The sequence below is a fragment of the Salvia splendens genome, chromosome 9, assembly GCF_004379255.2.
Source record: "Salvia splendens isolate huo1 chromosome 9, SspV2, whole genome shotgun sequence".
In the NCBI taxonomy this organism is placed as follows: Eukaryota; Viridiplantae; Streptophyta; class Magnoliopsida; order Lamiales; family Lamiaceae; genus Salvia; species Salvia splendens.
In genome coordinates this window covers 14,120,513-14,178,474 of record NC_056040.1, presented here as the reverse complement: position 1 = coordinate 14,178,474, position 57,962 = coordinate 14,120,513, and the positions used below count along the sequence as shown (strand labels likewise).

The window sequence follows — 57,962 nt, the reverse complement described above, 5'->3', positions numbered from 1 at the left end:
CGTCTGCTCGGCACCTAGTTTACACCCCTTTTCCTCTGACCCCCGATTCTCAAACCCTATACGACAAACACACCACGCATTCTACATCCCAAAACACACCCAAACACCTGGGATCATCCCTTCCAGACTCTCCACAAATCTGCCCTAGGCTGAACCCTACAACTCTCGGCCAACACACACGAAAACTCTCGAACCAAACACTGATTTTCCCGAGCCATCTCTTGGCCAAACACACCCACATACTTCACAGAACACAACACTCAGAAACACACCCAAAGCACATGAAAACATCTCCCAAAAACATACAATTCGTGAATCTGCGCAGTCTACTTGCAAAAATCATAATAAAATCATACGACATCCAATGAAGCTGAAATTTACACACCACACCGAAGACGCATCCAAGTTTATACGGTTAAAATTTCGTACCAAAAGGAGATCGTTTGCTCAGTCAAAACGGGGTCGGAACCCACTGTCAGTTACTATCAAAACATGCTTGACAACAACACATAATCACAAAACCTATTCAGCATCTAAACCTTCCCAAAAACGTCCTACATGCATGTTTTTTCGAATTTAACAAGGGTTAGGGTTTGGGTTACCTTTCCCGGATAGTTCAAACGTAATTCGAGCGGTTTACTTCTTCCTCCGACTCCGATTCACAACGAGCGAGCGTAACACCTTGAAGAATTCAAGATGATGATGAGGGGGAATGAAAGGGGAAAGGTAAACCGAGAGGGAGGAGGGCGAGAGAACTTACCGGTGAGAGAGCAACTTCGCGAAAGAGAGAGAGAGAGATTGAGAGAGACCGAAGAGAGAAAAAGATTGGAAAAAGGGGAATGAATCGGTTAAGAGGGAGTGGGGGAGGTTGAGAAATTAGTGGGGAGAGAGGGAGGGTTTTCGAAAAAGAGAGAGGGAGAGGGAGAGAAAAACCGAGAGAGAGGGGGGTTTAATTTATTAATTAAGATATTAATTTGCTTTTCAAATAACCATAAAACTAAATATTCACACCCATAAATAATATAAAACAAATAAAACATACCACACCATATCTTAAACAAGATATTCACAAAAAGCAAACACCCCTTAAATAAAAAAAAAAACGGACATTACATTCCTCCCACCTTAAAAAAAATTTCGTCCCGAAATTTCGTCCAAGATCATTCAAACAGCTCCAGAAACTTCTCTCTCATCTTATCTTCTAATTCCCATGTTGCTTCTTCGACTCCATGATTCCTCCACCGTACTTTCACCGAAGCAATTGACTTATTCCTCAATTCTTGCACTCTTCGGTCCAAAATGGCCTCGGGCTTCTCCTCATAGCTTAGATCGGGATTTAGGACCATCATCTCTTCTTGGTGAACGATGTGTGTGGGGTCAAACACGTACTTCCTCAATTGTGACACATGGAAGACGTTGTGCACATTTCCGAAGCTTGGTGGTAGGGCCAATCTGTATGCTACCATGCCGACTCTATCCAAAATCTCGTATGGTCCGATAAATCGAGGTCTCAGCTTTCCTTTCACACCAAAACGAGTTATTCCCTTAGAAGGGGAAACTTTCAGAAAGACCTTTTCTCCGACCTCGAATTGTAAATCGGTCCTTCGAACATCCGCGTATGACTTTTGTCGATCCTGTGCCTCCTTGATCCTCCCACGGATTTGTCGGACAATCTCTATCATCTCTTCTACAGAGTCTGGTCCGAGAATTCTTCTCTCACCCACTTCATCCCAATAAAGTGGCGATCTACACTTCTTTCCATACAATGCCTCATATGGAGCCATCTTGATAGTCGCCTGGTAACTATTATTGTACGCGAACTCTACCAATGGCAGCACTTCTTCCCAACCCCAGCCTCGATCAAGCACCACGGCTCGTAGCATGTCCTCCAAGGCTTGTATCGTTCTCTCCGACTGCCCGTCGGTTTGCGGGTGGAACGCTGTACTGAAACTCAACTTAGTCCCCAACTCGCGCTGCAGGCTTGTCCAAAATCTAGAAGTGAATTTAGCATCACGATCAGATGTGATTGTCGCTGGAACTCCATGCAAGCGTATAATTTCCCGTACATATACCTTAGCCAACTGATCGGATCCATAAGTGGCACGAACCGGCACAAACTGGGCAGATTTGGTGAGGCGATCTATAATCACCCAAATCACCGTGTTCCCTCGCTGGGATTTTGGCAGTCCTACCACAAAGTCCATTGCAATATGTTCCCACTTCCATTCCGGAATCTCAAGGGGTTGCAATTTCCCATAGGGCCGTTGGTGTAGCGCCTTTACTTGTTGACATGCCAGGCATCTCTCCACAAATGCCGCAACATGCTTTTTCATACCGTTCCACCAAAACTGTCTTTTCAAGTCTTGATACATTTTGGTGCTCCCTGGATGAGCAGCGTATGGGGTTTCATGTGCTTCTCTCATGATTTCCATCCTCAGGCCTTCATCCTTAGGCACACACAACCTTCCCTTGTATGTGAGACCATTATCCACTGCCTCACGAAAATTTCCGAGTTCACCCGTCCTCACTTCTGAGCGAATCTTTTCTAGTAACGTATCTCGCCGTTGAGCTTCTACAATTCTGGCTCTTAAGTCGGGTTCCATTACCAACGTGGCTACTATTCCTTCCACAGTCTCGGGTATTCTCACTACTTCCAACCGCATCTTACTGAACTCTTGGATTAAACTCTCCTCGATAGTAAGAAAGGTGGCCAGCTGAGATTGAGACTTCCTACTAAGAGCATCGGCCACTACGTTTGCTTTTCCCGGATGGTAATTTATACCACAATCGTAGTCCTTTACCAACTCGAGCCACCTATGTTGGCGCATGTTCAACTCCTTTTGCTCAAAGAAGTACTTTAGGCTCTTATGGTCCGTGTATATCTCACAACGGACTCCATAGAGATGGTGTCTCCAGATCTTCAAAGCATGTACCACGGCTGCCAGTTCCAAGTCATGCGTCGGATAATTCAGCTCATGGGGCTTCAATTGTCTCGATGCATATGCAATCACTTTCCCCTTCTGCATAAGCACACATCCAAGTCCCACCTTCGACGCATCCGTATACACCGCATAGTCAGTCTCTGGCTCTGGCACGGCTAGGATTGGTGCGGTGGTCAATTTCTCCTTCAACAACTGAAAGCTCGCCTCACATTCTGGTGTCCAAATCATCTTGACTCCCTTTTTCAGTTGTTGCGTCATTGGCCTTGCTATCTTCGAGAATCCCTCGATGAATCTTCGATAATAGCCCGCCAGTCCTAAAAAGCTTCGGATTTCGTTTTGTGTAGAAGGTGACTTCCACTCCTGCACCGCTTCCACCTTGGCCGGGTCCACACGAATTCCATCTGAGGTTACTACATGTCCAAGAAAATTTACTTCCTTGAGCCAAAACTCGCATTTACTGAACTTGGCATATAGTTTCTCGTCCCTTAGAGTTGCTAGGACGGTTCTCAAGTGCTCTTTGTGCTCCTCCTCGTTCTTTGAGTAAACAAGCACATCATCGATGAAAACTAGGACAAACCGATCCAGAAATGGATGGAACACGCGGTTCATAAGGTCCATGAACACTGCCGGGGCGTTCGTCAGTCCAAAAGGCATCACGACGAACTCATAATGACCATATCTTGTTCGAAAAGCCGTCTTGGGTACATCTTCTCGCCGAACCCTCAGCTGATGGTACCCAGACCTCAAGTCCATCTTAGAGAAGACTCCTGCCCCTCGAAGTTGGTCAAACAAGTCGTCTATCCTTGGTAGTGGATACTTGTTCTTCAGGGGCAGTTTGTTTAGCTCTCGATAGTCGATGCACATCCTCATCGTTCCATCCTTCTTCTTTACAAACAAAACTGGTGCTCCCCATGGTGACACGCTAGGTCTAATGAATCCCAATTCCAGTAGCTCTTGTAGTTGCACCTTAAGCTCCTCCAACTCTTTTGGCGCCATCCTATAAGGTGCTTTGGATATTGGTGCCGATCCGGGCTCCAGATCGATCGTGAATTCTACCTGCCTGTCGGGTGGGGGTCCCGGCAATGCATCGGGGAAAACATCGGGGTATTCACTCACTATCTCCACATCTTCTATCTTCCTGTCTTTCTTCTCCTCCCCATTCAAATAAACAAGGTACGCTGGACATCCCTTCCTCATCATTGTAGTGGCTTGCAGCGCAGAGACAATGGACTTGCGTCGGCTCAATGGGATTCCGTGAAACTTCGTCGGCTCCTTTCCGGGGGTTTCAAACGAGATTTCCCTTTCTCTACAATGAAGGGTAACGTGGTTCTCCGCTAACCAATCCATACCCAAGATTATGTCTACGCTACCCATCGTCATTATTTGCAAATTATGAGCCACTAAACTGAGTTCACCTATTCCAAAGTTCACACATGCACAAGATCGGGATATATCTATAGTCCCGCCTACCGGTGAGGTCACACTCATAGTGGGTTCGGTCTTAACAGTAGATAATCCCAAAGTATCCACACAAGACGTTGATATAAAGGAATGCGACGCACCCGTATCAAACAAGACAACTATAGGCATATTGAGAAGTGTGCCCATACCTGCCAAGTTTCCTTGCCCAAAGGTTTCTTTCCCGTTTGCCGGCTGCTTCCCCTTCAAGGCGTAGGCCCTTGCTTGCGATGGTAATCCTTGGCGGCGTTGTTGCGGTGGAGGTGCAGGTAGTGCCTGGGATTGTGGACGGAAACCTAGCTGGTTTTGTCTCGTTCCCGTTCCCATGTTCTTATTTGGGCAGCTTCGGAAGTAATGGCCACTTCCACCACAGTTGAGGCACCTAGGGTCTCGACACTCCCCGGCGTGGTACTTGAAGCACCTTCCACATTGAGGGTTCCTCGGCGGAAAGTTTGCCCTCGGTTGGAAAGTATTCTGTCTCCCGCCATTGTAGGGTGGGTTCCTCATGTGTTGTGGCCTCTTACCACCATACTGAGCCTGGTCACCATCCCACCTCCTCTTCTCTTGGTGGCCTGACTGAGCTTGTAGGGGTGTCGCGTTTGTTGTTGCCACAACTCTTGGCTTAGGGAGTGCATCTTCCACGTCCAGTGCACAAGTCAAGATCTCCGAGTAGGAGAGTTCTCCTCGACAGGCCAATGCGGCCTTTATCTCATCTCTGAGCCCGGCCCGGAACTTCACCGCCCATTTCTCATCGGTGTCCATCAACTCGGGCGCATATCGTGCCATCTGCGCGAGGGCTCGGTCATACTCGGTTACAGTCATTCGGCCTTGGCTTAGTGTGTGGAACTCTACCACCTTGGCCCGTCTGTACGTCTTTGGAACATACTTGTTATCGATCTCTACTTTAAACTCCTCCCATGTTAGCGCTTCCAGGCGTGCAGGGTCCATAGTTCTCTGCCGAGTCTCCCACCAGTAATCGGCAGCACCTGATAATTGAAAGGTAGCGCCAGCAATGCGCTCCCTATCTGTGCACTCCATGACCCTGAAGATACGCTCGAGGCCGCGTATCCACTCTTCCGCTTTTGATGGATCTCCTTGTCCATCGAATTTAGGAGGATTCTGCCTGGAGAACGTAACTATGAATCTTTCTTGTTGAGGCGGGGGTGGAGGTGGTGGTGGCGGTGGTGGTGGAGGTGGTGCCTCCACGTTGGGTCCTTGTCGTGGTTGGCGTGCACGTCTTGGCGGCATTCTGATTCAATATCCAAAAAGTGTTACTACAATTCTCATCCAAAATTACCACTTTCTCAAAATTTTCTTATAAAATCTTCATGTAGTATAAGATGCAACACATAGGATATATATATCAAAATCCAAATTCTCATTAAAAGAAAGAAAGGTCAACATTGTCCCCAAGCGTAGATCGTACTTAAAGCAAAAACTGAAAAGACAACGAACTATTCTAATTCTCGACTACGACTCTATCATCCTCATCCATAGGCCCTTCCTCTGGGTCTTCGTCATCGTCCTCCTCGGGGTTCTCTTGCAGAGCCACCTCGGGATTCCCTTGCGGAGCCTCCCCGGGTTCTTCCCCGTAGTCGCCTTCAAACCCTTGCTCATCCTCGTACATGCTCACATACTTGTCCTGATACACGATCCTCTCTTGCACATCCTGTGGGGGCTGTTCCTCTCGAGAGTCTACCAGTGCACAATACACGGCCTTCCGAAAGCCAGCCATGTCACCCACCATGTCATCGGTAGCGGGCTCATGCCACGTGTACCTCCTCGCCGTTCTTTCGGCCCACTCTTTCCAGCTGTCGGGGAGCAATTCTATTAGCTTCTCAATGCCGTCATGCTCTGTCACTCCGAACTCCTGAGCTGCCCTCCAGAGGGTATCGAAGTGTGCCACGAACTCGATCAACGGTACGTGATCCTTCTTCCGGTACACTCTATAATCTCTGAGCACCCTCTGTGCCCTAAGTCTATCGCGATCACTCCGTCGCGGGGTTCGGAACATACGCGCCATCTATAGAAAAACAGAAACAACCGCCTCGCGTATAAAAACAGAGTGCATAACCGAAGAAGAGAGAGATATGTGTATGCAGACGCATCGATGTTCTAACTCCCAACCCGCTGGTGTTCAAAGGCCAAACGTTCTTATCTACTATAGGTCCAAGAAGCACTAGTGAAATCCTATCACGTCTAAGTTCAAACATTCAAAAGGCCAACACATTCTCCCATAAAAGCTCACATCAACAATCACGTCATCAAATCATCACACATCAGCCACATGCTTTCATATAAATTCGTCACACAATAACAGTTCATAACCCACAATAACAATTCATAACTCAAATAATTTCCAACTTTCCACATCACTTTGTACCCTTCCACATGTCTCAACATTTACTTAAACTTTACACAAAAACATTTTCGAACCCAAAATCACAATTTCCTCCACCTCCATATACTTTCCAAAAATTCAAAATTTTCATTACCTCATTTCAGGTTGAGTGCGATGCGTCGGATGTTGAGCCAATGACACTTTTGAAAACTTAGTCAAAACAGAAAAAGACTTTTGGGTCCAGAGCAGAAAGAAAACCTAGGCTTTGATACCACTCTGTCACGCCCGCATTTCCTAAGGATAGGAAGTACGGTGGACCGCGACTAGGGGAGGAATAAAGAAGCGGGGAAGAAAGGGGAGAACAGGAATATTTGACCCAAAAACATTTAATAAGAGGGAGTTCACTTCAAACATTGTACTAAGAAGACATTACTAAAGTTAATGTAAACAGAGTTAAATAAAAACAATGTATCGGATTACAAAGCAGCGGAAAAGACCAAAAGACAGATGATGCCGGGTATGACGACACGACACCATCCAAAAGACCAAGTAAAACACTCATTTGGCTTTCACTGCTCAACATCCGTCATCCCCATCGCCGCTCAACCTGCACATTAAGAAAACAACATGCAGGGCTGAGTACTTATTGCACTCAGTGGACACACGCCAAAATCATAGTTTGTCATGCCACATCAGTGTAACCTTGGGGTTTTAAGTGTAAGAAAAATAACCCAAGTACACAAAATATATTTCATAAATTCGACTGCGCAGTCATTTTCAGATATTGCCACCCTTATTCCCACCATCATACACTATCTGATCCAACAGTGACAAGGGGCGTGGCCACACCCCAGGTCAACTAGACCGGCCAACTTGCTCTCAGATGGCTCCCGGTCTCGTGTACACTAGCCTGAGGGTTCGCAGCCCAACAGACCCGAATTCGATTAAACATATGTGGTAAACCACTTCAGATAGGTTTCAAATCAAAACAATTGGCAAGACAAACAGTTCACCTCCATAAACATTTCCGGAACAAAGTCCGTATTAAAAAAAAATGCCCACATAAAAGTAGGGTAGAAAAGCCCACCTCGATTGCTTAGCCTTTAAAATAGTTCCCTTCAACCACACTTTCCTCGTAAAAGATCACTCTTTTGAAAGATAAATAAATATCATAATTAGAGTCAGGGTAGACGATGTTTAACGACAATGCATGATTCCTACTTGGACGACTTCAACATCTAGCACGTTACACGTATACACACTTAACAACATGTTATAACAAACACACAAAAAAAACACGTCCGAAACACACCACGCACGCACCCGACACGCATACCACGTACCCAAGACGCGCACACGACACAACCACAACACTCAAACTCCCGGAACACCCACACTGCACAAACGGCTCACCTGGCTCGGAACAGGTTCGGGAAAAAGGCTCGGCGTCTCGGCCTGGCTCGGTACCTCGGCCGGCTGTCTCGGCCGCCTGTGTCTCGGCACCTCGGCCGACCATCTCGGCCGCCTGCTCGGCACCTCGGCCGACCGTCTCGGCCGTCCGGCTCGGCACCTCGGCCGACCGTCTCGGCCGTCCGGCTCGGCACCTCGGCCGACCGTCTCGGCCGCCTGTTCGGCACCTCGGCCGACCATCTCGGCCGTCCGGCTCGGCACCTCGGCCGACCACCTCGGCCGCCTGCTCGGCACCTCGGCCGACCATCTCGGCCGTCCTGCTCGGCACCTCGGCCGACCATCTCGGCCGCCTGCTCGGCACCTCGGCCGACCATCTCGGCCGTCCGGCTCGGCACCTCGGCCGACCATCTCGGCCGTCTGCTCGGCACCTAGTTTACACCCCTTTTCCTCTGACCCCCGATTCTCAAACCCTATACGACAAACACACCACGCATTCTACATCCCAAAACACACCCAAACACCTCGGATCATCCCTTCCAGACTCTCCACAAATCTGCCCTAGGCTGAACCCTACAACTCTCGGCCAACACACACGAAAACTCTCGAACCAAACACTGATTTTCCCGAGCCATCTCTTGGCCAAACACACTCACATACTTCACAGAACACAACACTCAGAAACACACCCAAAGCACATGAAAACATCTCCCAAAAACATACAATTCGTGAATCTGCGCAGTCTACTTGCAAAAATCATAATAAAATCATACGACATCCAATGAAGCTGAAATTTACACACCACACCGAAGACGCATCCAAGTTTATACGGTTAAAATTTCGTACCAAAAGGAGATCGTTTGCTCAGTCAAAACGGGGTCGGAACCCACTGTCAGTTACTATCAAAACATGCTTGACAACAACACATAATCACAAAACCTATTCAGCATCTAAACCTTCCCAAAAACGTCCTACATGCATGTTTTTTCGAATTTAACAAGGGTTAGGGTTTGGGTTACCTTTCCCGGATAGTTCAAACGTAATTCGAGCGGTTTACTTCTTCCTCCGACTCCGATTCACAACGAGCGAGCGTAACACCTTGAAGAATTCAAGATGATGATGAGGGGGAATGAAAGGGGAAAGGTAAACCGAGAGGGAGGAGGGCGAGAGAACTTACCGGTGAGAGAGCAACTTCGCGAAAGAGAGAGAGGGAGATTGAGAGAGACCGAAGAGAGAAAAAGATTGGAAAAAAGGGGAATGAATCGGTTAAGAGGGAGTGGGGGAGGTTGAGAAATTAGTGGGGAGAGAGGGAGGGTTTTCGAAAAAGAGAGAGGGAGAGGGAGAGAAAAACCGAGAGAGAGGGGGGGGTTTAATTTATTAATTAAGATATTAATTTGCTTTTCAAATAACCATAAAACTAAATATTCACACCCATAAATAATATAAAACAAATAAAACATACCACACCATATCTTAAACAAGATATTCACAAAAAGCAAACACCCCTTAAATAAAAAAAAAAAAACGGACATTACAATTATACTAAATAAATTACGCCTTACATAAATATCTATAAATAAAGGAGAAACTCGACACATCTGGATGATGACTTCAACGAGTGTAATTTCATCAATTACATAAATTTGGAGAGTGATTCTAATTCAACATTTCAACATCTACTTGAATGATGGTTGCTTGAATTCTCACTTTCTTTAAACATCAGCTGCAATGTGTTGTACTTACAATAACCGGTAATAAAACATCAGTAATAATACAAATACTTGACACAGCCTATAATTAGAAACTGAATAATCTTCTCTTTTACTTCATTCTTTTACATCCGCTTCCTGTATAATCTATTTTCAGGTCGACTCGACTCTCTGACTAAACAAATTTCCTTGAGCAGTTCATTCTTGATGAGTAAACTCATCTTTGTTCATCCGATGTATCCTCGATCTTGATTGTGTCAGAACCATCCCTGATATAAACAAAAACAGATACAATTCATAAGTCAAAAGCCGATGTATTAGTTCTTTGGCATTCTTTTGATACCAAAAAAGGCGACATAAACAAATGAGAATCAGACAAGGAAATGCAATAAAGTGTCCTTGGAGCCTTTTGCTTTTGGTGAGTGTGTGTGTGTGTGACAACATGAATACAGACATTATCCATTAGCATTCTCTAGACAAACCACACTCCTGAACAATGGCGAACCTCATAGACAAAACCCGTGTCAAGCCAACCTAGAAAGTCTTGATGTAATTCAATCTCAACAGTTCTGGTACAAACTCACTCACTCCACCACCTAAAAATAATGGGCCCCATAAGGTGAACAAAAGAATATCCAATATCACAAAGTCATTCACTCCACTTCTGCACTTGCGAGTTTAGAGAAGCAGTTGAATTATTCAGATTATGAGCATATGCAGATTCCAGTAAAAGACCCTCACACATAACCACAGAGAGAGAATACAGAAGATCAAAACAAAAAACAAATCTGATGTGAGTATCCTAACTCCCAAACCAAATTATAGAACTTCAGAAACTCCCGCAGATCCAAAAGAGAGACAACCATAGATAGATGGAGGATGAAAGAAACTCCCACAATGGAGAGAAGAAAGTTTCACTCAGAGAGATGGGAGAGTCCTACTTCCATGGATGAAAGGGAGCTTCAGTTGGTCTCTGCTGAGGGTTCTGGATTGTCACAAAGAAAAGAGAGAAACGCAGAGGTTTACGAAAGATGAATCCACTTCACTTCATATTTTAATAATAACATGAATTATTTTGTCTTTATTTTTTGTCACATTGGTGGGAAGGGGCTTGGCTGATTTAAGGTTAGGTGTAATGGGATCGATATTATCAAATAGCGGATATGGCGGCGCTATGGCATGGCGTTCAGTGGTGGAAACGCCATAGCACCGTGGAACTGCCATAGCACCATATCCGTCATTTGACAACATTGCGTATGTACCGCATTTAGGAATGGGGCATTATGCAAGAAACATGGATGTTTGAGTTGTATTTTATGCTTTATTAATTGTTTTAAGAATTTTAGATGTTATATTTTTATTATTTTCTAATTTTTGAATTATATATAAACATATAATTATTATTTTATTTATTTAATTATTGACCGCCATATCCGCCATACTAATGCGCCATATCCCTGTGGCGGTTTTTTGGCGAACTGCCATAAGCTGCCATACGAGATTGATAACATTGAATGGGATTTATTTAAACACAGCATAACTTATCTGGAAAGAAGATAATGGGAATCACTGAACACAGATCCTACCTTATATCTATATTTTCTCCAAATGTATCTTCGCTATTCAAGCTTCGCATTGAAGGCTTGTCAATCTCATCCTCATCAGACTCGTAATCATGCTCCCCATTCCATATGCGGGGTTTAGGTCTCACTTCCATGTCTTCGTCTCTCTGAAATTGGAGATAGGTCGGTTACATTGCAAGGAAATTAATACATTCAAAGATAGAGTTGTGCATGTTATCCAGTAATTTCACCTCTTCTGGAACTTCTGTGGTTGGAGGCATTGTTTGAAACTGGGTGCTGGGTGCATGCTGCAGTTTAGAAATTTGATCCAGTAGCATGTTCCTGCAAGTAGACATTTATACTGATCTTGAGAAATTTACTTATGATAGCTTACAGTTATGTGAAAATAACCAAGAGCGATTACATTCTACATATGAAAGACATATCCTTTTCTTTGAAAACTTCAAACGCAGCAAAACAGTCATCATAGTATACTTTTGGTAACTCAACTGTTTTTGCTTTGGACAAACCACCTACTAATCTATTCAAATGGCATACTTTAGCATTCCACAAGATTCAAGGTTCAATACTAATACTGATAAATATAAATAAAATTGAGTATACGATCGGTCATCCTTATGTGTAACAAAAGTAATTACATGATTTTCTCCATCATTTTGATACCATTATCTTCAAGACAGTAAATAAAACTAGGGAACTAATCCACACAAAATGAAGAATGATTGCTTAAATGGTGGTTTACATCAATTACGTGAAAGTATCTATCACCATAATGCACCTGAATTCTCTTTTTCTTATTGATTTTCTCTAGTGACTGCCTATTATCACACTTCTAGATGCAGAGATGGATACACAGTTTTTCAATGACATCTCAATTTGTGCAGACAATGTTGCCTTCGAATATAAAAAAGCATGCTATGCAGATATTTCAATGGACAATATGTGCAAAAAAATTACATTTCGATGACCAAAAGTATAATGACTATAGTCCGTACAGAGTCATGGTTTAATGACCCAAGAGTTATTTACCATTTTCCAAATCTTTTACTGCATAATGAAAACAAAAACTCGAAAATACCAATTGCACCATAGCGTAGACACACAGAGTAAAGTTTCCAAATTTTAACTGTATAAAAGGGGTATGAAAGGGAATATTTTCAAAATAACCAGATGGAGTACAGCTTTAACTTGAAGGTAAATGAGTAAATAACTAGAAAACAGGACTGATAAACAAGAGAGTACTATCTAACAGAAAAAAAAAATTAACGTGTTGCAGAAAAATTGGTCGAAGAGACGAAGACAACTATAAATGCTGACAATTGAACAAGTTCTACAAATACAATTAACAGCTTAAGGTTGACAAACAATATATAGTAGAAGAGATAAACCAAGTAGTTTTTAGGAACTTAAATGTAATGGGTTTGTTGTGTGTGAGGATCCAGCAATCCCCTTGACATACCATGCACAAATACACAAGTGGTTTCCATGTATGCAAAATATATAAAAAGAAAGTGAAAGTAGACAAAACCAAAAACAATTATAATGTTGATCAGGATTGTGAGAAAGTAGAACATTGGTCTTGGAAAAAGGTAGCATCAGTTGGTGGGTATTTATCAAGTGAGATATAACAGTGACGATGGTGACTTAGTCCTTATCTATGGCATTGTACCAATAAACACTGTTTTATGATGTTAGTTAAATTATCCTCGTAGATGTCAAGCTGCATTCTGCAGTGTTGCAAAACAACATATAGCAATATTATGGTAACTATAGGACCTTGAGACCAGGTTTGGTGAAGTTGGGACAGAGGAACATCAGTTATAATAATGCAGTGGACGGAGGTTTCAAACAGCAAGGGGCATAAGTTTGTAGCACTATATTAGAAATACAGGAGATCTTCAAGCATGTACATTCGTATGGCGTGAACTTAACTTTACCTGATTTTCTCCAAATCCCTCAGCGTATTCAAGTTTTCCATATTACTTGGTTCCACATGAAGAGTATAATCTGGGCCAAAGTACTCGTAATATTCATTGTACGGCAACTTGTTATCTGGCTCCACATCTACAGCCACGGCAGTCTACAACAAAGTGCAAAATTTCATATCAGCTGATACCCCACATAAATTATCAAAAGTAAATGATAATATGAAACGAGATACATGTACAATGGTATAAATTTGGCATGCAAAAGCATATGAAAGATAGAAAGAGAGCACACACATGCAAACAAATTTGTGCGTGTAAGAGAGGGAGAGAGATAGACCTCGTAGCACCAGCACCGGGCAACATTTCTGATTGTATACCCTCCCCCGCCCAAAACCATAAGAGGAACATTGAATGACCTCAAAAACCGAAGGCAGTCTGCATGGCCTTTCACAGACAAATTAAAGCAACCTAACCGATCACCAGACAACGAATCAGCCCCACACTGAAGAACAACAGCATCTGGCTGATAGACCTCCATTACTTTCTGCATTATTGGACGGAATAAGCTTCGGAAGTTGTCATCATTTAATCCATCATTCAGTGGGACATTAAGAGCATAGTACTTTCCAGAGGCCACTCCAACGTCTTTAATATGCCCAGTTCCAGGAAAAAAGTCTCCAAATTTATGGAAAGACACTGTCATAACACGATCAGTAACATAAAAGGCTTCCTCAACCCCATCACCATGGTGAATATCAATGTCCACGTAAAGTACCCGCTGCCATCGAAAATACAGTGATCAGAGAATGCCACATTATAAAGAGTATATCAAAAGGCATTACACTGAATGCCAAGATTATTTCTTACATAGAGTAATGTATAACTCTTAAGCCTTCCTACGTTCTAACACATGGATCAACTTATGAATTGCAAGCAGACATTAGAACCCATACTGAGTGGTATCGACATATATAGTTCTACTAACAATAATTTTATCAAGGAAAACAAGGGAAGTAACAAATTCAAACAATGAGACACCACATTATAAAGAGTATATCAACAGGCATTACATTGAATGCCAAGATTATTTCTTACATAGAGTAATGTATAACTCTTAAGCCTTCCTACGTTCTAACACATGGATCAACTTATGAATTGCAAGCAGACATTAGAACCCATACTGAGTGGTATCGACATATATAGTTCTACTAACAATAATTTTATCAAGGAAAACAAGGGAAGTTCAAACAATGAGACAGGTACAATTACAAGTTTTTAGAATATCTAATGATATAACTCAAGTTCATAAATCAATTAACTCTTTTACCCTTGAAAGTTACCATCTGAGAGTGACCAAACATCAAACATGATTCTACACATCATATTAAAAAAAAATTAAAACTTTGAAGCAAAAAAGGTGTCTGCTTGTATATGGAGTACTAACATAGGCACCAGTCACTAGGAAACACAAACAAACTGATACACAAAACTATAAACCGGTACAGGCTACAGACGGAATCAATTAACACAATTTTCCATAACTTAGAGACACGCGCAGAGTGAAACAAATTGCCACGTAATTTCAAAGCGAAAAGGTTAAACTAATTATCGATTCCATACCCTGTGAACTTTCAGCAGCTCGAGAATCCCCAAAACAATATCATTAACGTAGCAAAACCCCGAAGCCTCGCTCTTCTTCGCATGGTGCAAACCCCCGGCCCAATTAATTGCGATATCCGCATCCTGCCTGTTGAGCTTGACGGCCGCGCCAATGGAGCCGCCAGCGGAGGCCTGACAGAAGTCAAACAAGCCGTCGAATACGGGGCAGTCCTCGCCCACGTTGAAGCGCCTGAGCTGACGCGCGTGCGTGTGGTCGAGGAGAGTCTCGGGCGCGACGGAGGAGAGGAACTCGACGTACTCCGGCGAGTGGAAGCGGCGGATGTCTTCGAAGGCGGCGGGGAATGGGCGGCTGATCTCCATGCGGCGGTGAAGGCCGTAGTGGACGATCAGATTGTGTGCCATGCGGATGCGGTGGGGTTTCATCGGATGGCCCTGGCCGTAGTAGTAGTCGCCGATTGTTGGCTCGTAAAAGTAGGACACGCGCCGCTTCCGCGCGTCGGGGCAGACAGATGGCAGCGACGCGCCACCGTCGGAATCCATCGCTCAATTTGCAACTGCAATGAGAGAGAGGGAGAGAGAGGAGGAAGAAAGAAGAAGAAAGCTGAGTTTTTTTTTGGGGAGAGAATTTAAACAAGGGTTTAAACTTGCAAAGAATTGGGCGTTTAGAAATAGAGGTGTTGCCCATGACCGGCTTGCGGACTACGGCCGGACCGAGCCCAAGGTGGTTCGAAGCCCGTGCAGATCCATCACTAAACCCATGACTGCCCAGGCCCAGCCCATAAGTAAATCTGTTTTTTCTATAAATGGGCCGATTTTATCTCATCATTTAGACAATTGCTACTCCCTCCATCTACTTAGTATTCATCCATCCACAAAATAATGTCCATATTTATTTTTTTCATTTATTAACCTCACATTCCACTAACATTTTCAATCAATTTTTCTTCATATTTCTTAAAACCTACTCACATTGCGGATTATACGTGATAAGTGAAATCTCCTCATTGATATGACTGTGAGTTTTATATCTCTAAATTATCTCTTAAATTTTTAAATTTTTTGAGAAATTTATCTTATTTCTTAAATGAATAACGTAATTCGTTTTCATTCTCACCGTTCATACTATCGTTGTCCTTTAGAAATAAAAACTATTTATATTTTAGCCGAACCCTTTAAAAATAAAAGTAAATAGATTTCTACTATTCGCTTTCATTAAAAATAAAAATTATTTTCATTTTAATTAAATTTTTAGAAGGTAGATGAATTTGTGTGTGAGAGTATTTGATCAACAAACATATTCGACAACTAATTATACCCCCATTTTTTCATTGTGATTTTAACTCTAAAATTCAAGGGCTTAAAATGCTGTGTGTGTAGAGGCGGGGGAACAAAAATAAAATCAAGAAATAATAAAATTGGAGTACAGAGTAATTCAGAATTAATTGAAGATTTGGGAATTTCTTCTCGTCTTTCATCGTCTTCGCCGATGTCTGCTCCATACAGATCAAGGTATTCCACTCATTATATTCAATAAATAACAGCTATGCAATAGTAATTTGAAGCTGAAATCGCACAATTTTCGCTCTGCGTCTGATCGATTAATCGCGGACTGCAACAGAGATGGATTGAGCGCGCGGGCCGTGGGGTATGGCGGCAATTCCGATGAGATTCAGTTGCGAATTGATCCGATGCATTCAGATTTCGACGATGAGGTGACCGGTCTTCGGAAACAAGTTCGGAGACTTCGAGATGTGAGTGAATTTGCTTGCTTTTTTCTATATCTCTAATTCGTTTTGTAGAAACGGTGGGAATGTGGTCTGTTTTTTTTGTTCTTAATTTGTACGATGATTTTCAGTCATGATGTTATTCGGCACGGTTGAATTTTTATGCGGTATATATTTGTTATTCATCAGATTTGTACATATGAGAGATGCTTCTGATGGTAAGCGGTTTGGTTTATTTTGGTGGAGCTCGAAAATGCTGATAATTTGAGTAAAGTCAGAGAAGTTATCAGCATTATAGTTGCAATCACGACGTGCTTGAAAAATGAGAATATTGTGTTACTTAATCATTCCGAGTTTACAGCAAACTAATTCCATGGAAAAATTTCTAGGACTACCTATAGTTGTTGATTTCTCAATTGATTTGTTTGTAATGTAGTATTATATGACCCATCATATTTTGTAACTATCCACGAGAAATGAAAGACTAAATTGCATAAGAGTAAATCAGCTGAAGGCCTGAGTTATGGTTTTTGCTGTATGCTCATAGAACGTTACGATTTGAATTCTTTTTATAATGGAATTTGGAAACTCGATGAATGTATTATATGGTCTTTAATATGGATAACGAGGCTGTTTAGTCATTTTTACCTCAATAAGCAGCTATTTTGAAATATACTTATTACATACCATGCAGCATTTATCATGTAATCTTAATTATACTACATATTCTGTTTCCTTATAGTGTTTTGTTGTGCGATTCTCGTGACTTCTTTTGGAGCACGCTCTTATATGTATGTATATATGTAAGGGTGTAGAGTATCTTGAGGATGGTTGAATATGTTCTAGCTGCTGGCCTGTACATGGTTCTCATCATGAGTATATATATTTGTAGCCAGGAAAGAACGTATTAAACAAAAAACTTGTCTGCGTTTGCTTTGTACGCATGTGATTCCAGATTAAACTTTAAAATCCATCTGCTTTTCCAGGACGAACTAAACAAATTTAAAACCTACATTACCTGCTGATTTGTTATGATGGAGTTCTTTTTACCTTTGGATCGTCCTGAACATGCAAGTTCCTAACTATAGGTTTAAGGTTTTATCAGAATTGTATTTGAGGTCACATCCATGACATGATAAGAGTTCTATTTAAATTAAAATTCTGATGAACACTGTATCTTTTCTTCTAATATACACTTATTGCAAGCCACATAATTGGCTTTCTGTTTATGCAATAGTCTGTGTGAGTCATGACATTTATATTTAGTTTAGGTTTGTCTGGCCTCAACTCTTGTTGCTTGTGAAATATTGCAGGTGGCTCAAGAAATTGAGACTGAAGCAACGTTTCAAAATGATTTCCTGAATCAGCTGGTATGTCATAAACTATCCTCAGCATTTTAACCTCGAGAAAGGATTGGCTTCTCTGACTCTATGATCACCTTGAGTCATCATTTTGGTCTGCTTTTATAGTATAGTAACATATTTTGATTAGAAAACTATGACAGTAAGTTAATCTCTACAACTTCTTACGTCCTTTTTTTATGTACCACAAGCCATCAGTAATTTCAGTCCCACTACTCGATGTGATATGTAGCTGTTGTAAGTTGGTTGCTGGAACCTCTTTTATTCAAATTTCAAAGTCCATGATGATAGTTGAAATTTCTTCTAGGTTTGCTGTAATTTATTGCAGGGGAGTTACTGAAAATAATTTTGTAAATGATTATATTGTTCGTTTCCATGGTTCATTGACTAGTTGACTATGCCATTGTCATCTTTATCTGTATGACCTTTACTGATGCTTTGGTTCTATTGAATCAACTGCTAGACATTGAAACTCTTGGAAAGTTGTGCTGTTAACTTGTGAAAGATTTCTTCAAATGCCTCTGAAAACATATCATGGATTTGTGCTTACGGCTTTTCATGAGAAACCTTGTAAGGCTCTCATACGCTATTATACTCACTGGGTGGATAGAACTGATATTGCTTTATTTCTTTAACTTTTGTAGCAAATGACATTGATTAAAGCTCAGGCAGGGGTGAAAAACAACATGAAGAGACTCAATAAGAGCATCATTTGGGAAGGATCAAGCCATGTAATGCACGTTGTCCTTTTTGCACTGCTTCTGTTTTTTCTGGTCTATTTCTGGTCCAAATTGTCACGAAAATGAGTATGTTTGAGAGTTCTGTCCTGCTCCTGTGAGATGTTGAGACACGGCAACACCTGAATGCTGAGAGTTCTGTCCTGCTCCATTGAGATGTTGAGACAAGGTAACACCTGAATGCTGGTTCTTGTAAATGTTTGCATTTGGTCCCCGTCATCAGTTGACTATCATATTTGATTTACCAGTGTACATGAAATTTCTTGTAGAAGAATGAATTGTGGTTAATATATTAGCATCAACAAACTATCAAGATCTAAACTTCTGTGGGTCCTAAACCTATTTCTCGGTTTATTTCTCAGACGATTGTGAACCCCATCAGGAAATCAAATGAAAAGAAAGTAAATGATAATTGGGAAAAACCATTAATAATATATGTCATTTGTTTGTATGTCTTCATTTTTGTAGAACATCTCTCCACTACCACTAGTATATGGTTAGACTTTACTGGATGGACGATCGTAGTCTCTTTTATTTAGAACTAGGTAGACTATGGAGCCATGTTAACTGCACTTTTTTGGTTTAACTTTAAGATGATCAAAGTTATTGTCCCAGGATGGTAAACATTACTATCATACATGTTAATTTACATTTGCAGTATAGTAGGCTTAGTAGCAAGTAGGATTAGCAGCATCTTCATGGGTATTTATATATACTATGGTCTAGAGCTACAAAATGATTGTAACTTTATCCTTTTAGATCAAAACCTAGCTAACCATTTCCATTATCCACCTATTTACTTTTAGATCAAAACCTAGCACACATTCTCATTATAACCCTATAAATTTTCTTTTACTTGCTTTTTCTGTTCTTTTTCTCTCCCTTTACCCTCTATTAGTTATGTGCATTAGGGCCAATCTTGAACTAAACTCTATGAGGTGTTGAAAGAGCAACTGTTGTTTTTTTTGTCCTAGCTTCTTCTGTTTTTGTCATGAACATATTTAAAAAACCTATTTTTTATAATATTCTGTTTGAATAGCCCTTTTACTAAGATTGTGAGAATGAGGGGGATTACACACCATATAACCTCCGTTATAGCTGAACAATATACATATTGTAACAGTGATATGTTTTGAATATGAAATTAGTTGTTGTAATCTCAATTACTATGATATGATATCATAATTTATTAGTAGATTGAGGAACAATATGAATATGAATATGAATGCAGTGAAATTGAGCTTCGAGAGAAGGGGATAATTGTCTCCTAGTTCTCTTTCATCCCCTCTCTATTGTGTGTGTCTATTTGTTTCATAAAAAAGGAATGAGGGCCATTTAGTGGATCATCAACAAAGAATTTACATGTCCTACTTTTGTAATCTTGTTGGCCCCTAAGTAGTAATCTTCTTCATATCATTAGGATTTTTGGCACTAGAAACACTTTATTTTGAGAATAAAAATGCGTGCATCTTTAGTCATGTTATATGATTGTTTGTATAGATGTAATTTTGTAGTACAATTTTTGTTTCAACAAAACCGTAGTGCTTTGGCTTGTACTCTTCATACTGAAGAAGATTGTGATTTTCAATTATTGTCGTAATTTCTTGGACGGTTTCTTTGGATAAATCTCCCAACAATGTTAGTAATTTCTTAGACACTTGTTAATTTTTCTAGTCACTATATGCATGATTACTTTTGATAAATTCCCCAACAATATTAGTACGGACTACGGAGTTTAATTATCTGTAAACAACTCAAAACTAATAAATTAAATTATATAGACGAATCTTAAATACAACAAATTCACAATGATTATGTGAATTCGAACTAGATATAAACCCGAATCTCCGTTTTGAACGTAATTTAATTAACATAACAAATTTGATTATATATCAGGAAAAGTTGATTACATATTCGATTTTACATGCTTTGATAATAGTGTCGTCACCAGAGCATCTATAAATAAAACAAAAAATTCAACCTCTGCTCTTGAATTTAATATTGGACGGTGCACAAGGGGCTTATAAAATTAGGTACCAGGATCCCTCTAGAAATGATAACTTTGTTATAATTTTCACAACTTTTATTTAAATATGACTTAGAATATTTGTTGTGCGAGGCATCAAATTAAGTCGGGCAAAATATATTGGTATCCTTTACATCTTGAAAAAGTATCATGGAATTAAGTGTAAATCTTTGTTGAAAATGATTGAAGATAGCTAATTATACTCGGAGGAAAAGTTATCTACCATATCTTCAAAAAGAGTTTAGCCAAATAGTCAATATTTATTTGTTCTCCTATATAAGTTCGTTTTATTCAAAGAGGAAATCGATTAATGGGCATTTACTTTTAGTATAGGGTTAGTTAATTAAAAATAGTAGTATAAGTTTATTAATTAATTGTCTATTTTGATGGAAATTAATTTTGAGTTTGTCTTGACTGTCTTATTCTTCAAATAATTATTTTCATATTTATCAATTTATCTTATAAGTAAATGTTTCTAGATGTATAATCCTATATATTAATAATTACTTTCACGCGGCACTCAATGATAAGGAATACTCTATAGGAGTATATAGAAGATTCTTTGTTACGATTGACAATGGGTGGGGAATGGAATAATTTAATTCCTTAAAAAATAATTAAATAGACCTGAGTGTTAAGTGAGTATTACTATTAATATAGACATGTATTGGATGAGTTCATTGCATTTTTGTAACCCTCATAGCCCATAGGTTTCGATTTTTGAGACTTTGTTGCTATAACCGTTTTTCCCTTTTCTTTTCTTTCATCTCTTTTTTTTTGCCTCTTCTCGTTGGGTGTAAATTGTGGAAGGAAAGTAAAGCTTTGCTTCCTAGCCTTAGGGGTGCCAAATCGTGCATGTTGGGTCGTTATCGGGTCAACGTGTTAATGACCTGACTCAATAAGGATAAATACGAACACGACCTATTAAGAAAATCTCAAACTCAAACACGAATCCGACCTGCTACCCTAAACCTAAACACAATGCGAACCCACCTTGGGTCAACACGACACGATAAGTAATTTAAGTATTAACAAATTCAGACTTCAGAAATTAAAATTCACATTTCACTCACGCTGCCTACCCTAACTCAAAATTTAAAATAATAAAAATTAATACTCCTTCAGTCCCGCACTACTTGCACTTATTTCCTTTCTGGGCGTCCCAAGTTATTTGCACTCTTTCCATTTTTAGTAACAATTTATACCTACAGCCGTAATTGTTGACTTTGTCTATCACTCATTCCTTAATCTCCGTGCCCAAAAGGAAAGGTGCGAGTAGTGCGGGACGGAGGGAGTAATATTATAATATATAATTTCATACTGGGTAACCCGAATCCAACACGATCACAACACAAAATTTTTGTGTTCTTAACGTGTCGAACCAATAACGACACGAGCCCAATAAGCTTTGACTCAAACTCATTAATTTCGTGCTAATTCATGTAGGGTTATCGTATCGTGCCAAAAATTGTCAACCCTACCTTTACCTAAGAGCATCCCCATCACTGCTCGATGGGGCGGACGACGTCCGTGCCGACGGCGCGACACACTCGTGTCCGCCGCCGTGCTCGTGCCGATGGCACTGCGCTGCTCGATAATAAGAGCACATCCGTGCCGCTGAGCATGTCGACGTGACAGCATTCTATTGGCCAATGGCAATGCCGTTGGCTTTTTCTATTTTTTTTAAATTCGAATTTAATTAAAAATCATTTTTAAATTAAAAAAAATTGTAATTTTAATTATGTAATTATGTAATTTTTAATTTGTAGGATTTTAATTATGTAATTTTTAATTTGTAGGATTTTAATTATGTAATTTTTATTTTTTAGGATTTTAATTATGTAATTTTTATTTTTTAGGATTTTAATTATGTAATTTTTATTTTTTAGGATTTTGATCATGTAATTTTTAATTTTTAGGACTTTAATTATGTAATTTTTAATTTTTAGGATTTAATTATGTACTTTTTAAATTTTTTTTGTAATTTGTAATAGTATTCCAGGTATTTTTAATGCATTTTAATATTGTGGAAATATTTTTATTTAAATTGAATAATAGAATGGTGAGACCCTTGAGCATGTCTTTGCTGAAGAGCATGGATGTGGGTGTTGTGCTCTTGGGGAATAGCATAGAGTAAAAAATGAATAAAAGTGGGTCCGGGCCCTCTTCCATGCTCTTGCCTAAAAGCATGGATGGGGATGCTCTAATAATCTTTTTTCTCGACGAAATGGGTAATTAAGTTCCAATATTTCTCAAATGTGTATCACTTTGACTCATCGTGAATTTTAAAAAATTAAAATAAAAGTATTAAAATATGTGTTCTATTTTTATATATGATTTTTTTAAATAGTATGACTAGTTAGTGGAATATATGGTTCATTTATCGAAATAATAAAAGTAGATTACTGGATGTTCAAAAATAAAAATATGAGATTTATTATAAAAAAAGAGGTGTCTCTTCGATCGAGTAAATTGCAATTGGAAGGAAATATTTCTGCTAAGAAACAATAATCATAAATATCTGAATGAAAATAGTATAGTACTCCACTTTGTAATCAAAATTTGTCATTTCATTTGTTTGTAAAAATAGGTCATACTTTTGATATTGAAACAATTGTACTCCACCTAGTGTTGGGTACCCAAAATCTACAAGAAATTAATATTCGAATAAAAAATAATAAATTTTTTTTCCAATCTTGACATTAATCAAATTGATTATGAATATAATCAAATTACTAATGAAAAATATTAAGGAAGTAAAATTTACCTCTTTTGTATATCTAATTACGAATAATCAAGGGAATAATATTAATTTGTTCCTTTTGTTTAAAATTTCTAATAGCAATTAATTAATTGATCATATGGTTGATTTATAATAAGAGCTTAGTGTAATTCAAGATTTGTATTTATTGTACTGAATAAATCCATCTGGCCAGGTTTACATACAATAAAATTTTTCTTGATTAACTTCTTGCAGAGGTTTTTTTTAAATGTTTTTTTTGTTTAAAATTAACTCATATATAAAGGAGAAAATTACAAATAAACTCCTATAGTATAGGAGAAAATTACAAATAAACTCAGGAGGAAATTATAGTATAGGAGGAAATTACAAATAAACTCATGTACTATAGATAGGAGGAAATTACAACTAATTACAAGAGGGCTCGAACTCGGCACCTCATGCAATAATGTCTAAGTTCTTTGCCGCTAGGACAAAGACTCTGGACTAACTTCTTGCGGAGGTTATCAACGTAACATTTGTCAGAAATCAATTCAATGCAATAACACTACCACATCTAGTATTAATTATCACTATCTAAGATGTCGAGAATTTACGTTGCCAAAATCCCTCTTTTATTGACCAGTAAAAATGTGCATTATAAACAACAAATTATTAGTGTTATATATATACCATGATTAAGAAATAATCTACCACATCGGTGTTATCAGTGTTATATATATACCATGATTAAGAAAAACTATTTGTTTCAGCAAGGAATTGGTTAAAGATCCTATGATGACCTAGCCTCATTAGCTCCCATTGCATAAGACATTAGACTCATTTTGTTCATTAAAACTTTAAAAATATAGAACAAATGTCATATGTCTCCTTAAGCATTCTTCTTCTTATTTAGTCAACGATCGACGAGTCATATGTTATTCGAGCACACCGCTTTATATAATTGGCAACTAGCTTTCTTCGATAGTAGTACATTTGATACATTTTCCTTACAAATATCATATTCACATTATAGATGATAATATTACAAAATACTAGGCATGCAGATGCTGCTTGGAACAAATTAAAGGAATCTTAGTGTGTGCAATAGGAATCAAACTATGTATGTGCTGACGTCACCCAAACAAGATTAATTTCTAGAACTACAACGTAAAAACTTATTACCTGAACAAATGTATACATTCACTAACTAAATAATTAATGCAAAACATCACCACTACCATAGAATATATTCATTCCTTCACCCAGCCCACCTCTTTTGACCAAAACAAAATCAGAAACCATTCTGATATATATAAAAATATGTACATTAATATGATCAACAATCCGCAAATCACATTACATGAATATGTGTGTTTAGAAGGAGCCTAAGATTCTCCTACTTATAATCTAGGATTGTGATGGTAAAGATAAGTGGATCTTCCATTATGCAGCATCCCGTAATTACATGTATATATTTTAATTTACTAATACTCGTATTGATTCAAGGAAAACACTAATTATCTTTATTAAATAAAGCTTTAAATGGAACAACATAACATACTATAGAGTCACATATTTTACTTGATCACCAAAATACTAAACGGAGAGGATATTGTTAACATGTCAGAAACAAAATTGAAATATATATGCATACGGATTTAAGGGCATCCCAATAAAAATTTATATTAGGAGTAATTTTTTTACAATGCATATACATATGTTCAATATCAATTTTTATCAAAGCTCATACAGAACCAATCTTAGATAGATATAAGGGCAGCCCACAAAAGTACAGACAAATCAGAGTTGTCTGCATGTACTAATTAAATTCTACCCATTGTAATAGTAAGAATTATATAATGAAGTATACAAAAATTTTGGGAGAAAATTTTGGGTGTGTTTGCAAGAGGGAAAATAGGGTAAATATGAGAGATAGGGACATCCCCACATCATAAAATTATTACATGTAGTGTCACACTCATCTTTTTTAGTGTACCTCACATTTCTTATTATCTCTGTCTTTTTCTCCTTACATTCCTTTCTCCATCCCACTAAATGCTCTTTGCCTCCTTCCATCCATTTCTATTTTATCCTTTTTCTTATTTTCCCAACTGAAATCCTCAGCTGAGTAGAAAACATTCTCTCCTTCAATTTAGGGTTTTCCCACCTCATTAATGAGGCTTAACTGCAACAATATCTCAGCTCTCTGAAGTTTCTGTTTGCTGCTGTGTCCCTCTCTCTTTGAGACTTTGAAGAAGAAAACAACAGTTTTTTTCTTCAAACATCTCCCACACAAGGAAAAAGGTAGTTTGCTTTTTTTCTTCTTCTAATCAAAGGGAAAATTTAGAGACAGGTAAAATTTCATCAATCCCTTTTTGCTGCTTTTCAATTCCAAATTTTCATTTAATTCCTCCTCACTCACATTTTGTTCATGCTGTAAGATTATACTATATAGTAAGTAGATTGAAAATTAAGATATGCTTTCCTTTCACTGACAGTTTCTTGATCTAGGGTTTTGCTCAGTGATTAGCGTTTGAAAAAAGCTGAATTTGTTAACTGTGACTAGCTAGATCTCAGCTTTAACTCAAACATGACGATTTTAATCATTTCACTTTTTCAGAATTTAACACACTCTGAACTCTGTGTTTGGGGATTTCTGACTGCTGGTTTAATTTGTGAACCTTATTTTTCAGTTCTTGCTTTGTACTTGTACACATATACCCAAATTTAATAGTGTTATGGTATGTATTTAGAAAGTGTGTTGTACAGTCACTGATAGTCAGATTTGAGAGCCAGATGATTACTTAAAAGTTTCAAGCCCTTATTCAAGAACTATACTGCTATACAAGTTGTGCACCACCAGGAATTATTATTCCCAAAATTTAAACAAACATCTGGCCAGCAATCCACAGATCTCAGAAATTTCACTTTAATCCACAGTAATTACAATGTTAATTTCTTGTATAAATCGGATCGGATAGGAATTGAAGGCGACAAAAAAAATCGAAAAAATTCTAATTACTTGGGGTTTTGTAACTGTAGGTGAATGGCTTCCTCCAGTTCGTACAATTCGCCTTGCGCGGCGTGCAAATTCCTGCGGCGGAAGTGCATGCCGGGGTGCATCTTCGCGCCCTACTTCCCACCGGAGGAGCCGCAGAAGTTCGCCAACGTGCACAAGATCTTCGGCGCCAGCAACGTCTCCAAGCTCCTCAACGACCTCCTCCCCCACCAGCGCGACGACGCCGTTAACTCGCTCGCCTACGAGGCCGAGGCGCGCGTCCGCGACCCCGTCTACGGCTGTGTCGGCGCCATCTCCTTCCTCCAGAGGCAGGTCGACCGCCTCCAGAAGGAGCTCGACGCCGCCAACGCAGACCTCATCCGCTTCGCCTGCGCCGGCGCCATCCCCCCATCCCCCGCCCCCAACGCCGCGGTTGTGGGCACACCGCGGCAGCGGGGCGGAGGTGGAGGTGGAGGAGGAGGATTTTATCAAACACCACATAGTAATTACACATTTCCTTATAACTACCATTGCCCATGGAATGGTGGTTATAATCCTCATGGAGGGGGAGGGGATATGTAGGGATGGCTTCAATTCATCTCTCTCTCTAGGGTTTGTTTCTCTCTCACTCTTGAAATTAAGATGCATGCTTGCTTAAGTTATTTTTGGCATATCAACATCAATTTTAAATTACATGTCTAAGTCATGGTTTGCTAAAGCTATGTTTCTAGAGTCACATGCATCCATCTAGCTGTCAATTTTATAAAAAAAAAGGAGGAAAAAATTTTATTGTAATCCACTGCTTGATCAATTCCAAAATTATAATATGTGCAAGTGTGATAATTTAGGCTTGATCAAGAATGGGGGTGAGACTCACTATTTTACTTGTACAAGAAATGGACATGTGATCACTGTGGAATTGGGAATAAAAAGTTGTAGTATTTGTGTGTGAGAGGTGAAGTATTTGTAAGAGAAGATTCTCTAGCCATGAGGGTGATCTCTATTCACCCACATGTATTCTTAATTCTTGTTGAGGACCACTTCTTTATTTTCTTGCTAATATCTAATTGCGTATAGGTTTTGGCTCGAATCAATATATGTATTCACCTGTGGGATGGTAATTTTACTTAATTAGGTTAAATTGAAAAAACAAAATCATGAAATTTGGTAAATTTTTGGTCTAGTTCTTGATTTTGAAAATTCGTTGAAAAATCATGAAGTTTGAATTTGTTTGCAATAACCATGTAGCGAAATTTTTAGTGAAATTGTATCTTGCAGTCGAGAAATCATATGTGGAAATCATCGTCGGTAAGTTAAACAGTATTATATGTAGTCGACTGGATTTTTTTAACGTGGGATAGTTGCGAACAAAGCTATACCCAATAGTTTTTCTAACTAATTTTTAAATTGTGTGACGGACCAAAATTTAACAAACATTCATTGTTTTTTCAGTAATTTCCCTTTTTAACTTCTTCATATAGTGGTGAAATGATGAGTAATATATGGTCTTGAAGTGATTCTTATACACTGCGGAACTTTGTAAACAGATAACTATATGTATAAACTGACATCATAATATATGGTTGAATATTGGTGCAAGTGTATATTGTATAATGATTATATGAACATGTAGTAAATGAGGAAGTGACAGGGTCCTTTGTAATAAAGGGATTTTCCACAGTCGAAAGAAAATTAATGTCTCATGTAACAGAATGTAAACTTTTATACATAGTGAAACATGTCCATCACATATACTGTTTACTAAGAACATTTTGAATCTTTTGTACCTAAAGATGGAGTGTGAATCTTATCACAAAATTTAAGTTTGTGAACCTCAGCTTTTGCTCCGGACACCTTCTACAGTGAGCAACAGCTCTTTCTTGCATTGGATCCATGTAGGTGGTGGCCACTACTCCATGTACACATTTCAAAATAAAATTTCTCTATAGTTTTCAATGTACTAGTAGAAAAGTAATCAATTAGTAAATAATTTCCAAACAATATAGTTTTAGGAGATGAATCAGAACTCTAACCCAAAACACTAGGGTTAGGGTTTCAATCCAATGAATATGAGCTACAAGAAAATACGGTGTGCTTGATTGCCAATCTTGTCTGGAGTCTTTAACATCGAATCATCCCTACCCTACCTAGTTGTGCAACTTCCTCATAATCAATTGCTACCATTTACACTTGCTTACCATTTCAAAATAATACACCCTTTGTCGAGCCCTATATCTTTTTAGGCCATCCACAATTGGGCGCCCTAAGGCGCGCCCTAAAGCCCGCCCTATGCACCGCCACGTCAGCATTTTATCCTCCTATCCTTCCACATGCAGTGGGGCGCCCTAAGCATTTTCTTCTATTTGAATATTTAAATAACTACAAAAATTGGGAAAGACTTTCATTTCATTTACAAAATTAATACATTACAATATGAGAAAACTGATGCGAGAAATGTTCGTCGTGGTTCATTTTTGCTTGTGAGATTTGGAGAGATGTGAGAGATGAGAGAACTGATGCGAGAAATGTTTGTATGAAAAATGGAATGACAATCGAGGTTTAAATAGACAAATTTCGAATTTAAAAAATAAAAAATAAAAATAAAAATGCGTTGCATCGTCCGCGCCTCCCACAGTGGGTGGACGATGACGCGGACGATGCCCTATCGTCCGCGGACTAAGCGTCGAGCACGGACGACGCATCGTCCGTCGTCCGCCTCATTGTGGATGGCCTTAGGCCGTCCAAGGCAGGTGGATTGTTTCTTTTTTTTTTTTTATGTAAAATACTTAATTTTTTCTATTTCCTTTTCACTAACCTTTTAACGTTAATTTTTTAAATCTAATGTTAAACTTCTCAGGTGATGGAAGGGAGTAGAAGTACTCTTCATGTCCACGTAAAATAATCACATTTTTTTATTCTGGTTTGTCTATCAAAATTAATTAGTGACACTTCTATTTATGGAAAATTTTCACCACTTTCTTTTCTCTCTCTCCTACTACCTTGCTACCTTTTCTCTTTTTCTTTTCCACTTTACCAATTCCATATTAAAACTTATGTCATCCATCCAAAATAAGTACTAAAAAACATTGAGGTAAAAAATTTATTATTTTTACCCATAAGTATTGTTTAGAATATGACGAATCTGTAGAGACATGGTCTAGGAAAACTGAATTAAGAACAAGTAGTTTGGCATCCTTTTTGCATAGCATTTTGATATGGTATTTCAGATTTATTTGGGAATACTATTTCAAAATAAAAATGGACAACTAAAGTAGTAGAAGTAGTAGTAGTAGGCAAATTAATTAATATTAACATGAGGCTTCCATTTACACTGTATAGTTGTTGTCATTGAAATACTATTACAATGATTTTGTAATGTTATTGCGAAACAAGCAGAGAACAATTATTAGATGGAATTTAGATATGGGTGGGAATGAAGATTGATTGCAGTGAGTGTAAAGTTGCTTTTTCCACACATTTCAGAAGTAGCAGAAGCTTTCTGTCACTTCTGTTTCTCCCCTTACAATTTAATTGGGCATGCATGCAGTAATTTAGTTCCATCCATCGCTTGTCTATCATCCTCCAATTCATCGTCTTCTCGAGATCAACAAGATTCATGTCCATTGGATTCTTTTTGCAGTTTTCTTCGTCTTGTCAATTTTCGATCGGACACATATTTGCTACAACAGCTAGTAGTGTTGCTTATTCCATCAATTTCGTTTCTTTTTTGCCGATTCAGGCAATGATTCCATCAATTTGTTTTTATTTGAACTCAGACAACCAGGATTTGATTGGAGTGACTATCCATTATTTTTATTTTTGTAAAATAATTACATAATAAAAAAGTATTCACTTCTGTCATTTTGACTAGCTCTTCACTAGCGTTGAGATAAATAAATGAAAATGGATAGAAAAAATTGAGTGAAGTGCGAGTCTTAATTTTATATAATAAAATGTACTAAGTGAAGTATGAATTAGTAAAAGGTGAATTATGTCAATTAAAAATAGTAAAAATGAAACGACATATTATAGTGATTGGAAATGTCTCAAAATTAAAAGGTGAGATACAAAATAATAATAATTATATTGACTATATTAACTACAAGATTGACCAGAATATTTATCAATTTTCGTGATTTTTTTTATCAATTTATCCTATTAAATCCTAAACTTTAAAAGTCAAATCACTCTTTAAATATGGTTAGTTGATATGCAGAAAATACATACGCGTACGGCATTATAAATACAAGTGCTAATTCATGGTTAATATGACAACTTTTTTCCTGAAACGATGGTCATATTAAAAACCAAAGCTTATTTTATCGGTACGATTTACTTAAAAAAGTAAGCTAGATTTTTGCATCAATTTTGTTTTAATTGCTTTTGAATATCATTAGTACTCGATCGTAGCTGGAAAAATAAAGAATTTTGATAGCAGGTAAAAGCTGTAGATACGTGTATATATTTCAACATGTGGACACATGCAACAACCCCACTACCTACATTCATTGCCCCTATAATTCGCAGGCATGTCTTTGTGTTCTTTTCTTTATATACCAATTTTTAAACAATTAATATCATATATATGTATACTATTGTATAGGGTCGTGATGTAAATTAAAGTCTGCGTCAATTATTAAATACTACATATATTTGTTCCAAGGTTTTATCAACTTCAACTAGAATGCAAGTCAACAATAACTTTTTCTTTTTATGGTTATAGCAAAATTTAGAAACAAAGAACAAGAGGATTTGTTAAAGAAAGGTATAATTCGTTTTTGTTTCGTTTGTATGCATTAATTAATATGATCATTGAACTGTAAGAGAATTAATAGTACTCAAACACATTTCGATAAAAATTCCCCCATGACACAAAAAGAAAAATTGCAGAGGTATATATTCAGAGAAAATAAATGAAATATAGTTCGAATGTATACTTATTCTAGTTTGTTTCTTGGGCAACTAATAAACGGCCTTTTGTATTCCGAACAATAAAAAAATTAAGCACCATTTTTATATACATTAAGTCGCATAGAATAATAAATTAAATATAGTGAAAGAAGATTTGTTCCTAAAAGTCGATTATATTCCGCCACATTTATCCTTAAATGAGACTTAAATTAAATTATTGAGCAGAAAAAAAAAAGCTTCAGTTTCAGATCACCAAATCTTATTTGTTCACTTATTCTTGTGATAACACTATTACAATAATAAAACTTTACAATAATTATTTGTTTAAAGGTTCACAAAATGCCAGCTTTGGCTTTGCGCCGTAAAAAGTGCACGAGTATATATTCAAGGCCGCCGGCGTATCTAAATTAATCTCTTTTTAATCTGGATGGAATAATCAAAAGCTGCAAAATCTTTACATATGTTAGCAAATATCAAAATTGCTTATACATGAAGAACTTCAACGATATTAATATTTTGTGAGTGAAGACTCACAAGTAGATTTATTTATTTTGTAAAATTATGTTATCCCTTTAATTCCCTTTTTGGCCCACAGAATTTGGGCTTCAAGTTGAAATTAACAAAATTTAATATTATGAGTAGTATCTAAATTATAAAGTGATACCACATTGATCAAGAAAAATGTTTGTGACTCATTCTTTTTTTATAGATTCTCCGTTGATGAAATCTGTTGATTGCAAAAAGTGCTTCTCCTGCATGATTAATAATAATGCTGCTATTATTACATGTATATGATATCTTCATTAATTCAAAAGAAAATGGGTGTTTTATCTGTATATTATACTTTTATCTCCAAAATAATGTAAAAATATAACCTGGCTTGACCAATGCATGAATAGTGGTGTGATCCGTTGCTAACTTGCTAACTCATCAACGTAGTGTATTAAAAATGTCAATACGATGATACTGAAATGTCAACATAAACTTAAGTTGATATTTTAATACATTGTGTTGACATTAATATTTAAATGTCAACATAGTTTATTAAAATGTCAACACAAATATGTGTTAACATTTTAACGTGATCGTGTTGACATTTTTAATACACTATATTGATGAGTTAGCAAATTAATAAAAGTTAGCATTATAACGCACCACTGCATGAATATATAATAAATCAAAAGCTCAATTAAACTGCTATATTCTCGTTAAAGTTATGTGCTAATCCAGCCTAATGATGCATTATGATATATTTCAGGCAAAGAAAATAAAGTGCTTAACTGCACATTTTTCTAGGCGTAGTTGATAAAAAACTAATTACATATTTTGAATTATTATTACTGCAATAGGGCCACATAAAAGTAGTTAATGTGTTTAAATGTGTATATGGCCTACTGATGACCAAATGTCACAAGTTAAGTCTGTTACATCAAATCTCTATGGTTCCATAATATCTTTGTTAAGCTAATGAACGATTTCATGTATTAGAAGAAAATGAAAATTTTCATTTTCTTAAGAGCTTTTTACTCTTTAAATCGGTTATTAACTTATTTTTGTGATGGCAAATTCAAAAATGCAAAATAGCTTTCAAGAAAATGAGTAGGGTGAGTGATACGAGCGTGGATAGTGTAGATGCAGGGGAGGCCGAACCAGCTGCAGAGGAGGCAGAACCAAGGAAGTCAGCCTCGCAGCACCGTCCGAACAAGGATCCGAAGAAGCACCCGGAGGCATCCACCCGAACATTGAGGCCAAGAGATCGCATCAAGCCTCCACGGAGACTCGATAGCTGAGATGGAGAAGGCGTCGGCAATTGTTAGCGTTTTTAGTCTTTTTTTAGTTTAGTTAGTTTAACTTCGGATTTATTATGTTTATCTTAATTTATTTTAATTATCATTGAGTCGGGCCTTTCATAAGCCCCGTTCGGGTTTTCTTAGTTGGTTCTTTCCCGAACGTATTAGGATTACGTCGAACCAACCCTAGGGTTTTAGTATAAATAGAGCCACAATGTAATTAGTCGATCATCTATGAAATTATTATACATTGGCTCAATTGCTTCTACAACAAGAAACAATACCTTCAGGCTGCCGACGAGAGAGTTCTCGCGCTCAGCCGCCCTTTCGCCGTCTTCGTCGCCGACCCAAGCGTTGGGCGCTCGACCTTGACGTCGCTCGTTTCTTGATTGTGTTCGTGGAAATAACGTTGAGGGACTACACTCTTAACAACTGGTGCTTTCATTGAGAGCTCATCCTCCATAAAAAAAAAAAAAAAAAACAACCCCAGCACCACCATCACAGCCACGCCTAATCCTCCGTCTACTTCATCAATAACCCATATCTCACCAATCAAAAAAAAAATCCTTCTTCTCCACAAAAAAAAAATACCACCGAACCCCTCCACTCCAACTTCATTCTTTTTCTTATTAGTTATGCATATTCACCACCAATATCAGCCCCCGCACCACCAATATCAGCCCATGACGTCAACATACCATGGCCCATCTACGTCGGAACGGCCGACGAGGGAAGCGACGCCGGTGTTGCATATAGGCACGCCGCGTCGTCCCGACCAATCGGGGGAGGCTTCGGTCGACCCAATCACATTAGGGTTTGCCAAATTAAATGCACGCCTCGACAGTATGGATCGACGGGTGGACATATTGGAGTCGCGTAGGAACACGAACGACCAGCGACGGGGGAAGCTTCGACTGCCACAACGGCCTGATCCGGAACCACCTTACGCTCTTCCTGATCGTGGTGGCGCTGATTGGGACAAGCAGCATCGACGTTACACCCAGCCTACGTACCGGCGGCCACAACACCACCAGTCAGATAGGTACCCACCGCCGCCTCCGTATCAGCCGGATAGAAGCCGGCCGTACCACCTCCACCAAACTCGTTATCAACTGCCCGAACACTATCAGCCCTGCGACTATGGACCGCCACCCACGTACAGGAGGTTCCCGCTTCATCAATTTCTGCAGCTGCAGAACGAGCCTTCTCGCCAACCATCCTGTTGGGACCCACCGGGCGCTTGGATGTCGATAGGTAACCTGGATGATGAAGAGATCGCATCCATATATTGCCCTGATTATGATGGTGACTCTGATGGATATGATGAGGACGCTGATGTCCACCGCGACCCATCTAGCAACTCACAACTAACTGTCATTGTTGTCCCGCCACCACCACCACAACGCTCGTCATCTTGCTAGAGCATGACAAGCCACTGCCGTTCAGTAGCGTCACTGCCCGCTGTAGCTGCTGTCCCATCTTCGAATCTGCCCCCAACAGTCCCGTCTTGCAGCCCCGACGACGACAGCGGAGAGGAGAGAGGATTGATAGATGAACTGCCTCCACCAGCTATGATCTCTCCGCCGTGCAGCCCCTATATCAGTGGAGAGGAAGAAACTTTGTTAGATGGCGACGAGGAGGTTGATTCCATTGAGGAAGTGAAGAAGGCTGTCGTTGCTCGAGTGACATCCCAAGATGTTGTTGAGAATTGTTTTGGTGAAAAGGGAGAGTTGCATGATAGTGATGTTGCAAGAATGTTTCAGCGACCGACATTGCTTGCCATCGATGTACGGATGGTCCCGCCGCGAAATTACACGGCGTGTTTGGGAGTTCGTGGACGTGTTAACAAGCTTCATGTTTTAGCGCTGAATTTTGACGACTGTTTTGATCCTACCTTGATGATTTTTTATGGAGAAGGTGAAGTGACATGTCCAACTATTCGGTATGCGTTTGATCCAGGAGGAGAAGCTTCTGTTATCGACCATCTTCATTGCTTCGTGATTTCCACCTTGAGGACAAGGTGGATTTTAACCGTGGGGGAGTTGTTACGAGCCTATTATTATCATTATTTATTAGTTTAGATATATTAGGGATTTGCATATCTTTTCTTATATTTGTTTCTTGTTCCCTAAGCTAATATTCTAGTATTATAAATAGGGCTAGCTTGTTATCATTTTAATCATTCAATGAATATATTATTTTCCATAAACTTGTCTTGAGTAACAAGAAAATGAATTATGAATATGAATGAATCGGGCTTATTCTCTTTATCACATAACGGCCCATCGACAAAATGAGCCCATAGTTTGTGCGTCATATAATGTCAAACGGGCCCGTTGAATTCGTAAATATTTATGTCACACAATCTAATAGTACTACGTTGATTAAAAGTAATTTTATTCCTTTTTGTGTTATTTTTAATAATCCAATTTGGGCTTCAGCCAAGCTTCAAATTCGATTAAATACAATTATATTTTAGTTTGTTTAATCTATTAATCATAAAGGGTATCATATCAAATTATGAATGCAAATAAAATGATATTTCGATTATTACACAATTTTACAATTTCTTACAATATTGTACATTGTCATACGAATCAATAGCATTAAGATATGTTTGTTTGTTTGTATCCTAAAATATAATGCTATCATTTGTCATGTAAATCCGCATGTTTTGTTCTCCTCAAAGTGAAACATCTGTCACTCCATAATCCACGTGTCCCAATTCAATCCTATTTAAAATTTAATGAATCACACTTCATACCATTCAACACTTCATCACACTCTCCCCTCTACCGCCCAACCACTGTCGCCATGGCGGAGCACCACCACCAGGGTCCCACGGACGCCGTGAAGAGTTACCTCCCCGACAACGTCCCCTCCACCTCCCAAGGACTCGCCGTCGCCATTCTCTTCCCATTCGGCAGCATCCTCCTCAGCCTCTCCGTCCTCATCCTCACCAGCACCCTCTTCTGCATCGCCGTCTCCGCCCCGCTCTTCCTCCTCTTCAGCCCCATTATTGTCCCGGCCGTCATCACTCTCGCCCTCGCAGTAGTCGGGTTCTTGACCTCCGGGGTTTTCGGCATCACGGCGCTCTCGTCGTTCATGTGGATCGTTACTTACTTTAGAAAGATGAGGGCGAGCTGGCCGGAGCAGTTCGAGCAAGCCAGGCGGCGCGTAGGGGACGCGGCGAGCCATGTGGGCCAGAATGTAAGGGAGGTGGGCCAAAAGGCCCAAGCTACCGCATGGTCTTGAGGGAAGTGGACTAGTTCTTTGGGCCCGGGCCCATTAATGTTGGCACGATCAGTTTTGTGAAGAGTTATTCCAATAGTTATAATTTCGCTCTATATTTGAGTTGCAACTGTGTGGCTAATTTTGCTATGTGATTCTATTGAATTGAACATGTATGTCGAACACAATAAGCAAAAACAAATTCAAAAATACGAGTTGTGGAGGACACAAATAAGCACAGATAAAATCTAATTTCGTGCATTGACTTCTGATTCAGTGGTATTAATCATTTTACCTAGCTCTTTTTTTCTAACTCAAATTAATAAACAACATTTATTGTAGCCCAATAAAGTGAAGATAAGGCCCAATTTCAACCGACTAAGAAATTTTAAGATCCATAATATATGAAGGATTGGGCTCCGGAGCCAGACCCGAAAACCAGACCCGAATCATTTGAAAGCAATTAATTCCCTTTCTCATAACTCAAGCAATCTCTATTTCTTTGCGCTCCACCGTTTCCGCCGGTAGCTTCTATGTTCTGCGGCCGCTGCCACCATCCCTGATACTCCGCCGTCGGATCTCTCACTCTCTCTCTATTAACTCGCTTTCCTTCTTGTGTCGTTCGAGTTCACATTCAGGTTGAAGGTATAATTTTCCCTAATTTTCCACAATTTGTATTAGTATTTTATATATTTCCACGTCTCAATCCGCAATTCTGATTCGATTTTTTTATTCCATCCTGCAACTCTGGAGTTGAATTGTGAGAGCGGATTTGACTTAGTTTTACCATTTATGTTTAAGAGGTTCTTCTAGCTAAAGTTCTTATGCCATTCTCGAAAAATTTTGTATTGACTATTGATCCTTATCTGGTCGTCAAATATGAACTAAGTTACTGTTGTGAGTATAGATGGCAGCTCAAATTTTAGATATTTCTGTGAATGATTGAAAATGTTATTATATGGTTAGGTTGGGAACACTCCAATTTTTTATGTGAATACTTAATCAAACATTTCAGATCAATTGAATAGATTTGAGGATTTTTAGAGCAGAGGTCTCTGGTTTTGATTTAAACCAGCTTCCTAATCTTTGCATATTTGCTGTGATATCCACTTGCAACTATAATTTCCACCAGCAAAGGAATCATACGATAATTATTAGTAGTAGTAATTTTGTATTGTTCAGTTTCATGTTTGAATCTCCACATTAAGCAAATGTGTTAGTCAATAAGGATGCTTTTTGGTGTTTGGGAGTTTCATGTTTCAGATATTAATTTCAGTTGCTGACTTGTTTTCCCCCAAAGACAAAGAACCTCTTAGAAAATTCGTACTACTCTCTTGAACTGTTCAATGGTGGTATATATGCTGTGCAGTCAAACCACTGATTAAGTCTTAAATAATGTCAGCTTTGCAAGTTTCATATGTTTCTCTCATGCAGCTTGCAAAAAATGTTAGCACTGGAGAAGTTTGTAGCTTCTAATGGGAGAATCATCTGGGGTTGGTTGTTCCTTATCATTGGAGCCTTTTCTTTCACAAGTTTCCTCTATGCTACTGTTATATCTAAGCTTCAGCCTCCATCTCATAATGTTATCATCCGTGCCATACAAAATGACTGGTATTTCTCTTTTAATCAAAATTCCTGTATTTCGTTGTTCATAATTGTTACTTGTAACACTCTTAGAAGTGGTGGCCACTTTCTTAGTCTATTGATTTGAATTCAGTTAGAATTAATCCTGTTGTATGCATTGGCATGCTTCATTGAATGGGAAATTTGAATGTGTTTTTTGGGTGCAAATTATCTTCATCTTATTGAAACAGTAAAATTTAGCTCCAATCACATCGTGACTCTAATATTCATACTGCTAACCTCAACAAGTTACGTGGTTGTCCAGGTATTATTGCTTCTTGATTCCCATGACACTTCCAATCCTTTTTGTTGCGGTGTATTTTCATTGGCTGAGCATGAAGTTGTTCAAGCATGCCTGATCTTACAACTCTCGACTTCACTCAGCAACAATTCAGTAAGACCATCTGCCGCTGTCGTGCACATAATCAATCTCCGCCGTGTTTCTCTGTGGATATCGAGCTCCCATGGTACAAGAAAGACCCAAAGGTTGATTGTGAAGATTGAAATTAGCATTGGCTGTGTGTGTATACACAACGGTGGGGATTACAATTCATACATGAGCTGCATCAAGCATGGAAATGCTGCAAAGCTTACTAGGCACATTTTCTTACTTGATCATGTGTTTCTTGTTCTGGAACCTTTATTGATACGGTAACAACTCTCTTAACATATCATACAACAGAATGGAGCATCAAAGTTTATTGTTTATTAGCACAATGATCTTAATTTTTTAATTATACTATTTCTTTTTTAATGTATTTTATTTTTTGACATAAAAGCATGTCCTTGCTTCTTGCTTCCTCCAAAGCAGTTTGATACGGAGGATACTACGGAACAGTCGAGCCCCGTGGCTCCCTCCGCCCCCATGCAGGCATCGCCATGAGAAACTTAGACAAGGGTTAACACAATTACTCATGTTGTAATTTATTTATTTTACTTTATTTAATTAATGTAATGAGTCAAATGTGTGATTATAAGCTCCGGGTTTTCTTTGTCAGTTCTTTCCCGGATTGTAAAGAGAGTCGAACCGCATAGGGTTACTAGATAATTATGTAAAATATGTAAATATATTTGTTACAAATGAATAATAGAATAAGCATGAGTAATCTCCCTTCATTTTCCTTGTCCTTTCTACAAACCCTAATCCTAACTTATCAGAGCCACCGCGTGTTTTCCTCAGACGAAGCCTCGCCGGTTAAAAGTAAACCTTATCTAAAAGGCTATTTTTGTGTGAAGTATAAATAGAAGACCCCAGTTTGTGAGATGCATAAGCATATATAGAGCGACGGATTTGAAGAGAGGAAGGTTCCATTCCCAAGGATGAAGATGGAGCTCCATATATGAGCATCTGATCATCCAGATGGTCGGAATAAAATTTGGGAATGTGGATCATGTTTGTAGTGTTTAGTTTTAAATTATTGTAATTTTCTAATTTTACGCAATATTAAGTAGTGTCTTTTTTTTAAAGATATAACAGTTACTGAAAATGGAGCTGCAATTGGCTTGTATTATGACTAGATGTTGTGATTGAAATGAAACAATTTAAAAATAAAGGTATGGTCAAAATAAAGTATTTTGCACTGATTATTTGGAGATACTTAGTTCTTAAATATGGTCATGATACCGTCGAATCTAATATTAGCTAGTATTTATGTAAATTTGTTGTAAACAAACCTTTTAAGTATTATATTTGCAAGATTATGGGCAAGCTTGTGACGTGATATGAAACGTAATGTACACTTATAGAGTAGTGCCAATAATTATGGGAAGAAGGATGATTATAGTCTTATACTAGAAGGCAATGCTTCATATCCAAGTTAAGTTTAGGGAAGTTATTTCTTTTCTTGCTTTTGAGGTTTGCTTGTCTGATCTGTTTTCACTAAATTAATTTTTATTAGTATTTTATTTGACACATCAAACTTGGTACAAAAAGATAATAAGGGAACATTTGATATGGAAGATAAATAAGACAAAGCATGATAAGAATATAATACTTAGTATATTTTAAGTTATTTTAGATAAGATTGATAACTCTAAAATAGAGGAGTTGAATATAAAAATGTGTATAACTGTTTCTGTGAGAAATAAAGGTTATTTTACTTTACATTGCTCTCAGTATGTAAATAATTTTGAAGCAATTTATTAAGGTGAAATAAATCTAGAAAAGCAACACATAAATGTATATAATATCGAATCTATACATACTACCTATAATCTAAAGTTTCATGCTAATTGATGTGCGTTAAAGAAACGAAATGAGTTTTTTGAATTACATCAACTTTGTGAAATTTCAAATATTCCTCCATTATTTTAAAAATTTGTTGATTTAAAAAAATTCATTAAGAACTACATTGTGTTCAAATACTTGAATAACGTTTATAATCTCGTTCCAAGATTTCTTAATTTGTGTAAATCCGTACATACTAGTAACTTACTTATTAAACTAACTCTATCTCTCACAGACACACACAAACACGTGCAAACCTCTCAAAAATCTCGTGGTTAGATTCCTAATTAGACATCCTTGTGAGATAATTTAAGTTAAAAATAATGTTGTTTCAATTCGCGAGGCCACAAACATGTGCTATACATATCCAAATCATATTCCATAGCCTTCTGTCACGCGACATCACGTGATCCCACGATTTATTTATTCTAATTTATATTGAAAAAGCTTAGTATTTCAAACGGCAATTCTTAATTTTTCTTAATTATTTATTTGTGGGTTGTTAGGCCATCCACAACGCTGTTCCTATACCGTTCCTAAACCGTTCCTTAAACTACTATTTGCGGGTCCCACTGTATTTTTTTACTCCATTCCTTAACTAAGGAACGAAACCTGCAACCCTCCGTTTCTTATCCGTTCCTTAACCGTTCCTTAAATTACTATTCATTCAATTTCATTTCTTATTTTTATTTCCAACCCAATTCAATTAAAACAAACACACTTTATTAAATAAAATAAACTTACAACATAAAATTCGTAAAAAAAACATAATTTAATAATTTCCTAAAAATAAAAGTACACAATTTTAATAATTTCATCCGCCAAAGTTTGCCCAAATTTGCTCAATTAGATCCTGTTGGAGTTGGGTGTGGGCGCTAGAGTCGCGTGTCCTTGCACGAATAGATAACCGTTCTTGTATAGACGGATGCGCTCCACTTCGAGGCGGACTACTTGCGGTTGAGCTTCCGGGGGATTCAGGGTCGAATCAATTTCCTGCCTCAGGTCCTTCGTCTTGGACAATCATGTTGTGCAAGATTACGTACGAGAGCGTCGTTGGGGCGGCGCGGCTTCTTCCGCCTCCCGTCGTCGATCTTCTTCAAGTGATTGTTCCAATATTTGACGCATTTGTTCAAAAGGATCCATTAGTTTGATTAAATTTGGGAGAAGAAAAACAAAGTTGATTTGAGATAAAAATTGGGGTGGAAATAGAGAGGATTTGAGAGGAATAGATGTGTGGTTGTGAGTGAAATGAGTATAAAATTGGAGTATTTATAGAGTAAATAAATTAAAAATAAATAAATAATAAATAAATAATGGATACAAAAAACGGTAACAATACCGTTGCAATTTTTTTTTAATTCGAATTTTTTTAAAAAAATGAATTATTGCGTCACCGTGGCGAAACCCACTCGCGGGGCAGCGAGTGGGCGTCACGCGTCGAATGAGAGCCTGCCACGTCGCCTCGGCGCGTGGCGGAACGTGTCGTGCCGCGTGCCGCGGCAACGACACCCGGAACGGCATCGGCACGGAATGGCGACGAAACGGCGGCTGCAACGCGTGCCGCCGCGGAACCCTTCCTCCGGAACGGCATAGGCACCGCAACGGCACAGCGTTGCGGGTGTTCTTACATGCCCCAATAAGTCAAATCCGCACGCACCTATTTCTAACTTTCAATAAAGGAGATGAATTCAATACGATTATATGCAAATGACAAGTAGTTCAATAATACTACTACATAATCCAGTCTTTGGGGAATGGATTCATTTGATGAGTTTCATATTAATGTATACTTCAAATAAAATTATTTATCTTATATGCACAATATAAATCAGATATGCCCAATAAATATGATTTATAATTTAAAATATATAGCAGACAAACTGGATTAATTACGTTTAAATTATTATACAAATTTCTTAATTAATAGATTCATCCATTCAATTTAACAGACTACAGATTACAGATCCCACCAATAAATTTTTAGAGAGTTTTAATAATAACCCCAGAATAAAAGATTAAGATCTTTACCAGGATATAAGAAAAAAATAATAATAAACCAATGCGGTCACAGATCAAGATTTGGAAGTTACTGATAAGATGCATCCAGAGAATATTTATTTTTACTGGTCCGATTTAGATCTAGATCCAATACCATTTTGTACTTTTAATTTAGGACCTAAGCTTATTTATTCCCCTGTCATTTTTATGCACTGTGTTTAAATACAAAGGTGGTTAACAATACTAATAAATTTATTAAAAATGTCACCATTTAGTTTCAAACGTCCGAGGCATGTAATTATTAAGTAAAGATATCATTACGTATAAGATTAATACATATGAATTATTGAGTTGTTGGTAGGATTTGAGGCTAAGAATATTTCAGATCTTGAATAATTTATATTCTTAATCTCAAATCTTCAAACTAAATGGATTTGAGAATGGTGGGCAAAAATCTTTGTAATACAAATAATTGACCGGAATCAAACTAAAATATTAAATTCGCTTGGATTTTTGTATTAAGAGCAATAATCTATACATATATAATGGGGAGATTTTGGGGTATTTATGGAATTATCATTTAACCTTGAATACTATAATCTAGACATTTAATAATAAAAACTATTATATAGATGTTGTCTTCCATTGAATCATTTGTCATTACATTTTAATCATTATTGCATATTAATTGCCCAAAAAATAACTCACATCATCATTGTGTGCATCAAATGCACATCTTATACCAACCGTCTACAACAATCTAATATTTTACCTACATTTAGTTATGCACATGCAAAAAAAAGAAAAGAAAAGAAACCTACAATTTAATTTCTCTTATAAAAAAAAGATTTGACTTTTTCATATAAATGGGATTAAGTGGGTGATTATTGCACCATTATTAGCGTAGCTGCAAATTTTGTAATTAAAATATCCTATTGAAATCCATGTCTAAATTTTTCAAAGATTTGCAAGTAGTGCTACCGTTACTGCCATGAGAAAGATTACTAATTAAATTCTGTTAATCTTTATCAAACCATTAAATATAATAATTATTGCAACACACCATTCATTCTCCATATAACACCCAATTTAATAGTAGAAAATCGATTGGAACCAACATTAATAATATTTTTTTTGGTTTTAGTATTAGGGTAACCTAAGTGGAGAATGTGAAAAGTTTGAAGAGAGCCTCATGGTTCATTTTTTCCCTATAAATATGACATTTGATCTAACCACACATACCTACTCACCTTATACAGCTCAAACTTCATCTTTTTGTTCTTCCCACGAGTAGCAAGGTTGATACCATGGAACCATTCCACACCTTGCTCGATGATCTACAACTAACAAAAACTAATTCGATTATCAAAGTCTGTTGTATCCATGTCTATGAAGTTGCCGCTCATAAAGACAAAACCAATATCGTGAGTTTAGAATGTGTGTTTCACGATCGAATGGTATGTTGTTTTGTGCTTTTTAGTTATGTTTTTGCAAGTTATATGAAATCATTAGCTATTGACTTTTTTGTGTTCAGGGCATAGGATTCAAGCAACTATTCCACGAATTTTACACGCAAGGTTTGGTGCACTAATTAGGGAAGGGGGTATTTTTCGTATACGCAATTTTCTCGTGAGGCAAAATCGGCCTTTCAACCCAGTTACAAATCATGCATACCACATTAAGATGATTTCAAGCACACAAATGTTTGAAATTAGTGAGCCTCAATTTCAAAAAATGAGTGACGTTAACATACTAATTACTAGATATGGACGGTTTCAAGCTTTGAGAGCATGTCAACTTGGAGATGGATTTTGCAATCTGGCAAGGGAGGATTTTCAAATTGATTGGTGCTTTTTGAATTTAAAATGTAAAAAAACCTCTACTATCAGTAAGGATTATCAAGTAGGCTGATCCAGTGTAAGATATCGAATACAGATCTAAAACCTCCAAAATAGAATAAGTGATCAACAAAGTAAAATTGAATTGGGAAGGAGGGAAAGTTTTATTGATATCTGACTCATTTGTTGGTCATGTTGAGTATATTTTAAAGTTAAGGGTTTAGGATTTAGGTTTCAGAGTTTGGGTTTTTAGTGTATAGGGTCACTATATTGCAATGAAATGAAGCTCGACTAGGAAGTGTATAATAAAGAAGATTATAGATCAAAGAAATTCCAACTTGGGATTCTACTTTTTAGTTTCAACAATATACAATTAGAAAGATTAATTAAATTAAATGAAGGTTAATACAACATACTTAATTAAATTAAAGAAAAGTTTGAAACCAAATGTGGTTCAGTTGCTAAAATATTTTCTTAAGACTCAATAGGTTGTCACTAGAAAAATTAAATTCATTAATGATCCGCTTCATAATTTGTGTTTCTATTAATTAATGCAATAAAGTGAAGAGTTTTTAGATTAAAAATTATCTATCAATTAAAATTATTTTTATTATTTGAAAGGTCAAATAATTATAACTCCATATATAAAATGGGAGTTTTGAAAAATTTAAAATAATGTTATTTTAATTAAAAATTTATATATCAATTAAATTTATTTTTATTATTTGAAAGGTCAAATAATTATAACTCATTTACATAAATGTTTAAAACTAAAATACCAGTAACTAATACCCTAAATAGTAAGCTCATTAACAATCCATATTCCTCCATTTCAATTTTACTCCTATTGTATTCACACTCTATCAAATGGCATGAGTATCGGAATGTGATCATGGGGAGCCCTTTGGCTTTTCACTTCTTATAACACTCATTACCTTAATTTATTGTTTATGGTGTTTTAATTTCATGTCTTTCTATATTCTTATTTTGTGCCTATAAAAGCATCAAGTTGTACATGGATTACACACTAATAAAAGCATTCTCCCTCATATCTCAAACTCTTTACATTTTGTTGTGTATTTTAGGATCACTGTATTGCTTGATTCTCGGAGCTCCATCAACTTTGTCGGTGCCCAGCACAACATAATTTGTCTTGTGGAAAGAAGTTTTCTCTCAACTCAATTTATAGTTTGATTTTTTATTATTTTCGTTGTAATTTTCATTCCAATATCGCCAGTATATAGTTAAAATTTTTTATCTATATATTTCGAACAATTCTTAAGAGGATTGGGACATCCCTAAAACATGCTCATCTTTACACAATTTATTATTTTCTTTTATCAAAATTGAGAAAGTGAAAAAGTTTTAACTTTTTGATAATTAGGAAAAGTAAAAGTGGAAATTTTTTTGAAGAATTTGTCTAGAATTATGTGTGTGACTTCAATTTAATTTACTTGCAAAAATGTTTAATTGTGAATATGTGCTATACTATTGGAAAAATAAATTGTTTCCATGTTGCAGTTTATTTAAATAAAATATTCATTTAGTAAATTCTCATAATTTTACTACAAACAATATACTAGAATGATTCCATAATATCATTGTAAACCCACCACATATTTTAATCTTCTTTTCGGATACAACAGATATTTTGTGGACCTACTAAAAGTATTATGTACCCAAACTTGCAAAAACGTTGTACATCTAAGACCATTTTAAGGTTAAAGTCAGTGAGAAATAATTTGGTGATGTTAGAACAATTTTAAAATTATATCATGATTATTTTTGTTTTGATTTTGAATGGCATTGGAACCATTTTATGCAATAATTAATGTATGGAAGACTCTTAAATTTTGTGACAATAATGAAAAATAGACATTTTGCATAGTCAATATAATAAAAGTAAAACATTAAATGATAAGTTAAAAGGTATTTTTAGTGTAAATAAATATTATTTAATAAAATTATACAAATAAATATTATTTTAGACAAAAATAAAATAAAATGTCACAGCTAGAATTTAGAATCATTAAATTATTTAATATTAATTTTTTATAAAATAGATTTCTAAAGAATAAGTCATGTTTATACACCAATAAAATTTACTACTTTTATCAAATGTATTATTGTATACATTTATAATAATTTATGATTTTAACCCATAAAATAATATTATTATTTATTTCAAATCAATATTTCATATTTTGAAGAAAATAAAATGGACCGTGCATAGCACGAGTGTGATACTAGTGTTTATAAAGTAACAGAATTTTTTGCAGGCTCCTTAACAAAAGAGTTTAAACATTTAATTCTCTCACTCATTACAAATAAAAATGAGATCATCATTTGATGAACCCTTAACCATATTAATCCAATAATTAGTGTTTCAATCCCACAAACGGTATTGTATAATCAGAGGTGCACATAGAAAAAAATATAAAACAGACTTTATTATGTCTATTTCTTTTATAGTCGAACTATACCCCTAATTTCTTTTCCTCTAAATTACTTGACATTCTTTGGTAAGAATCATATGACGATGTGATCGTAACAAAATTAATTCGGGCGCAAATAAACCCCAGAGAAAAAAGAGATGAAAGTAAGAAAGTACCCCACCCATAAAACAGTTGTACAAAAAGTAAATAAAAAGTCTTCATTTCTCGAAATTAAAATAAATTTGAAATTTGCAGTGTCAGCACTCCTTGTGCCATCTCCATCCACCTTTCCCCTCTCATTTTCTTAAACAAAGCAAACCTCATCTCCTCCACCTCCATTAACAAATCCCACAAAAATCTCCTCTCTCCATCTCTCTCTCTGCCTATACATACACTACTGCACTACACACATCTACATACAAACACAATGGCCTAGCTGTTTCTTGGATCCCGAGATTCTGTCACAATATTTTATGCAGCTATATATCTAAATTACTCATAGCCCACAACGACATGATCTTGTTTTCCTCCCAAATTCGCCTCTCCCTAGGTTCAAACCCATCGGAATTTGTATCATAGATCCTTTTTATGTTTCTGTGATGCCTGTTTTTCGATGGCCTCTGCTTCTCCTTCTCCTCGCATTCTTTTCCCCCGTTTCCAGCCTTAACCCTCAGGGCCAAGCCCTCCTCGCGTGGCGGCGGACCTTCAACGCCTCCGTCGACGCGCTCAGCGGCTGGAGCCCTGACCACGCCACCCCGTGCTCGTGGTTTGGGATCTCCTGCAATTCTAAGAATGAGGTTGTGGCGATCAATTTGAAGTATATTGACCTCCTCGGGAATGTATTATCTGATTTTACCTCATTGAGGACTTTGAACGAACTGGTTCTGTGCGGGACTAATCTCAGTGGCCCAATTCCGCCGACAGTTGGCGAGCTTCAGCAATTGAAGTTGCTAGATTTGAGCGATAATTCATTAACCGGGGAGATTCCTGATTCAATTTGCACTCTGCAGAAGCTGGAGCAGCTCCATCTCAATAGCAACAGGCTTGAGGGTTCGATTCCGGTTGAAATCGGTAACCTCGCCGCGTTAACGGAGCTGACACTCTTCGATAACCAGCTCGTCGGCGGAATTCCGGCGAGCATTGGGAGGATGAAGCAGCTGGCAGTGATAAGAGCAGGCGGGAATAAGAACCTCGGTGGGGCTTTACCTCAGGAGATCGGAAACTGCTCGAATTTAGCCTTGTTGGGATTGGCGGAGACCAGCATTTCCGGATTCCTGCCGCCATCGCTGGGGCAGTTGAAGAAGCTGCAAACGCTGGCCATCTACACCACCCTCCTCTCAGGGAAAATCCCGCCGGAGCTAGGCGACTGCACCGAGCTTCGCAACATTTATTTATACGAAAACTCGCTAGCGGGATCGATTCCTGTTCAATTGGGGAAGCTGCAGAAGCTGGAGAATCTCCTGCTATGGCAGAACAGTTTGGTCGGAACCATCCCTCCGGAGCTCGGAAACTGCAGCAGATTGCTCGTGATCGACGCCTCGATGAATTCGCTAACCGGCGAGATCCCGGAGTCGTTCGGGAATTTGAGCTTGTTGCAGGAGCTGCAGCTCAGCGTGAACCAGATTTCCGGCAAGATTCCAAGCCAGCTCGGCAGCTGCACCGCGCTGAATCTTATTGAGCTCGATAACAACCAATTATCCGGCAGCATTCCGGCGGAGTTCGGCAATTTGCGGAATTTGAGCCTGCTGTTTCTATGGCAGAATCGTCTGCAGGGAAACATTCCGCCGTCTTTATCCAACTGTCAAAACCTCGAAGCCGTTGACCTGTCGCAGAACGAGTTGACAGGTCCGATTCCGAGTGGAATATTCGATTTGCAGAATCTTAATAAGCTCTTGCTACTGGCTAACAATCTCTCCGGTCCCATTCCACCGGCGATCGGGAACTGTTCGTCGTTAATTCGGTTCCGCGCCAATGATAATAAGCTGACCGGAAATGTGCCGCCGGAGATTGGGAAGCTGAAGAGTTTGAATTTCTTCGATCTTGGATCGAATAGGCTGTCGGGGATCATTCCGCCGGAGATTTCTGGATGCCGGAATCTCACGTTTCTTGATCTTCATTCGAATTCTATATCAGGGAGTTTGCCGGAGAATTTGGATCATCTTGTTGCTTTACAGTTTCTAGATGTCTCGGATAATATGATCGGAGGTACGTTGAGTTCGAGCTTGGGCTCGTTGATCTCACTGACGAAGCTGGTTCTCGGGGTGAACCGGTTTTTGGGGTCGATTCCGAGCGAGTTGGGATCGTGTTCGAAGCTGCAGTTGCTGGATTTGAGCAGCAATGAGCTTGAGGGGACGATTCCGGCGAGTTTGGGGAAGATTCCAGCGCTTGAGATCGCGCTGAATCTGAGTTGGAACCGGCTCTCCGGTGGGATACCGAAGGAGTTCACGTCATTGGACCGGCTCGGGGTGTTGGATGTCTCTCACAACCAGCTCTCCGGCGACCTTCACTACCTTGCTGATCTTCAGAATCTCGTTGCACTCAATGTCTCCCACAACAACTTCTCCGGCCGCGTCCCGGACACACCGTTCTTCTCCAAGCTCCCGCTCAGCGTCCTCGCTGGAAACCCGGAGCTCTGCGTCACTGGCAGTGCATGCGCAGCCGACAAGGGTGGTGCCACCAGGCACGGGAAGGGGGCGAGGGTGGCCATGGTGGTGCTGCTCTGCACAGCGTGCATATTGCTGCTGACCGCTCTCTACTTGATCCTTGGTGGCAATATCCGGTCCCGTGGGTCCCGCAATGGCGACGTGGACAACGAGGATGATGTGGAGTTGGCAGCCCCATGGGAGGTCACTGTCTACCAGAAGCTTGACTTGTCAATCACTGACGTGGCCAAGTGCTTGACACCTGTCAACGTGCTCGGCCACGGCCGGACCGGGGTGGTCTACCGGGCTTTGAGTTCGGGCGGGCCCACCATCGCGGTCAAGAGATTCCAGTCTTCAGAGAAGTGCTCGGCCTCTGCATTCTCGTCAGAGATCGCGACACTAGCCCGCATCCGGCATCGGAACATCGTTAGGCTGCTTGGGTGGGCCGCGAACCGGAAGACCAAGCTATTGTTGTACGATTATCTTCCTAACGGCACATTAGGGGCATTACTGCACGACAGACAAGGGGAGCGGGTTGAGTGGGACACTCGGTTCAAGATAGCGTTGGGGGTCGCTGAGGGCCTCGCTTACCTGCACCATGACTGCGCACCGCCAATCCTCCACCGCGACGTCAAGACGCATAACATTCTACTCGGGGATCGGTACGAGCCGTGCTTGGCTGATTTTGGACTAGCAAGGTTTATGGATGGTGAAAATGCTGGCTCATTTTCAGCACACCCCCAACTTGCTGGATCATATGGTTACTTTGCTCCAGGTAATAATATTCATATGTTCTCTTTTACATGTTTTTCTTGTCCATACCCAAATCCCTTACATATTTTGATGTTTTTCTGTTAGAATAACACATAAATTGATGGCTCCACTACTACTTTGGTAGAAACAAAGTATTGTATATAGTTGAGTGATGTTACTAGTTTTTGGGATTTGTAGTTATGTTTATAGGAACAGAAATATGCATGTGAAATCATGTGATTTTTTGTCCACATATTTGTCTCCACATACCCTGTCTTTTACCCTTTCACCACTTTCTTGAAAACTTTTGGATCTCTCTTAACTTTTTGTTTCCTTTTTTTGCCTTTGCAGAGTATGCTTCCATGGTGAAAATAACGGAGAAGATCGATGTCTACAGCTACGGCGTCGTCCTACTAGAGATCATAACTGGCAAGAAGCCAGTCGACCCTTCGTTCCCGGACGGCCAGCACGTTGTCCAATGGGTACGCAACCACCTGAAGAGCAAACAGGACCCGGTCGACATAATAGACCAAGTTCTTCGAGGCCTCCCGGACACACAAATCCAAGAGATGCTCCAAGCCGTCGGAATCGCCCTTCTCTGCACGAGCAACCGGCCTGATGACCGCCCGGCCATGAAAGACGTGGTTGCCCTTTTGAAAGAGATCAAGCACGAGCCCGTGGCAGGAGCTGACCAAGCTCACAAGCCCACAGCTAGGTCGCCTAAAGGATCCGAGATCCCCACCTCATACTCGTCCTCATCAGTGACCTCGTCTCAGCTGCTGCTGCTCCAAGGATCATCTAATTGCTCCCTGGCTTACTCCTCTTCCACAAACTACAACAAATGAGCATCAATGATTTGTTGGAACCACTTCTTTTAATTTTTTAGATTTTTGTTAGGAATAGGACAGCAGTTAGATGGCAATGTAAAGAGGTAGGGGCATTATTTGATTATAACATCAAGATCATTGTTACATTATCTAAAAAGGAAATGAGCAAGTTTCTTATAACTAAACTAAATCCTTAATTTCATGCGACATTAAATGTTACTACTATGTAGTAAGAATCATTGTTCAATAATGCTTGCATATATATATATTAAAATGAAAGATGCAACCTTGTTAGGTTGCTTTATGGACAAGTCATTTTCAATCAAAGAAGCACAAGGATGTTTGATTGGGCAGGCATATGCCTTGTTTTTGTTCGTACATGATTTTGTATTTATTCAAAAAAATTATAGAGTTGTGGTTAGGGGCATGATTAAAATCATGATAAGATAACACACAATCTAACACAATTTCGTTATCTTACGAAACAACAAAACTTATATTCAATATTTAAATAATGTCACATTAATAATAATCTCGCGAGCGCTCAAGATAAATATTTTCCGTATCCCTGGCTCCCGAAAGCCCCACCTCAACTCCAACACTTTTTGTCCCATAAATGTGAAAGGATGAGCTAAAAGGACCCCCACCATGTGAGATGGATGCAAACAACATACCATACCAAAGTTGATGATGCAAAAATTGACAGTTTGGCCTATGCTCATATCCTTTATTGACAACCAAAACCTGTCTTATCATCTGCCATTTTACATATGTAATTTCATTCTCTAAGCCTTGAATTTACACCTCTAAAAGCATAAGCGAGAGCAACCTATAAAGGCATATGGGGTCACCACGAGGCATTAAAATTCAAAAAGCAAGTTGTCATCTAATTGAGAAATGAGATTTTTCTGGCCTGAAATTCCACAGAGATATCAAGATAATATTTTGGACCCTCTTTTGCTACTTGAACTACTGAACCTAACCACTTTGTAAATCACAATTTATAACTTCATCGCTTCCCTTTAACAAAACTAGTCTAATACTTCGACCGCCCTCTGATTTCAGTTGAGCGAACCCATACGCTTGAGATAGTGTTGACTTAGTGGAAAATAACATATGGTGTGAGGAAGATGCAAACAGGGCTAGGAAGATCAATATAGCTCTATTAATTTATTTTGAGAAAAGACGGTTCCATCATTATTGCATGAAAGGGGTGCCAGGAAAATCTAGTTGGAAGTGTCGGCTCAAGTTTACGACAACATGTTCGTGCCAAGGGTATTTTAGTCATTACACTTCATCCCCGACTTAACTAATGGAATGCACTGAACTATCCCTCAATTAGAGTTGAGATAAATTCCATGTACAAATCCACATCAAGAAAGCTATACACCACGTGATTCATATCCAAACATAGGCAGTTGGTCATATAAAACGGTCCAGTCCCTACTTATTTGCCGACTTGAACATCCATTTCGACCTTTCGTTTGTCACAGTAGGGATCTTACTAGGAACTCAACTCGTGCACTTAACAACATTTACATGCCGAATTTATATCACAAAGAGAATCACATGCACAAACAAAAGCTCATAATGCACCAGCAGTTAATCCTTTCGCAAAAAAAAATGCATGGACCCCCACGTACATATTTGTATTGTGGAGTAATAAATTCTAACAAAGGAAGAGGAATTGATTTTTTGAGATAGGAAGAAAAGATTAATCTGACAGACACCCAACTTAGATGGCAAGGACAAGATCCTCTTATAGGGTCCCCTACATGAGTTGATGGATGGCCACATGATGTCTGAATGGATTTTTGAAAACATTCTAGGGATATTTTTGGAAAAAATAGTCTTGTCGAGATTCATCTGGATCAAGAACTCCAGTGTCGAAAGTCATATTATGTCGGGAACCAACAAAATATTAGCTAATCTGGACAAGCATAGCAACAAAAGCTACATAAATAATAGGGTCATTTACAAGTAAGGGGCAGTATTTTTTAGCAGCATTTAGCATCAATGATATATAGATTTATGGTTAGTTTATGAATTTTCCACTCGAACAGAAGGCCTTTGTGTCAACCTAATTTCCTATTATTATATTAGTGATCTTACCTAAATTTGATTTTATTGACATGTAATATTCTCCTAATGCTGGTCAACTTTTAAAGGAGTTACAAAGCATTTAATCCTAATACTCACTAAACCTTTCGAGTAAGTCATATTCAACGAGATTAGTCCTCAGTTATGGCATCAACTGTTAAACACTCACAATTTAATAAAAGAAAAAGTATGTAACTTGCTTGAGGAGATAATGAAAAGGAATTAATATATATTACATGAGATTTGGTAGTATATGTGATACTATGTCATACACAAAAACAACTAAGGCTAGGAAACAAAGCATGGGAGTAAAGAAAGGTAGTACCTTCAAACTGGAATTCAGAGCCAAAACCACAAGACTGCTGAATTATTTTGTGCAAAGAAGCACCACTAGAACTTCTATGACTATATTTCATTGACTCCTCAAAATGCACTGCCTTGATCTCATTCTCACTAACTTCATCCACAGTGTCTTCTTTCATAGCCTCCGGTTTTTGCCTCCTCCTATTATCTCTCTCGATATCCTGCCAGTATGTGAGCATAAAGAATGAAAACGATAATATGAAAACAGACTACAATATCCTATCTTTGTGCATAATGAAGAACAATGATCTCTTATATTTTTTTAAGAACAATAAATAAGTAATATTCCTAAGTTCCTGTTGAATAAGATCCTATAATGCCTAATTTTAAGCCGAAAAAAAGCTTCAACTGCTCTCAAACATTGTCAATCACCACTTCAATGCATAACTATTAGAACTAATTCTCACATTCCTCATCCCTCTATATCCACCTTCTATGTTCCTCACGGATCTGAGACATCGTCTCAGTTTGCACCACCAACGTCATCATACCCTACTTTTTTCAGTCCCTCCCCGTTTTCATGCTTTATCGACCATTCCCGCTCAGAAAATATCACAGTATCCGATGCAACATTGCAGTATTCACCGGGTTCAATCTCAATAACCTTAGATTCAACACTTCTCATGCCATCCCTATTAGAAATTGGCCAATCTTCTCCTTCAAAGGGATGGTACTCCAACTTATATACTGAAGCATGATCATTTACTAAGTGGTTTGCATTGCATATTGGCAACAACAATGCAAATGGCATCTTTCTGTTTTTTCCCCTGTACCACAGATACATTCTAAAATTTTCAAATAAAAAAAAATTCAAACTGAAACCTACAAAAAGGTGAAGAAAAAATATCAAGAAAGTGCCTTAATTAGTATAATGTCTCCTGTAAACAGCTCATGTTCTTCCATATCTAGCAGGATTCATTACAGCACCAGGATTCATCAATCCAAACTACTTCAACCAAATTTTTTCTCAATAGTATTACCAAACAAAACTCACACGATGAAAAATCAAGAATAACCCCAATTTTGAGAATCGAGCAACATCGACAAATTAAAAACCAATGCAAGAGAAATTTAACCGCCTAAGCTAAAAAAAAACAAAATTATAATAACAAGCAATACAATACAAATGACTTGCACATTTCTTCTTAGAAGCTCCGAACTTCCAAAAATTATCTTCACACAACTAAGCTCTTGCCCAAGATTACACACGAACAAATCAGAAAAGAAAAAAAGTTATTATTTGATAGCGAGAGCTCACCAATGAAAGACACAATGGTGAATTAAACTGAAAAGAAGATTTACAAATCGGCGGTTAGTGCAAAAGAGTATGAATCAGCCATGATTTCCGAAAGTAGAAATCCGAGGATTGTTTTCTCTCTCGAGAGGTGCTGTTAGCTGTAGTGATCCTTGCACAGATATTGGGGACGACCGGTTTTGGGATTTTATTTTTCAGTTGTATTTGTATATATAATTATCACTTTACCACACATTATTTTCTGTGGATCTCATTTCACACCCCTTTACTTTTCACTTGCCTCCCATTATATTCTCTTTTGAGCCTTTCTTCTATATTTCATAGAAAAAGAAAAGAGGGCCCAATTGAAACTGGATTGGGCTTTAATACAAAGCAGAGGGCCCAATTAATCGCTCTGCATTAGCACATCTTTTCCCGCTAGTTTTCTTCTGCAATTTTTTTCCACTCAATTTTCGCGGCTAAACAGTTTTGCGTATTGTTTGAGTGAGATAGGAGGTGATGAACTCGAGAGATATAGTTCTGTTTTCCGCCGCAGCAGTGTTAGGTGCGGTGTCCTCCGTCGTCGCCTTCACCCACTTCTTCAACTCCAGAGAGTCCAAAAACAGCTGCTCCTCCCAAAACGATGTCGTAAAGAAGAAACTGAAAAGAACCTGCGGAAGCTATGCAGACACACATACCGGAGATATGTTTAGAGAGAGAGCTCAAATCGGCATTTTTCATTAATTCAAATGTTTCAAGACACAATGCTTATATTCTTAATTCGAACAATCTAGAACCTTGCACTAATCTACGTTTTATCCTAAGTTAAACATGTTTCACTTTCTTAATCATAACAGACTCTGCAAGTCATTTCTCTTCTTTATTCTATTGAGCAACACGTCTCTCCAAGTACAATGGTGGCCCTCCACCTTAGCTGGCGTGCTCGGCTCATTCACAGCTGTAACTCGTGCGAGCTCTCGGATTGGTTCTTTTGGCGCAACAGCCTTTGTCCTTTCTTTTGTCTTATCTACCGCCTTGGCTTGTTTATCACGTGCTTCTCGCTTTGTCGCCATACACTGATAACCATGGCTAGCAACCTCAGCATTGTACGCAGCAGCTTGATCAACTCGGCATGCTGCGACTTGATCAACAGCTTGATCAACTTGGCATGCAACGGCTTGATCAACTTTGTCAGCAGTAGCTTGATCAACTCGACATGTAACGGCTTAATCAACTTGGTCAGCAGCGGCTTGATCCAGCCTCGGCATGCAATGTGAGCGTCGGCACACAGCGGCTTGATCAACTTTGTTAGCAGCTGCTTGATCATCTCTTCCAACACACCCCCTCACCCGAGCGAGGCTAACGACCTATACCCAACCTTTATCTTAGTTTCACGAAGGGTTGACGACTCAATGGCTTAGTGAAAATGTCCGCTACTTGATCTGCCGTAGGAACATGCCTCAACTCAATTTCCTTACTAAGAACTTTGTCTCTAACAAAATGGATGTTCAACTCAATATGTTTGGTCCTTGCATGAAGCAATGGGCTCGATGCTAAAGCTATAGCACTCATGTTATATACCCAAATCACTGGACTTCCCTTCTTCTTGGTGTTCGGTTGAGAAACGCGAAACGAATGGATCAAGTTATATGGAAAATAACCGATCGGGTGGATCAGTTAGCAAATGACGTTGCCACTTGATTAAGGCGTTCTCGCTCTCGCTAGACACCAATATAATTTAAAACTCCCAAACTCGCACTACTTTAACAGTAAAGCGGCAAGTACGGGGTCGATCCCACAGAGAAACCGGTGTATCGAGTATGTGAGTAGTGAATAGGGTTCGGCTGCTGCCACGCTTTAAGTTGGGAGTTTTTAGGCTACTGGATTTATGTTAGGCAGAATGTAAACTAACTACTTGATCAGGCTACTCATCATGCTCACACAATTAATGGATCAAGTAAGCGACATCTTTGTCTTTTCCTTATACTACATGGCATAATCATAAGCATCAAGGCAGAGCTCCTCAAGCTCTTGCAGTTGCATTCTCCTCTCTTCAGCACCTGACTCGACATTCAGATTCATTTCTTTGATCGCCCAGAAAGCTTAATGCTCGACTCCCACATGCAAATGGCATATCTTCCCAAATACCAGCCGGTAGGGGGACATTTCGATAGGCGTTTTGAAAGCGGTTCAGTAAGCCCAAAGAGCGTCCTCTAGACGACGGCTCCAGTTTTTCCTCGTGGGGTTGACCGTCTTTTCTAAAATCGCCTTGATCTCTCTGTTCGATACTTCAGCCTAGCCATTTGACTGCGGGTGGTAAGGTGTGGACAGGCGGTGGTGGACGCCATACTTCCTCATTAAGGCTTCAATAGTTCTATTGACGAAATGAGTCCCTTGATCAGAGATGATGGCTCGCGGCACCCCGTACCGGGTAAAGATGTTGGATTTTAAAAACTTGGCCACCTCCCTAGACTCACACGTCCTCGTCGCCTTTGCTTCTATCCATTTGGACACATAGTCCACTGCCACCAGAATGTAGAGATTGTCTTCAGAAGATGGGAAGGGTCCCATGAAATCCATTCCCCACACATCGAATATCTCGCATACTATTATGGGGAACTGTGGCATCTCATCTCTTGCAGAGATTCTTCCAGTAAGCTGGCATCTCTTGCAGAATTCGTAGGCGTATCTATGGATGGAGGGCCAGTAAAATCCGCTATCAAGTACCTTCCTCACTGTCTTCTTTGGCCTGAAGTGACCACCACAGACTAGTGTGTGGTAGTGGACCAACACGTCCTCTTGCTCCTAATCTGGTATACAGCGTCAGATGACTTGATCTGCCCCCATCTTCTACAAATACGGATCATCCCAATATAAGTATCGGGAGTCGCTCTTAAGCTTCTGCTTCTGTGCCCTTGTGGCTTCATCATTTCCAGGCAGCTCGCCTGTCACCAAATAGTTGGCCATGTCTGCAAACCATGGCTCTTGTTGTTTGTGTTGTCTCTCTCTTCCTCGGTCAGCTTGATCAATCCTCTCTGCTCGGCTGATCCCATGTAGGCTGGACGCTGACTTGATCAAATATAAATGCTCCTCAAGGAAAGCGTCAGAGATGGCCTCCCCATTATCTTCTTGCAGAATTTGGCTCAAATGATCCGCCACTCTGTTCTCGCTTCCCTTCTTTTCGACCGCCTCCCAATCGAACTCTTACAGGAGGAGGACCCATCTGATCAGCAGCGGCTTTGATTCATTCTTCGCCAAAAGGTACTTGATGGCCGCATGGTCTGTGTAGACTATCACCTTTGCCCCTAGCAGGTAGGGTCTGAACTTCTCGAAGGTGTAGACTATGGACAGCATCTCCTTTTCGGTCGTATCGTAGTTTTTCTGCGCTTGATTCAGAGTCTTTGAAGCGTAGAAGATAACATAACTCTTTCCGT

The 57,962-nt window shown here is 38.6% G+C and overlaps 5 protein-coding genes and 2 long non-coding RNA genes across 9 annotated transcripts; 5 read left to right on the top strand and 2 right to left on the bottom strand.

The window, feature by feature from the left end:
- Positions 1-9,839: 9,839 nt before the first annotated feature.
- LOC121749803 (histone deacetylase 6-like) lies at positions 9,840-15,610 on the bottom strand. The gene is made up of 6 exons (XM_042144445.1): positions 14,989-15,610; positions 13,706-14,146; positions 13,378-13,520; positions 11,671-11,761; positions 11,444-11,586; positions 9,840-10,126 (listed from the first exon to the last, which is right to left on the bottom strand). Exons 1-6 carry the CDS (start codon positions 15,526-15,528, stop codon positions 10,075-10,077), a joined length of 1,410 nt encoding a protein of 469 aa, XP_042000379.1. The 5' UTR covers positions 15,529-15,610; the 3' UTR covers positions 9,840-10,074.
- A 700-nt stretch (positions 15,611-16,310) lies between these two features.
- On the top strand, positions 16,311-19,131 carry LOC121749727 (bet1-like protein At4g14600). Its single transcript, XM_042144335.1, has 4 exons — positions 16,311-16,497; positions 16,607-16,739; positions 18,026-18,082; positions 18,718-19,131. The coding sequence occupies exons 1-4, from the start codon at positions 16,475-16,477 to the stop codon at positions 18,877-18,879; spliced, it is 375 nt and encodes a 124-aa protein (XP_042000269.1). The 5' UTR covers positions 16,311-16,474; the 3' UTR covers positions 18,880-19,131.
- Positions 19,132-25,521: 6,390 nt separating this feature from the next.
- On the top strand, positions 25,522-27,650 carry LOC121747382 (protein LATERAL ORGAN BOUNDARIES-like). Of its 2 annotated transcripts, none has more exons than XM_042141416.1 (2): positions 25,522-25,911; positions 26,601-27,650. In XM_042141416.1, exon 2 carries the CDS (start codon positions 26,605-26,607, stop codon positions 27,136-27,138), a length of 534 nt encoding a protein of 177 aa, XP_041997350.1. In that variant the 5' UTR covers positions 25,522-25,911; positions 26,601-26,604; the 3' UTR covers positions 27,139-27,650. The 2 variants fall into 2 exon arrangements, with proteins under 2 accessions (XP_041997350.1, XP_041997351.1); XM_042141417.1 differs by having other exon boundaries at positions 25,523-25,862.
- An 8,403-nt stretch (positions 27,651-36,053) lies between these two features.
- On the top strand, positions 36,054-36,512 carry LOC121749189 (oleosin H2-like). The gene has a single exon (XM_042143780.1). It carries the CDS (start codon positions 36,072-36,074, stop codon positions 36,510-36,512), a length of 441 nt encoding a protein of 146 aa, XP_041999714.1. The 5' UTR covers positions 36,054-36,071.
- Positions 36,513-36,978: 466 nt separating this feature from the next.
- LOC121746452 lies at positions 36,979-38,822 on the top strand. Its single transcript, XR_006039029.1, has 3 exons — positions 36,979-37,133; positions 37,923-38,099; positions 38,377-38,822. It is a non-coding gene; the product is annotated as an uncharacterized LOC121746452 (long non-coding RNA).
- Positions 38,823-46,858: 8,036 nt separating this feature from the next.
- Positions 46,859-51,016, top strand: LOC121748207 (leucine-rich repeat receptor-like serine/threonine-protein kinase RGI4). Its single transcript, XM_042142436.1, has 2 exons — positions 46,859-50,026; positions 50,356-51,016. Exons 1-2 carry the CDS (start codon positions 47,209-47,211, stop codon positions 50,847-50,849), a joined length of 3,312 nt encoding a protein of 1,103 aa, XP_041998370.1. The 5' UTR covers positions 46,859-47,208; the 3' UTR covers positions 50,850-51,016.
- LOC121748209 lies at positions 50,705-54,726 on the bottom strand. Of its 2 annotated transcripts, XR_006039409.1 has the most exons (3): positions 54,553-54,726; positions 53,257-53,455; positions 50,705-50,836 (listed from the first exon to the last, which is right to left on the bottom strand). It is a non-coding gene; the product is annotated as an uncharacterized LOC121748209 (long non-coding RNA). The 2 variants fall into 2 exon arrangements; XR_006039408.1 differs by lacking the exon at positions 50,705-50,836 and having other exon boundaries at positions 53,103-53,455.
- Positions 54,727-57,962: the final 3,236 nt, after the last annotated feature.

Excerpts from the sequence above, each read along its gene's own strand:
- LOC121749727 (XM_042144335.1), top strand. The coding sequence starts at position 16,475 with ATGTCTGCTCCATACAGATCAAG. Across the intron at positions 16,498-16,606 it reads TCTGCTCCATACAGATCAAG|AGATGGATTGAGCGCGCGGG; the intron begins GTATTCCACTCA and ends GGACTGCAACAG. Across the intron at positions 18,083-18,717 it reads ATGATTTCCTGAATCAGCTG|CAAATGACATTGATTAAAGC; the intron begins GTATGTCATAAA and ends TAACTTTTGTAG.
- LOC121748207 (XM_042142436.1), top strand. The coding sequence starts at position 47,209 with ATGCCTGTTTTTCGATGGCCTCTGCTTCTCCTTCTCCTCGCATTCTTT. Across the intron at positions 50,027-50,355 it reads ATATGGTTACTTTGCTCCAG|AGTATGCTTCCATGGTGAAA; the intron begins GTAATAATATTC and ends TTGCCTTTGCAG.
- LOC121749803 (XM_042144445.1), bottom strand. The coding sequence starts at position 15,528 with ATGGATTCCGACGGTGGCGCGTCGCTGCCATCTGTCTGCCCCGACGCG. Across the intron at positions 11,587-11,670 it reads CCACAGAAGTTCCAGAAGAG|AGAGACGAAGACATGGAAGT; the intron begins GTGAAATTACTG and ends CTCCAATTTCAG. Across the intron at positions 10,127-11,443 it reads GGAGAAAATATAGATATAAG|GGATGGTTCTGACACAATCA; the intron begins GTAGGATCTGTG and ends TGTTTATATCAG.
- LOC121747382 (XM_042141416.1), top strand. The coding sequence starts at position 26,605 with ATGGCTTCCTCCAGTTCGTACAATTCGCCTTGCGCGGCGTGCAAATTC.
- LOC121749189 (XM_042143780.1), top strand. The coding sequence starts at position 36,072 with ATGGCGGAGCACCACCACCAGGGTCCCACGGACGCCGTGAAGAGTTAC.